Here is a 55,474-nt window from a genome sequence, read left to right as displayed (position 1 = left end):
GAATGCAAAGTCATATCCAAACATTGTATGATCAGGGTCATTAAAAGGTTTAGGAGTGAATCTTTCTTGACATGAGTCAGTGTGATATCCATAGACATCACAGACTTTGCACCATACTTGTCCTTTTAACTTTTCACTTGAGTTACCCCTTTTGTATCTTACACTAGGTCTAGGGGGTTCAACACCAATAGTCTTTTGATGAGTAATAAGACCAGTAAAGTTGATTGCAAAGGGGAGAAATTGCTCACTTTTGTATATTCTCTTGACACGGTACTCTTCACAAAGTTGATTTTCTCCAACTTGATTGGGCTTTCTTGTTTATCATTTCTTTGTCTTGACCATCTTCTGATATAGTCATCCATGCTTTCCACCTCTCCAACATCAAAAAGTTCCTAATTAGAGAATGTTGGATACAATGGAAGAAAAATCTCACTACCCTTGATGATTTTTTCACTCTTCTTCTTGTTCTTGACTGATCTTCTTTTTGAGGACATATCACTTGTGGACCTTTCACTGATCTTCTTGCCTTTAGATCCTCCACAAAGACCAAATGATATATGTTCTCTTCTCATTTACTCATGGTGTTTATTCATCTTGGAGTAATCTTAGGTAACAAAGGGATCTTGTCCTTTGAACTTTGTTTACTCCTTTTCATTTCTTTTAAACTCCCACAGCTTGAACATTTATCACTTGAATCACTCAAATCATCTTTATTTAACACATCATTATTTTGATCTTCCAATGAAACGTGTATACCAACAGATCTTTCAACCAAATTTTCTTTTCTTTCAACAGCCTTCATCACAAACTCACCTTCTTCATCAACCTCAACCATTTTATAATTTTCTACAAACTCCTTTTTATCTTCAAACACATTTTTGAATTGATCAAGATAAGGACTTCTTTTTTCTTTGTCCACATTTAATGAATAATTATCATTAAAGGGTGGATGAACAACTTTGTAATTATCTTCCTCTTTGATTTTCTTCAACTTTCCACAGATGTTACCAGTGGACACTAGATTCTTTAGAAAATCAACTTCAACTTGAAGTTGAGTGTTCTTCAATTTCTCATAAAGATACATTTTCTTTAATCCTTCAATCTCAGTAGTGTATCTTAACTGAATGTTATAATTGTCCATACGGTCTTGTTACAAACTCTTGATTTGGTTTTCATATGTTAGCTCACTCATCTCATAGACATTTCTCATGCTTTGTTTCTTAAAACACTCAGTTTGCAATTTACCAACTTCTTTTCTTAAGATATTATTCATTTCAAGTAATTCAAAAGTTGTGGGATTTGAATTTACCTCAGATGAAGAAGATTTAGCTTCATTTTCAATATTTTTCATGAATGCTACATTAGCTTTCTCAATGTCTTCAGCATGGTTACTCTAGTCAAACACATCATCTTGTGGTTGTTGTGCCAAAGCAACATTCCCTTGGTTTCTTGGCTGACTGGCATTGTTCCCGTTTTGATTGGTAGAAGCTTGTGGAGGGATTTGTTGGTTTCCTTGAAATGGTTGTTGTTGTGGGACTATTTGTTGATGGTTTTGTAGCTAAAAGATGTTGTTGTTGAACAGTCTTTGTTGGCCTTGATTTTGATTTGGGTATTGGAATTGGTTTGGCTGCTGACAATGAAGAACATGGCTGCTGACATCACTAACCAATGGAACAGTGCTCAGCTGACTTCATCATTCTTCTTCTTCTTCAAAATCAGTAAATATTCAGTAATACTTCACAATTAGCAACAACAAATCTTCACAAGTGCAGAGACAAGGCTCTAATACCACTTGTCTGGACAGATCTATCAACCACAACAATCAGTCTCGTAACCAACAACAACGTGTTGATAAGATGGTCACAAGGTCTGCTCCAGTGAAAATCCAATGAACATCAAAGGCGAAATCAAAGATATTCAAAGTGTTTCTAGACGAACAATAATGAAACAAACACAAAAAGTCACTCAAAAGATTTCGATTAATATTATCAAGAATACATTGAAGATCTATTAGGATTTTTAGGTGGAATGTTTCTTTGAGGCAACCGTCCGTACAAAATATTTCTTTCACGAGAAGGTGCCAGCCGTCAAATCATAATATTCGCTATCTGTGTTCATTTTCATAAATGTGCCCTAAAGTTTTCTTAAATAGGCACACATGAAACCTTCTAGAAACCCTAATGATTGAAACATAAAATATTCAAACGTATTCAAAAATATTACAAGTGTAAACAGGTCTTCGAGTAAGCTTGTAAGTTTTTATCCTGGTCGAGCAACCTTTGTAACCATAAGTATGCTTGGAAAAATTCTCCGAGTAAGCTTTACTTAGAATATTTTCCTAAGAAAATATTCTTCAAGCATACTTCAATCTTCATGATAATATCAAACTTTGCTTGATAAAATCCTACGAGCAAACTTGTTCTTCATTGATCCCTTCAACCTTTTGTCTTTAACTTATTTGAACAAGTTAAGTGTATTTGTGACACTGTAGCTTTATTGAGGTTGAACCTTTCTCGTTGGAAGTCCTTAGAGTAATTTCTTCAATAACTTCCTTCAAGTGTGCTTGGATCATTGTTTATTATCAAACCTTCCTCGATCCACCAAAATACTTGGTTTCAGCTTGGTTAAGTCAAGGGTTTGCTCTGAAACAAACCTTGCTTGATGAAGTGTAGTTTGCTCAAACTAACACTAAGAAGAATTCTTGAAGATAACTTTGCTTGAAAGTAAAATGCCTTGCTTCAATAAGTTCTAGGCTTGCTCGAAGGGCCAAGTTTTCTCGTATTCCATACTTAGCCATTTCTTTGAGGAGGTTGAGAAGATTCCAGTCTTTCCTTGTTGAATCTTGATCCCAACAGGTCCGGTTCAAGCTTTTCTCGCAAACTGGTTTCTTGTATCAAATGATAAAAGCTATTTCAGTATAGGAACCAGTTTGGATCCTAAATCAATTTCGATGTGCACCAGATAAATGTGGTCACTCTTCTGTACAAACTAAATTTTAGTGTTCTGTCAACTTTGAGCATGCCTAGCTTTATTCATAGCTATTGAATATTCAAGATTGGATAAATAATACAAACTTTAAAGCAGTAGCAATTGTCAAATAGTTTAACATTTAAACAATATTATTTTACATACCATAGAATATTCATTTAGAAAAAATCCATAACAACAAAGCAAGCAAACCTTAAAAAATGAGTTTAAGGTTGATGAAAACAATACAATCATATTTTCCACAAAATATAGATTAGAGGAAAAAACACAAGTGAGAGACAAAAAGCCAGAGAATACATCAGCAACGAAGGCATTAAGACGCACTCCTATCTCCTTGTTGATCTGTTTCTGGTACAGCCTCAAGGACACCTAAGTATCTGTTCAATATTAATTAATGCATCACAAAATATTAATGTCGATTCATTTCAAAAGCGATTGATTGTACTTGTTTAGAATCACCAGTATAGTATTTTATACCCAAATCGACCCGTATAGGATCACTAGTTATGGCCTAAATCCGATTCAACTTATTACCCAGCAATTTACTTGTACTAGTAGCCCAAAAGAACAAGCTGACTTGGAATCACTTATAAGTCAACTGCAAGTTCCGCAGCCATGGCTCACCAATAAGGGGTGTTTGGGGCCCACATATTATAATCATAACCATATTGGACAATTGGACCAGATGTTACACTCCTACCTAAAGTTCCCAACTCAACCCGTATAGGATCACCATACGCTATGCTAGTATACTACTATATAGAGCCTAGAGGTTGAGATTTTCGTAATTACATTTCTTATGAATGTGTCGATTTGGGCTATGTTTTAACAGGAATGGGTCAAATCAACTATATTAGATAGATTGAGAAAGGGTTAAACGGGCCAAGTGTGATGAAATTCACCCAAAGTTTATTTTCAGTACATACGCCCCGCATCATTTGATAAAAGTTTATGTAATCATATTTAGTGTTTATAAGATAAAAGGGACAAAAACTGTTTGTTGGTTAACCCAACCTATTTCTACCCAAATTAAAAATTTGCGCGGTTTGACCCCTATTACCCAAGAAATCCATTCATTGATAACTGAATAGGAAAACATATATGAACTCCTACTAGTTTCTTTTGTGTGTGTGTGTATAAATGAGATAGATAACGCAAATCTATTCAACTAAAATTTTATATATTGAGCAAAATACAGGTAGTACCACAATGACTGTAAAATTGGTTCTGTGTGGCTGTTCTTTACAGATCCTAACTCACATTTATGCATCAAACAGATTCATGTTATTATCGAAAAATTTAAGGATCTTGCAAATCCCTAAACATCAATCACATTATGAAGTCGACCCCCCCCCCCACCACCACCACAATAATTTATTTGAACTCCACATGATCTGGGCCGATAAAAAATATTTTGAGATAATATAAATCATAAAGTAGACCTCACATGTTTTTTTCCTATTGTCAACCAAATTATACATCAGTCTCATGTCTATTGTCAGTTATTTATATGTGTGTGTATATAATGTGAACTTACATCTCATCCTGGTTTGTCATTGCAGTTATGACAAGACAAGAATGCAGCATCCAAATTATGATCTTCTTTTGCAGATGTCTCAAACTAAGGTATATTCCCTTTTGCAGCACACCATTCTTTTGCCTTCTTCTCAGAAACCTAAATTCAGATTACTTTTAGTAAATTGCAAAAAATTAAAAGTTTAAACGTGATTAATATAGTGAGACTTACAACTCGGCTATTTCCCCTGTTGATATCGGTCTTGTTACCAAGTAATATGAAAGGAACTTTATCGGGGTCTGCTGGGTTTACCTGAAAATAATCAGTATCGAGTGAATGTTAAAAGTACATGCTAAGTATTTCAAATCTCTTTTATTAAATTTAATTAGTTAAAGAAATAGAATAAATTCTTCCACAAAGTATATACGGTTTGTTTATCTTGAGCATAACACCATAACACGAGAGGTTTCGAAAAAAACAGAATGTTAAGAACAAAGTTTGATTAGCTTTAATGAACCAAACTGCAAAGTACATATGCATATGGCATATATGCTTTTTCCTGCATTTAAAGTGCTTATGAAAATATGTATAAACCAACATTATGGTTTCATGATACAAGCATTATTCACCGTAAAGAGCAATCTAGCATTCTACCAAAAACGAAAAACACCATACCATCTAAAGAACTTACTTCTATGTACATGTTAAGAGTGTATATCTATAAATATGAAAGAACAAAACATGTAAACAAAATAAGCACAGTAATACATGGAAGCATTAGCAATAAGAAAATCTCAAGTCCCGTATCGATAATCAATCACGAACTAAACCGAATAACTCTCGTTTATATTAATAAGAAAATCAAACTCTAAAAACTGATTGCAATCTCTCAAACCCTAACTCAATTTGAATCTTGATGAACCCTAACTTGGTTGCATCTAGATAACCCTAACTCGGTTACATCTCTCGTGTGTCTCTAGATGAACCCTAACTCGGTTACACATCACACATCACAATCTCTAATGTCTAACATAACTTGGTTTATATAGACCAACCTAACTTGTTATCCAAGACATTACCTATTCTATTTACAATACAATTAGGAAACATAACGTAATTAGGAAACACAACCAACTATGACCTACTTGTCAATATTGGTCCCTTAAGTTCACCGACTTGTGACTAGTAGTTTGAAATTACTTCTAACAAAATCAAGTTTACAGGTGTACAATCAGCATGGAAACTATGAATGTGTATCTTAATTGTGGCACTCCTCAATTTCAGGTTAACTCCGTTAATCCGAACTCCGTTAATTCAAACGCAAGATCACACAAACTATGCCTTTCTAGTTAACGCATATCTCATTACATTTAATTAGGGTTTAAATGAAGCATGAAAATCATTACACAAGTAGTCTTTCGGAGTTTCACCGAAACACACACGAGTCGACTCATACCGTTGGTGAACAAATAATAAATATAATAAACAAGTATTTGATAATTATGTGTTACGTTTATGTGTTACTTGGTGCTTACATGTATAACCTCATATCATGAAGAAAATAAACAAGTTATGCTAAAATTTCACAAGATAAAAGTTGAGGGTGCTAGTTGTAACTTGTAATTATTTAATCATTATATAAACAAATTAAAATAATAAACCCTAACCCTTACCTCCTTCACTCTCTTAGTCGACGGCAGTCTCTTGATCGATCGAACCCACACACACATACATACAAGGTGTTTACAAGTTATTTTGAAGATCCAAGAGGCTAACTAGGTAAATTAAACACTATATCTAATCTATTCTACCAATTAATTGCAAGATTGAACATGATGATAATAAACCCTAATTGTTAAACATGTTTATTATTGATATGCTAGGGTTGTATGCATGATTGTTAGTTCATAGGTTAATAGTTTGTTGAGTTTTTGATGAAAATTGATGCTGGACAGATTCATAATTGCATGTTAAAACGACTGTAAGTTGATGTTAATGATGTGTTTTGAAGTGATTATTGATTCTATGATTTAGTAGGTCGAGTCTAGTTTCTAAAGAGTCTTATTTTGTAATTTTTGGACGTAAAAGTTAGTTTTTATTAATTTACAAATCTGATGTGCAAGTCTGTTTCGGGAAGCCTGCTTGGAGGCTGTTTTGTAATTAGTATATCTCACAAACGACAAGACCGATTGAGTTGATTCCACTTCTAGAAGTTAATAATTTGAGTGAGGAATCTAACCCAATTGTCCTTTTATTAATTGAATTAGGAATGTAACAGGAATAGTAAATAAGGTTTGGTTGCGCATGATAATGGCTGCTGTGTATTTACTGTATTGTTTTGATCATTGTGAGAAAACCGTATGTAGTAAAAATATAATAAAAATACTTTTAGAAACATAACTCACGTGTGCTTCTGTGATGATTTTTGGTGATTTTATTTACAAGTTATGATTTATGAAATAGAAAATCTTGACGTGTTAAAATCTGTCTCGGTAACTTAGCTGTTGTATTCCTTGAGTTAACATGAAAAGTGATTAATTGATCGATGTTTGCTATGTGTTTGACATATTTTCCCTTGTGGGAGATAATTTATTGGTAATGTACCATGTTAACATTTAATACTATACTTTTTCACACATGTAACTAATTTACCTACGTGTTTGTCGAGCCGCACTTATTCCACAAAGTAACACGAACACATCTCATGCATAACTTATGTGTGTCGAGTCTAGAGACTCACTCGTAGTTTAAACACTTAGAAATATCATTTTTTTAGAGAACTAGTGAGGATTTCTGAGACGCACGCTTTTCTCGGTTCTTTTTGTTAACTTCGTAAACAGTGAGTTTCACGGCCCCTTTTACTCTTTTATCGCTTTTATTAGGGGGAGATAACATACTCCAACGATTTAGATTTTGTTACTCATTGTATATCACTTGTAAGGCTAAGTGGCAATAAACCAACTAAGTCCTTCTGAACATCGAACCGGTTAATATTTGATAATAGCGAGTCACCTTTGATTAGTACTACTGGGTTTGACAAACCCCACCCAACTCTAAACTCGACTGTAGGTTAAGTGGGTGTAATTTTGGCTAACACATTTACCATGGTCGTGGTTGACATGGTGGCAAGGCAATAGTATAAACAGTCACCTTCGGTGTCGAACACTTAGTAATACATTCTTGATAGGTTAGCTACCAATTGATATATAATTGACTTAACACTATCTGGTAATGCTAAAACGCAACGCTTAAATTGACTTAAACCTGTGAACTCACCAACCCTGTGTTGACACTTTTAGTATGTTTATCTCAGGTAGCCGAGGCGGGAGAGCGGTATAGGACATGCATACTCTGAACTCTGTTGCTTTAACTTTTCATTTAATTTTATCATGATAACTGTGTTTCTCTAAGTCTTCCTGTGTGGCGCAACTATTTGCTTTACAATTTACGCTTCCGCATTTTTACTTAAGACTTGTATATCTTGGTTGTTTTTGAAAACTTTAATTTTCTTGTTTGATATAACTAATGATTCCGATCTTGTTAGTTCACACCCTCTGACGGTAAAACTCCGTTAGTGGATTTTGAGGTTGTGACAGATTGGTATTAGAGCCATTGGTTATAGCAAACTAGAATTGCATTCATACTAGACTATAACCGCAACGACCCATTAGTTATGATCTTACGCACTGCATATAAGTATATATATATATATATATTTGACTGCTCACTTTCTTTACTTCTTTTTCCTCATTCACTCATACGCGCGTAACCTATGCACGACTTATCCTGTAGGGATGTCAACGCCATCATCATCATCCGACCCGGTGTCCCATGCCCTAGGAAAAGAACCACAGCTTCCTAACCCATCACCACCTCGAGTAGTCCCAACACTAGCAGCCCCTGCACGGAAGAGGCACGGCCCATCTGGAGACGTTTACGAGTGCAACGGTAACTGGGATTGGTACTCAAGTTTGATCGAATGGATTGTTTACCGTGAGCAAGTTCCCCCACTACCTCTCCCGAGATGTCCTACGTCCTTCAACACGCTACCACCTCTAACCCAACCAATGGAGCGCGCCTTCGCAGCTCTCGCCTCCTGTTTGGAGCGTGAAGTTGACATTAGGCACTTGACGAGAGCGAAGGTTACTGAATTGAAAGGGGATGGAGCTAATACTTGGAGGAGAATTTCCTACCTGACCAAAGCAATGAAGGAACTTCAGGATGCTCATGTTCAGGAAATGAAGATAGTGACCAAGATGCAATCAGAGATGATAGACTTGCATGAAGAAGTTTGGAATGTAAGAGGCCTTGCAGAGGCAGCTCTAGCTCGTTGCGACACACTAGAGGCGCAGATCGCTCCGAACGCAGCAGAACCGGAGGAGGATTCTGAAGAAGATCCTGAGGAGGAACCTAAAGAAGAACCGAAGGAAGAGTCGGATGAGGAGGAGGCACACTCTGATGAGTCCTTAGATGACGACATCTAAGAATGATAACACCTAGATGGAGGGGTTGTCTCCATTCAAACTTATATTTTTCTATAATTTTATGGATTGATTTCAAACACTTTGTAGCGGATAAAATGGTTTTAATCATGAATTATTATATGCCTGTGATGCGATGTTTCTATTTCTTTTTCTTTCCTTTCTTTTCTACCTTTTATTACATGTATGGTGTGTTGCATATGAAACCGAGAGTTCATGTCTAACATTTTATGCTGTGATTCTAGGAGATGTCTGAAAGAAATGCTGGACGTGGTCGCAGTAACATCAACATGACCGCAGCAGAACTCCAAGCCCTTCTGAACAACCATGCGGCGGCAACTCTGGCTGCACATGTTCAGAATCAAGTCGGAGCTTGTACCTTCAAGAATTACCTGGACTATAAACCCAATTCGTTTAAGGTCACTGAGGGAGCCATAGGTTTCCTGCATTGGGCCAAGAAGGCAGAGTCAGCCTTTGAGATGTGCGACTATCCACCAGCCAGCAGGGTCAAGTTTGCTGCTGGAACACTGTAAGATGCAGCCCTCACTTGGTGGAATTCAAATGTGCAAATACTCGAATTAGAGTTGGTGAATTCTATGAATTGGGAAGAATTCAAGAATATGATGCGAGAGGAGTATTGTCCTAGAGAGAAGATCTCCAAACTGGAGTCAGGATTTTGGGCTTTGAAGATGGTGGGCTCTGAAATTGAAGCCTACACCACTCGTTCTCACGAACTGGCGGTGATGTGCCCGCGGATGGTAGACCTGCCAAGTAAGAGGATTGAGATGTATATTGATGGTTTGGTACCCCAGATTCAGGGTATGGTGACGTCTTCCAAACCAAGCACTATTCAGCAAGCGATCTGAATAGCCCACAAGCTGAAGGATCAAGAAGTGGCCCAAGGTGCGTTACCACCTAAAGGTTCCACCTCTAAAACCCTTGACAACTCGATCAAATACAACAACAACTCCGGGAATGGAAAGAGGAAGTTTGACAACACAAGGTCCTCATCATCGAACCCCCCGTAGCAACAACACCATCGTAAACCCAAACTCGCTCGGAACTTCAATAATCAGAGTTCCAACAACAACAACGGTGGTGGACAGGGTTCGAGCAAATATGCTGGAAAGTACCCAAAGTGTAACAAGTGCAACTATCACCATGTTGGCCTATGCGACCGTATCAAGTGTATGTGATGCGGTAAATTGGGTCATCAGGCTAAGGACTCTAGAGGAGAACTCGCGGGAAAGGGTGATCCTAAATAGCCTGCAACAATGAAAGGTTGCTTTGAGTGTGGTCAGGAGGGTCATTTCAGGAAAGACTATCCTAAGCTGAAACAAAATGAGGGTAACGGAGGCAAAAACAACAACGGAGGTGGTACTAAGGGTAGAGCCTTTGTCATTGGATCGGGCCAGGCCCGCAGAGATCCGAACGTGGTTACCGGTAATTTTCCTGTAAACGACAGTTTTGCTTCTATATTGTTTGACACTGGAGCTGATAGGACTTTTATGTCGAAAGCCTTTAGTGAACTCTTAGACTTAACTCCAACCCCGTTAGATGCTAAGTTTCCTGTTGAATTAGCTGACGGTAAGTCTATCGAAACAACTCATGTACTAGCGGGATGTAAGTTGAAACTGTCGGGTCATACCTTCGATATCGACCTCATACCCTTCACACTTGGTAGTTTCGACGTTGTTGTCGGCATGGACTGGCTATCCGAGAATAGAGCTGAGATTATATGCCATGATAAGATAGTTCATATCACTACTCCTTCTGGCGAAATCATCTCGGTACAGGGCGAGAAGAGCGGCATGCCACTAGCATCATCACCCTCATGAAGGCGCAGAAATATTTACGAAAGAGTCATCTGGCGATTTTAGCTCATGTTATCAAGAAAACCGAGGAGGAGAAGCAGATCGAAGGCATATCGATTGTGCGAGAGTTTCCCGAAGTCTTCCCGGAAGACTTGCCAGGACTCCCACCCATTCGTCAAGTCGAGTTCCAAATCGACTTAGCCCCTTGTGCGGAACCCATAGCACGAGCCCCGTATCGGCTCGCACCGGCGGAGCTTCAGGAATTGTCCACTCAGTTGCAGGACTTGTTGGATAAGGGTTTCATCCGACCAAACTCATCACCATGGGGATCCCCTGTCCTATTTGTCCGAAAGAAAGACGGGACTTTCCGCATGTGCATCGACTACCAGGAGTTGTATAAGGTGACGATCAAGGACCGTTATTCCCTACCCCGAATTGATGATATTTTCGACCAGCTTCAAGGATCGAGTTACTACTCGAAGATCGATCTGGGATCTGGTTACCATCAATTAAGAGTGCGCGAAGAAGACATTTCAAAGACGGCGTTCAGAACTCGGTACGGTCACTATGAGTTTTCGGTTATGCCTTTTGGCTTAACAAATGCACCAGCCGTATTTATGGACCACATGAACAGAGTATGCAAGGCGTACCTCGACAAGTTTGTTATTGTTTTCATGGACGATATCCTCGTCTTCTCCAAGGACAAGACCGATCATGAAGAATATTTGAGGTTAATCCTGGAATTGCTAAATAAGGAACAACTGTACGCTAAGCTCTCGAAATGCGAATGAGAGTGGTATCCATGTCGATCCAGGCAAGGTAGAGACCATCAAAAACTGGGAAGCACCTAAGACTCCGACTGAGGTGCGACAATTCCTAGGACTGGCTGGCTACTACCGACGTTTCATTGAGGGATTTTCAAAGATTGCTCAACCCCTCACCGCACTGACTCACAAGGGTACTAAGTACAATTGGGGTGACGTGCAGGAGTCTTCCTTCCAACTATTGAAAACAAAACTCTGTAGCGCGCCTATCCTAGCCCACCCCGAGGGAACAGAAAATTTTGAAGTACATTGCGATGCATCGATAGAGGGTGTCGGTTGCGTGTTAATGCAACTTGAGAAGATTATAGCCTATGCCTCTCGACAAATACAGGTACACGAGAAGAACTATACGACCCATGACTTGAAACTCGGAGCTGTGGTGTTTTCCCTTAAGATATGGAGAGATTACTTGTACGGTACCAAATTCATCGTTTACACCGACCACAAGAGTCTTCAACATATCAACAATCAAAAGGAGTTGAACATGCGACAGCGTCGTTGGGTCTAGCTACTTAAGGATTATGATTGTGCCATCAAGTACCACCCTGGCAAGGCCAATGTAATGGCAGATGCTCTTTGTAGAAAGGAAACTGTTAAGCCTAGACGGGTGCAAGCATTACAACTTACAATTCATGCCAACTTGCCTGATCAGATTCGTGATGATCAACTCAAAGCTTTGAAAGACGATAACCTCCCATCAGAAATCATGCGAGGTATGGATAAGCAACTTGAAACCAAATCGGACGGGTTCCGATATTTCGAAAACTGGATTTGGGTCCCTCGATACGGAGACTTGAGAAATCTGGTGATGGAAGAGGCACACAAGTCCCAATATTCCATTCACCTTGGCTCAGAAAAAATGTACCATGACCTGAAGGTACTTTACTGGTGGCCAAACATGAAAGCCGACATTGCCACCTACGTGAGCAAATATTTAACTTGTGCAAGGGTCAAGGTGGAATATCCGAAACAATCTGGTCTGTTACAGCAACCGGAAATTCCAACGTGGAAATGGGAACACATTTCCATGGACTTCATCACAGGCTTACCCAAAACACCGATGGGATGCGATACCATCTGGGCGATCGTTGATCGGTTGACTAAGTCTGCGCATTTCCTAACGATCAAGGAATCAGACAGAATGGAAAGACTCACTCGCGTCTACATGAAAGAAGTAGTGTCTAGACATGGAGTGCCTGTCTCAATCATATCTGATCGAGATTCCCATTTCACTTCAAACTTTTGGAAGTCACAACAGAACGCCCTAGGCACCCGCCTGGACATGAGCACAGAATACCATCCTCAAACGGATGGGCAAAGTAAACGCACCATTCAAACTTTGGAAGACATGTTGTGTGCATGCGTATTGGATTTTGTAAAGGGTTGGGAACCCCACTTGCCCCTGGTAGAGTTTTCGTATAATAACAGCTACCACGCAAGTATTAAAGCAGCGCCGTTTGAAGCGTTGTACGAACGAAAGTGTTGATCGCCTCTTTGTTGGGAAGAAGTGGGTGACAGCCAAATCACTGGTCCCGAATTAGTACTTGAAACCTCAAAAAAGATTGTCCAAATCCGGAATCGCATGGCGGCAGCACGGGATCGCCAAAAGAGTTACGCCGACAAGCGCCGAAAACCTCTGGAATTCCAAGTGGATGACAAGGTTTTAATGAAAGTCTCACCTTGGAAAGGTGTAGTTCATTTTGGGAAACAAAACAAACTAAATCCACGATACGTTGGCCGATTTCGGATAACTGAACGTATCGGCCCAGTAGCATACCGATTGGATTTACCAGCAGAACTCAGTGGTGTACACAATGTTTTACATGTATCCAACTTGAAGAAATGCCTTTCTGACGAAACACTAGCAGTCCCTTTGGACGAGTAGCAAGTTGATGAACAGTTACGCTTCATCGAGGAACCAGTCGAAGTTTTGGATTAGGAAACCAAAAAACTCAAACACAGCAAGATTCCTACTGTTAAAGTTCGTTGGAACTCAAGACGTGAACAGGAGTTCACATGGGAACGCGAGGATCAAATGATGAAAAAGTATTCTCACCTTTTCGAAGGGTTGACCAAGCACCGAAAACCGCGAAAGCCAACTAACCGTCAGACAACACCATAGGTATGAATTAAATTTCGGGAAGAAATTTCTTTCTACAAGGGGATGATGTGAAAACTGAAAATTTTTGCCTTTTCAGACAGCCATCGCGACGTGACACACATTTTCGGGACAAAAAGTCTTTCAACATGGTAATGATGTGACACTCGTCAATTTCAGGTTAACTCCATTAATCCGAACTCCGTTAATTCAAACGCGAGATCACACGAACTATGTCATTCTAGTTAACGCATATCTCATTACATTTAGTTAGGGTTTAAATAATGCATGAAAATCATTACACAAGTAGTCTTTCGGAGTTTCACCGAAACACACACGAGTCGACTCAAAGCGTTGGTGAACAAAAAATAAATATAATAAACAAGTATTTGATAATTATGTGTTACATTTATGTGTTACTTGGTGCTTACATGTATAACCTCATATTATGAAGAAAATAAACAAGTTATGCTAAAATTTCACAACATAAGAGTTGAGGGTGCTAGTTGTAACTTGTAATTATTTAATCATTATATAAACAACTAAAAATAATAAACCCTAACCTTTCCCTCCCTCCCTCTCTTGGTCGATGGCAGCCCCCCCCCCCCCCCCACCACACACACACATCCCCTCTCTTGATTGATCGAACCCACACACACATACATACAAGGTGTATACAAGTTGTTTTGTAGATCCAAGAGGCTAACTAGGTAAATTAAACACTATATCTAATCTATTCTACCAATTAATTGCATGATTGAACATGATGATCATAAACCCTAATTGTTAAACATGTTGTTTATTGATATGCTAGGGTTGTATGCATGATTGTTAGTTCATAGGTTAATAGTTTGTTGAGTCTTTGATGAAAACTGATATTGGACAGATTCATAATTGCATGTTAAAACGACTGTAACTTGATGTTAACGACGTGTTTTTAAGAGATTATTGATTCTATGATATAGTAGGTCGAGTCTAGTTTCTAAAGAGTTTGAGTTAGTAATTTTTGGACATATAAAAGTTAGTTTTTATTAATTTACAAATTTGATGTGCAAGTCTGTTTCGGGAAGCCTGCTTGTAGGCTGTTTCATAATTAGTATAGCTCACAAACGACAAGACCGATTGAGTTGATTCCACTTCAGAAAGTTAATAATTTGAGTGAGAAATCTAACCCAATTAGCCTTGAATTAATTGGATTAGCCATATAACGGGAATAGAAAATAAAGTTTGGTTGCGCATGATAATGGCTGCTGTGTGTTTACTGTATTGTTTTGATCATTGTGAGAAAACCGTATGTAGTAAAAATATAATAAAAATATTTTTAGAAACATAACTCACGTGTTCTTCTGTGATGATTTTTGGTGATTTTATTTACATGTTATGGTTTATGAAATAGAGGAATCTTGACGTGTTAAAATCTGTATCGGTAACTTAGCTGCTGTATTCCTTCAGTTAACATGAAAAATGATTAATTGATCGACGTTTGCTATGTGTTTGACATATTTGCCCTTGTGGGAGATAATTTATTGGTAATGTACCATGGTAACATTTAATACTATACTTGTTCACACATGTAACTAATTCACCAACGTGTTTGTCAAGTCGCACTTATTCCACAAAGTAACACGAACACATCTCATGCATAACTTATGTGTGTCGAGTCTAGAGGCTCACTCGTAGTTTAAACACTTAGAAATCTCATTTTTGTTTTTAGAGCACTAGTGTGGATTTCTGAGACGCACGCTTTTCTCGGATCTTTTTGTTAACTTCGCAAACAGTGAGTTTCACGGCCCCTTTTACTCTTTTATCGCTTTTATTAGGGGGAGATAACATACTCCAACGATTTAGATTCTGTTACTCATTGTATGTCACTTGTAAGGCTAAGTGGCAAAAAACCAACTAAGTCCTTCTGAACATCGAACAGGTTAATATTGGATAATAGCGAGTCACCTTCGAGTAGTACTACTGGGTTTGACAAACCCCACCCAACTCTAAGCTCGACTGTAGGTCGAGTGGGTGTAATTTTGGCTAACACATTTACCATGGTCGTGGTTGACATGGTGGCAAGGCAATAGTATAAATAGTCAGCTTCGGTGTCGAACTCTTAGTAATACATGCTTGTTAGGTTAGCTACCTATTGATATATAATTGACTTAACACTATCTGGTAACGCTAAAACGCAACGCTTAAATTGACTTAAACCTGTGAACTCACCAACCCTGTGTTGACACTTTTAGTATGTTTATCTCAGGTAGCCGGGGCGGGAGAGCAGTATAGGACATGCATACTCTGAACTCTGTTGCTTTAACTTTTTATTAAATTTTATCATGATAACTGTGTTTCTCTAAGTCGTTCTGTGTGGCACAACTATTTACAATTTATGCTTCCGCATTTTTACTTAAGACTTGTATGTCTTGGTTGTTTTTGAAAACTTTAATTTTCGTGTTTGATATAACTAATGATTCCGATCCTGTTAGTTCACACCATCTGACGGTAAAACTCCTTTAATGGATTTTGTGGGTGTGACATTAATAATATACTCTAACCGAGACAAAACTAAACAAAGATGTAGTTTCAATGACTACATATATCTTAGAAAAGTAAAAGTAAATTAAGCATTCCAATTTGTCATGTGTTCTCTAGTAATTACAAACTTAATATTTCACAAATCAAAATTTCCAAACACAATGTCTTGACATACAGAGCTAAAACACGAAGGATGTTGAATACAATATACAAACTTATACAACAAAAATCGTACCATGTAAATCCTACAAATAAAAAAAGCAATTGGTAGGGTCTGTGGAGGGGGGATGTAGGCAAATTATACCTTTATATATTCATGAGGATAGAAAGACTGCTCCAGAGAGACCCCTACTCCAAAAGAAATAACATACAAACGTACATGTACCAATACCAAAGCAAGTGATGGCAGAGTGACATAGTAAACTACAAACACACATATATAATTTCCTAGAACACATATAGACATAAATATACGAAGGCAATCACATGAAAAATCCACCTAAGATGAAGTATAAGACTATAATCTAAGCCCCTAAGACGTACAAAGCTAAGACCCAAGAATGTCATCCCCTAAAAATCTTTAACCTTAATCCTACGTCTCCACGAACTCTTATCATGGGCCATGTCGGTGCACCTCTAGCAAATCATGCCTAATTTGCGTAAATAGTTCCACACAAATAGTTATAACCGTAGAAAAGTTCGTGAAGAAATAAAAAAGAGACCGGTATATATTAAATATGTACCTCTCTGAGAAATTCCTCATGCCAATTGTTAAGTGCGTGAAAAGATCGCATGACATGCACATTATACACAAGAACACAACAATCTGCTCCAGGATAAAATGCAGCACCAACACTCTGAAACCTCTCCTGCCCCGCAATATCCCATATCTTGCAATTACAATTTTACAACCGGTCAACAAAATATAATAATTCTAAAAACGATCAACAAACATCACAAAACAAGTAGAAAAACTCACTTGTAAAGTGACAAGCCTGTAACATCTAAGAATTTTTTTTAATAAACGCTAGTTTTTTTTACTCAATTAATGAAGTTCTCGTATTCATTTAATTGTCTAAATTTATTAGTGTTGAATTATATGTTAGTTATTGAATAACATTAAATTTGTATACATAACTATATGATCCTATGTTTATTTTATCATAATCATGCTTAATCGTTAATATGACACGTTGAACCGGAATGCCTAGATTAATATTTTATAACATGTAACAAAATATTTTGTTATAATTAATTTTATCCTAAGTATTTAAATTTATCATGTGGTTAAAATATGGTACATTCTAAAACCTTCTACCTGTTTCACAAGTAAGTTTATCTAGTTAATTTAATTTGAAAAAAAAAATAAAAATAAAAAAAGATTTGAAAAAAATTGTTGTACACTTAACCAAAACCATGGTATTATATTTGTTTTATGATTATCATAATAATAATAATAATAATAATAATAATAATAATAATAATTGTATTTATTTTATAATTATTATCATTATCATCATCTCTAAGGTGGTCTTTTGATATTTAAACAACATTTATCTCTATCTCAATTCTATGCAAACCTCCTTGCCTTCACTATCAATATAGAGGCTCTCATTCTCATTATTTTCCAAACAAAATCTCATTCTCTCTTTCTCTCTAAGCATAAACAAGTAAGTCTTTATAATTATTTTTCTTTTCATTGATGTTGTTATACATTTTGCTTTCTATTATGAATTTCTTCTTGTTTGTTTTTATGTTCTTGAGTTTCCCTTTGAATCTTCATAGTTGTTCATATACTCTCACCATAATCATCATAAATTGTTAATAAAACCCTTACTTTTTGCTTTAAAGATTATGATGATCATGTTATTCCAAGAAATCACAATTATTTTCTAAAGATCTTGGATCAAAAGTATAATTTTTCCATGAACAACTATGAATATTTTTATGATCTTCAAAAACTCAAAAAATTATCATAAATTATAATATTTACACTTTAAACCCTATACTTTCATAAATGTCAATAAATATCATAAATTATAGTATTTACACTTTAAACCATATGCTTTCATAAATGTCAATAAACATCCTAAACTATAATATTTACACTTTGAACCCTATACTTTCCTAAATGGCAATAAATACACAAAACTATATGATATTACACTTTTAACCACGTACTTTCTTATTTATCACAACCATTCTAAAACATTTTGAGCTAGTATACAAATAGAGTATAAAATTGGTATGCATGTATCTGACGAGCAAACGGTTCTGCCTAAGGCAAGAGTGGCGTAAATAATCCCGTTGGACCCGTGACTCTTACCTGGGAATCAACTTACCGGAGGTCATGCTCTTGGTTTAGAACGTTCTAGTATGAGACTCTAACTAATTTAAAATTTAAACTTAATCCAGGGCATCCCGTGACCGGTTCAACTAACTCTTGCTTGTGTTCATCTATCAAGCAATGTGAATTCATAGCCCCTTTTACATGTTTTTAAGATTTTTATACTTTGGGGTGGAAACATGCAACTTATTTATTCTACGTTTTATAAATGCTATTTGATTTAAGCTTTATTCATAATATTCATTGTGTGTGATCATTACGGGTATATACTTAATCGCATGTACAACCATTAACTTGTTAAGCCCGTGGTAGTATGATGATAGATCTATTGGCCCGACCCGCCCACTCAGGCCTCGGGCTGTGTGTTCAGAATTTGACGATCGTTAAACATTAAATATAATAGTCTAATCATGGATTAGACGACTCGCTAATCGTGTCAGAGGTTTGATTGTAATCACTAAATATATAAAGTAACTTAACACATATGGTATATTTTCAACATAAAACATATTACTCCATAATTTTAAATTTAAAACCAATGTTCTTACCAACTATTTTTAGTTAACACTCCTTTTCAGGTATTGAAAATTAAGGAAGATTCTTGAAGTATCACTTAGGGGATGTGTCAGACTTAGAAGTTTAATTGCTATGTCATGTTTTCTATTTTGGATTATGTTTGGTTTGAACAACGTGTTGGTTTATTTTAATAAGAGTTTTTACATTTAAAACCATGTGCATGATTTCAATCTGCGCACGCCCCGGCGTTTCCGCCTTCGGCCGGGGGGTGTGACAAATTGGTATCAGAGCCGTGGTCATAGAGAGTTAGTAACCGACCTACGTCTAAGATGTCCCTTATGTTGAAATTATATTCTATTAGATGTACTAACTTCCTTTTTGTAGCATGTCTTTTGAATCCGAAAACTCCCACATCCCCTTACCACCGTTGGACGAAGACTACATTGCGCTAGAAGACTTGGACGTGTCTTTGAACCCTCCATCACCAAGTATCTCCATCCACAGCCCAATTAGTTGGGCCCGTTTAATGAGAACTCCTTCCCCCACCCATAAAGAACTAATAGGCCCAATCGAATAATTCTAAGACCCGTTAGTCAATTACTCCGTAGGAAGTAATATACTTCTTGACGATGAGATCGAAGATGATGCCACTAGCATATGGGGCTGGCCCATTACAACTATCTTGAAGTCTAGCGGACTTATCAGACTTGGAGTATTGATCTGCCTTTTTATTTCCCAAATCTATCTATGTGTAATCTTGATCCGCCTTTAAATATTTTGATTTGGAATCCCTCGTTAATTTGAAACCGGCTAATCTAGACGTCCCTTGCACCGTCAGCCTAGCCAATGGTAAATCTGTCCATGCCAATACTATTATACGCTATTGTACCTTGACTTTTGATGATCATTCTCTTAATATCGATCTAATTCCATTTAAGCTTGGTAGCTTTAACCTAGTTATGGGAATGGATTGGTTATCTCGTAATCAAGCAGAAGTTGTATGTGCCGAGAAGCTCATTCGGTATCCCATTACCATCCGGTGAAACGCTAATCATTCAAGGAGAAAAAACCCGATCGTAACCTATAAATCATCTCTTGTATGAAGGCCCATAAACTTTTGAGGAAAAAATGTTATGCCTATTTAGCCCATGTGATTGACAAGAAATCCGAAGGGAAAAAGATTCAAGACATTCCCGTTGTCAAAGGCTATCCCGAAGTTTTTCCCGACGACTTGCCAGGAATTCCTCCGTCTCGACAAGTCGAATTTTGAATCAACCTTATACCCGGTTCAACTCCCGTAGCCAAATCTCCATACCGCTTATCCCTATCCGAAATGCAAGAACTCTCTAGCCAACTTCAAGAAATTCTCGACAAAGGATTTATTCGATCCAGTTTCTCACCTTGGGGAGCTCCTGTCCTTTTCGTCAAAAAGAAGGACGGATCTTTCCGAATGTGCATCGACTACCGAGAACTAAATAAACTTACCATCAAGAATCGGTACCCACTACCGAGGATTGATGATCTCTTCAATTAGCTTCAAGGAGCCACTTGTTTTTAAAAATTGATCTCCGCTCGGGTTATCACCAACTGCGAATTCTCGTGCCCAAATCGCCTTTCGTACCCGCTATGGACACTACGAGTTCATGGTCATGCCCTTTAGCTTGACTGATGCACCCGAAGTGCTTATGGACCTCATGAACCGCATCTGCAAACCGTAACTTGACAAATTCATCATTGTTTTTATTGATGATATTTTAATATTTTCAAGAACCAAGACCTAGCATGAGCAAGACCTTCGTCTCACATTAGAACTGTTGAAGAAAGAACAACTTTATGCTAAATTTTCGAAATGTGAATTCTGGCTGCGCGAAGTTCAGCTTTTGGGTCATGTTATTGACGATAAAGGCATACGCGTGGATCCCGCAAAAATTACAGCCATCAAGAATTGGGAAGCTCCAAAAACCCCATTAGAAATCCGTTCCTTCCTTGGTTTAGTTGGTTATTATCATCAATTCATCTCGGATTTCTCAAAAATAGCATTACCTCTCACCACCTTAACTCAAAAAGGCAAGCCGTTCATTTGGGAACAAAAGCAAGAAAACGCATTCCAAACCCTAAAACAAAAACTTTGTAACACACCCATCTTAACCCTTCCCGATGGAAACGATGATTTAATTGTCTATTGTGATGCTTCAAATCAAGGTCTCGGTTGTGTACTCATGCAACGAGGCAAGTCATATCTATGCCTCTCGTTAACTCAAGATCCACGAAAAGAACTACACCACTCACGATCTTGAGTTAAAGGCGGTGATGTGCGCTCTTAAAATTTGGATACACTACCTTTATGGAACTAAATGTGTCATCTATACCGATCATAAAAGCTTGCAACACATCCTCAACCAAAAAGAACTCAACATGAGGCAACGGCGACTGTGATTTTGAAATTCGCTACCACCCCGGGAAAGCGAATGTCGTGGCCAAATCCCTAAGCCTAAAGGATAGAGTTAAACCCTCTCGTATTCAGGCCATGGAAATTATTATTCACACTAGCCTTAAGGCCAGAATTCTTCAAGCTCAAGCCCAAGTGGTAGCCCAAAACAATCTCAAGGCCGAATTGGATTTGGAGCCGAAAAACAATTTGAAACTAAGTCCGATGGAGTTATTTACTTCATGGGATGCATATGGATTCCAAATTCTGAAGACCTTCGAAATCTTATCCTTGATGAAGCACACAAAACTCGATACTCAAGCCATCCGGGAGCCGATAAAATGTACCACGATCTTAGGGAATTCTATTAGTGGCCTGGTATGAAGAAGGATATAGTATTGTATGTTGGGAAGTGTCTCACTTGCTCAAAATTCAAAGCCGAACATCGAAAGCCCTCAGGTTTGCTTCAACAACCCGAGATTCCTCTATGGAAGTGGGGATCAAATTTCCATGGATTTCATCACTAAACTACCAAAAACCACTCGTAAGCATGATCTGTTTGGGTGATAGTCGATCGTCTCCCCAAATCAGCTCATTTCATCACTGTTAATGAAGCGTACAAGATGGAGAGGTTGTCTCAAATTTACATCAACGAAATCGTGACACGTCATGGTGTTCCCTTATCCATAATCTCTAACCGTGACAGCCGATTTACCTCCAACTTTTGGCAATCCCTTCAAAAAGCTTTGGGGACTCGTGTGGATCTTAGCACAGCCTGTCATTCCCAAACAGATGGTCAAATTGAAAGAACCATCCAAACCTTGGAATACATGCTTCATTTTTGCATAATCGAGTTTGGGGGGAATTGGGATGATCACCTAACTCTCATTGAATTTTCCTATAATAACAGCTACCATACTAGTATCAAATGTGCTCCTTTTGAGGTTTTATATGGTAGAAAATTTCGAACACCCGTGTGTTGGACCGAGATTGGTGACTCACAAGTTATTGGTCCCGAAATCGTCCAAGAAACCTCCGACAGGATTGCTATCATTCGATAAAGACTTAAGGCCGCTCGTGATCGACAAAAGAGTTATGCTGACAATCGAAGGAAACCACTTGAGTTTCAAGTTGGCGACCAAGTCTTACTCAAATTTCCCCTGGAAAGGCATTGTCCAATTTGGGAAAAAGGGAAAACTCGCTCCTAGGTATGTTGGACCTTTTGAGATTCTTGATAGGATTGGCCCAGTTGTGTAACATCCTAAAATTTCAAATAATAATATTTAATATATTTATTAGTTATGACGGAAGAGTTTACTTGAGTTAGTAGATTAGTAATAAAATAATAAAGAGGGAAAGATAAATAGGCTAATTAGAGGGTTTAATAATGGACCAAAAATGAAAGATAGGTTTTAAGTCTATGGGCTTAAGGGAGTATAAATACCCCTTAAACCCTAATTCTTTCCATTTCCATCCATTTTACACTTTTTCCTACACCATAAAACACACACTTAATCTGGGCCGCCGGCCACCATCCGAACCCAAAACCAATCCGAATACCGATAGATATTGATTGCTCAAGCTAGATACAAGATAAAGGTTGATAAACAAGTCAAACCGTGGCCTAGAAACGTCAAAAGGTATGTTCTTTATCTTTAAAGGTTATGTGTTTATGAATGGTTTGTTATGAAACTTAAACCTAGAGTAGATCGGGTGTAGACGAGCCATAAAGTAGCAAACCTGAGGTTAAAGATGAACTCAATCAACTCATTAGTTATAAACCTAGCTAAAACGGGTTTTAAAAGTAATAAAGGTTCAAGCTTTATGCTAAAAACGGGTTAGGTCTTGATGATGGGTTGATAACAAACGTAAAGGTGGTTAAAATTCATTCTATGGACCGTTAACAGTTAAGTAGGTTGGGATTGAGATGAAAAGATAGAAAAAAAACGAACTGAAAACACCTGACCTGAGGGTTCTCGGTCACACCTGATGGTTTTCGGTCAACATAGGATTTCGGTCAACGCGAGAACCCGGTCAAATGAGTTCTCGGTCAACGAGAGTTTTCGGTGACCAAGAGTTCTCGGCCACCTTATGGGTTTTCGGCCAAAACAAGGTTCTCATTCAAAACAGAGTTTTCGGCCAACCTGAGTTCTCTGTCCAAGAGTTCTCGGCTGGCCAGTTTATGTTTGGTTTGGGCCTAAACCCAGTTGGGCCCAGATGCCATACTGAACAGCGGATTGACCCAGCCAAGCTACTAAGCCCATATCCTATTTTAAAACAAAATAGTTCATCTCAAGCTAAACAAACAAGCCCAACCTAGAAAAATACGTTGGTTGACTAAAACACCGACTTAATTAATTATACAGTTAACTGACATATATATTTAACAGTTAGTCGGGCTCAGTTAAAGAGGGGAATAACGATTAACGGCGAGCGTAACAGGATCCAGGTGAGTTTCTAGCCCCATTTTCTTGTTATGTTTTCTGGGATGTGTGCATACTCGATGTGATTAGTTAATACACTTACCTTAAGTAATAAGTGTATGCTATAAATGATATATGTGATAGATATGAATGATTGCTTGTCGATACGTGAATGATCTCCGGATATTGAACGTATCGTCAGGGAAGGTAAGTGTTAGAAGATTAATGTGAAAGATACCCGGTGTGTCTGTATGTTATAATGTAGGTTGCTACATTATAAATATTTATTGTACGTGTGGTATGTGAAAGCAGTTGTATGTACGATATGCGGACTCTTCTTCCAACATAGTAAGTTAGATGATAGATGTAAACGTAGATAAGGACGGTGGGCCTTATACGTGTTATAGATGATAGACGTCAACGTAGATAAGGACTGCGGACCTTATACGTATTGTAGAGAGGCGTCAGCATAGGAAAGGAATGTGGACCTTATACGTGATGTAATAGTATTGTAGTAGCATAGGGGAGGACTGCAGACTTCGTACGTGCTATGAATTAGGTTGCAACATAGGGAAGGAGTGTGAACCTTGTACGTGTTGTTAATATAGGATGGTATAGGGAAGGACTGCGAACCTTGCACGTACCATAATTGGTGACCATAGGTAAGGACTGCGGACCTTTTACGTGTTCACGGCCTTGAGTATAGGTATAAACGACGGACTATGAACGTACTCTCGGTAGGCTGAGGTAGGTAATAATATGTATGCATAATTGTATGTTGGAAAGGTAACTGGTTAGGTATAGATATGTATCTTCGGATATGTATGTATGATATGTGTATGTATTGTATATCACCTGATTTACTAGAACTCACTCAGCGTAGCTGACTTTTAGTATGCACGCAGGTGAGTAGATCGGGACAGCTAACTTGAGCGAGCACATGGTGGGCGAATAAGATATTGGCATCTGAAGACTCAAGATGTTTTAATATTAAACAACGTTTATTTTGAAAGACAAGAATGTTTAATTAAGACAAGTTATGAATTATTATGTAATGTTTTATGAAAGGTTTATATTCCACGAAAGTTGTAATTAACTCTGATTTGTAAGAACTGTGTTTATGAGTAAATCCAACGTTAAAGTGAGGCATCGGGAACGGGGCCTTACAAGTTGCATACAAACTCAAACTACCTCAGGAATTGTGCAGTATTCATGACACTCTCCATGTTTCTAACCTCAAGAAATGCTTAGCCAATGAAACTCAGCCTATTTCCCTTGAAGATATCCGCATTGATCATAAATTTCACTTTCCATGTTGAGAAATTTATCGAGATCGTGGATCGTGATATCAAAAAACTCAAGCGAAGTCGAAGATGGAACATTCTAAAACCTTCTACATTAACCTTGTTTCACAAGTATGTTTATCTAGTTAATTTAATTTGAAAAAAATAAAAAAAAGGGTTTGAAAAAAATTGCCATACACTTAACCAAAACCATGGTATTATATTTGTTTTATGATTATCATAATAATAATAATAATAATTGTATTTATTATTATAATTATTATCATTATCATCATTTTTAAGGTGATCTTTTTGTAAGTCCCCGGTGCGATGGTGATCGATACGAGATCCGCACGAAGTCTAGGAGTGCGGAATCCTCCTTGACTCTTTTAAGGTGTTACAGACGAAGAACACGAATAAACACAAACATACACACGAATAGGATAACACAGATCTGCAGATCGTTTAATATAATGATCAAAACGCATTACATACCGAAGGAGAAAACAAACTACGGGCGACCCGAGGTGAGCTCTACCTCGGGTCTGCCCACGTGACTCTCTCTATATGTTTCTCTCTATGCAACTAAACAACTGAACTACTAACTGGAAACCCTAAACATAACACACATATATATAAATAACAACTTCCCGGGCTTGGGCTTGGGCCTCTAGGCGAAGTTGTCCTAACTTCGCCCATGGCGAAGTTATTCTAACTTCACCACTTCGCCCCAGCTGGTCAGAATTGCAAAGCGACGGTCACAAAATGCACCAACAGACTCCCCCTTGACTGTTGCCCTCTTGTGTTCTTCTTCTGTTAGGACTCGATCTTCAGACATTGCAATGTGATCTTCAAGGTTAAACTTCACATATATATGCAACATCAATCCCGTCCTCAACCAGGAGTGTCTGAATCTGTCTTGTAGCTTCACAAATCTACCAATCACCCGACATCTTCCATATCAGATCTCCCCTTCAGTGTAAGCCCATCCAAATTATATCGATCGAGATCTTTGATCTGCATCCCGGTGCCTAATCAATCATCTCAACCATAATCGGTTCATAAGATAAGGTTCAATCTTCAACTTCTCAACATCAAATGATCAATTTCATAACAAAACCACCTTGACAGAATCTAACACACATGCCTGTAATAATCATCAAAAGGTTAACCAAGCCTCCATGATCTTTATTACCCGAGCATCTTCAATTTTGCAACCCCCTCTTTTATTTGCAAAATATACCCAAATAACCAAATATATGTCAATTTCCAGCTTCAATTAATATCCCATTTACAACTTCAACTCCATATCCAAAAGAGTCCATAAATTCATTTAAATAGCTGACCCGTAGTTGTTCACATATAAGACCTAGAGATACCAATTGTCACTCTTTGTCGGAACAACGTTGCCAGCCTCATAATAATCGTGTAAACCCGGCTATTCGGACGAAAACTCCCAAAAAATATTATCACCAAATTTTTCCTTAATGATCCTCTCTTCATATGATAGATATATAAAAATTTCCGTTCAAGAAAATTTCCCGAAAATACTTTTTTTAAACACCATATCTTGAGCGTCGGAGGAAAGGAAAACATATCGTTAGTCTGGCCTTCTACAAAATAGAAGACTGACCTACTGGTGAAGCATAACTTCGCCTTCATTATGTTCACGGCCAATAACTTCACCTAGTTATAACTTCGCTAACTTTGCGTAGTTATAACTTCGCTTCTCTGTCATCTTCGCTTAAGACAAGATCACCTTAACTTCGCTTCAGGGTAACTTCGCTCAAACCCTATAACTTTACCTGAACCCTAGCGACAACTTCGCCATTTACGACTGGTCGGCCAAAAACATATCAAAAACGGGCCAGAATCACCAAAACGCAGATCTCGAACCATAGCATAAGAGCCTACGGCTCTGATACCACTTGTAAGTCCCCGGTGGGATGGTGATCGATACGATATCCACACGAAGTCTAGGAGTGCGGAATCCTCCTAGACTCGTTTAAGGTGTTAGAGACGAAGAACACGAATAAACACAAACATACACACGAATGGGATAACACAGATCTGCAGATCGCTTTATATAATGATCAAAAAGCATTACATACCGAACAAGAAAACAAACTACGGCCGACTCGAGGTGAGCTCTACCTCGGGTTTGCCCACACGACTCTCTATATCTGTTTCTCTCTATGCAACTAAGCAACTAAACAACTGAACTACTAACTGGAAACCCTAAACATGACACACATATATATAGATAACAACTTCGTGGGCTTGGGCTTGTGATGTGCGAAAATGTATCTATGAAAAGTACTACTCACAACTAATCTTTAAATTAAAACGGATTATCCTAACTTAAGTTCACACAACCGGAAAGTGTACCGATCGTATGTGGTAAAAACTAAGGAAGTCCGAGTATCGAACACAAAGACATGTGAGGCGGCTCAGATTACTAACCTTACTCAAGTCCTGCCTAAATAAAATATTTGTTTAACTTATATATCTAAATTAACTTAACTAACGTTGAAACTTAACGAAATTAACTAGATACTTAACGTGATTTAATGATAATAAGAAAACGAATCACCTAGGTTAGATGACTTAACGGGTATAGGATGGCTCAGGTGCTAACAAGTGTTTGAAACCGGCTTCTAAAGATGAACTAAGATAGATGTAATCAAGGAAACTGGGTCCCTACAATCAGTTTTACCAGAAAACCCTAACAACGTCTATTTAGCTTTTAATTTACGGTTGTTTATTTACGTACCCTAATGATTTATTACTTGGTCCATATCAAAATCACAATCCTCACTAAGGCTCGAGCTAACTACAAACCTAGGAAGAGAGGGGTAATTCAATAATAAGGATAAAATAACTCAACTTAAAAACTAACGTAGTCGATAGCTAGAAAACCGCACGTGGTCTTGCAACGGGTAACTAAATCAACTAAAGCAGAGAGATAAGTTAACCCCTAAGGTTTTGGTCCAACTCAAAGAGGATGATCCTACTGACCTAAATGATTCAAGAAACATAAGTCCTAATGGCACGCGTCTACCACAATCAATCAACACACTCAGTCTTAATCAAACTAGCAATTAACGACTACACGAAACAAATTCATGCAATAATCAACTACTCGAGGCTCATGTAACCTAAAATACATCTATGGCAGCAAGTATCATGGAATAATATCACAAATTATGAACTTTACAATAACTAAACAATCAAACACGAAATTAGCACCGAAAAGTGATAAATTAGTCGTTAAACATCAAACCTAGGTGATTCAAATAAGTTTAGCCAATAATAATGAATGAAAAGCAGATAAAATAGATAAATATGATAAACTTGTTCATTAGAATCTGATTACACCTTGTTTGAGTGTCTAAAACTCAAAAACGAACTCACAATCCTTAAAATACTCAAAACCGACAACCGGGTGATGAAATAACGAACCGGCTGCTCCTCCTCCTTGGTATTTTGTTTGGAACAGATATTTTGTGGCTGGAATCATGGTCAATTCTTTTTTATGGTTTAGGGTTATTAAATATATCATTAAACTTGATAAACAAGCCAAACTAGGTCCAAACAAGCCCATATAAGACAATTTAGGGGCTGTTTGGCAAGTGCTGAACCATTAAATGTTGAACCAATAAGAGGTCTGAATGATTAAGAGACTCTGAACTAGCAAGTGTTAAACCAGTAAGTGTTGTTTGGTTGGACATCTGAATGACTGTACAGAATGACTATTTTACCCCGCTGAACTATTCTGTGTTGAATGAAATGTATTTGTTTAGCTCTCAATAATTGTACGAATGGCCAGACTTTCATTATGACCAACCAAAATACATCTTAAAATGAACTTTCATTATGAACAACCAAATCCAAGTTACACCAAAACCAAACAAAAACCATACCTTCTAGTAACAAGCTCAGTCTACACAAGTACAACCAAGACTAAACACCCCATCTTAACTAAATCTAAAACATATCCAAATATCAAAACAAAAACTAAAGGACCAGCAAACAAATAGCGATATTCTAGTCTTCAGTTGTGTCCACCAAGATAACACATCCCTACCACAAATCTTTCACATATCTAATCCAAGTATTCATATTAATCTTCTGTTTGTGTTTGTGAACATCCTGAATCTTTTGCATATGCAAATTGTAAAAAGCCGAACCCCACCTTTCAAATCTATTATAAAACCTCATCAATATATGAGATTTTACATCATTAGAGCTGACTTGCATGTACAACAATAAATCTGATTAGATATGTGTTTACATACAAAATGCAAAGATGTTAGGCGTGCGGATATTCAAACTTTTTTCTACATTAGTTATTCCACATATGATGCATTAGTGCTTGTAAATTCAAGTTACTCAAGTGCGGATTTGATATCAACTTAACTTTGAAAAAACCAAAATGAAATAACCGAACCTAATAGAAAAAAACAATTTCAAAATCTCTATGAATCAAAAAATGAAGAAAACCAAACCGAAATAACCAATCCTAATACAAAACCATTCCGTCAATTTTTTATTGGGTTCGGTTCACTTTTTCAGTTTTTGGTTGACAACAAAAATCGAAACAAAACCCATCCCTTTCTTTTTTTAGATGTCTCCAAATTACATGTGATGCAAAACATCCAAACATAACTTCTAAAGAATTATAAAATCTCAACAAAATAACCAATCCCAATATAAAACGATTTTGATATCAAAATAACCATCCCTTTCTTGTTTGATGTTTTGCAGCTGTGTTCTCTTTATTTCTAAAATCTTCCTTTTTTCGTCCTCATGCCGCCGGTGTGGTGACATGGGGACGAAAAAAGGGGGATCCTATCAACTTGTTCCGACCTGAGATAATAAGCTCATGAGCTTGGTCTTACTTCACTGTCGAGAAACGAAAGAAGACTTCCATCTCCAAATTTAACTCAGACGTAGCTCCCTTCTTTTTGGGTGTGAAGCAGTGTCAAACCAAAATACCCAACAAGCATTAGCTCTCCCTGAAAAGGAGGTGATCCATCCGCACCTTCCAGTACGGCTACCTTGTTACGACTTCACTCCAGTCACTAGCCCTGCCTTCGGCATCCCCCTCCTTGCGGTTAAGGTAACGACTTCGGGCATGGCCAGCTCCCATAGTGTGACGGGCGGTAAACACATTTAAAACGAAAGACTTATATGTTGACTATAACTAATTGAAACTCATTGGGTCAAATGCTCATACCAAACCTGTATGTTTTTTTTTTAAAGTTGTGCCTTTTTAGATACAAAAAACTTATATGTTGAATGAAACTCATTTGGGTCATATGCTCATTACCAAACTTGCATGAATCCTTTGGGAATTTAGCTTTACTTGAACCATATCAAAGACCCGAAACCAAACTCGCACAAACCCGTTACCCAAAATAATTGGCAGTATGCAAAACTTGAAATTGAACACAAATTAGGCAAAACTTGAAAATGGAAATTCTATGGTTTTTTGATTCGTTTGAGATTCTAGAATTGTCATCAATTGCGCTTAATTGCCAACTTGATTCACGTATACCTACATGAAACTCAATTACTGATCTAAAAAATTAGGGTTTTGTTCATGTAGCCTAAAACCAATTTGATCTGGAAAATTAAGCATGTTTTCGAGACTCAATTCATATTGTTGTTGTCGTATGTTTAACATATATAGATACATCCTTCAATCATACATTTTACTTGAAGCAAAAAATGAAATTAGTGTAATTGTGAGAGAAATTAAGATCATACCTGCTATTGATTGAGGTTGTAGTGGATTAAATCGTTGTTGCGGTGGTGAATGTTCAGTGGTGGTGATAGTGGGGAGGTGAAACAATGGTGAAGATCGTTAAGGGGAGGGGGGATGTTTTTTAAGAACGTGAATATCAGGGAAGGGTGAAGGGTATTTGTGTCTTCTGAACCATTCAGATATAAGAAGAAGCTGAATCATTCAGAGCTATGCTGAACCATTCAGAAGTGGTGTTTAAGTGAACCAAACGCTCTGAATCTGACCGAATCAGACATGGACCTCTTAATGGTTCCATTCATACTTGAAACAAACAGCCCCTTAGTCATGTTGATGCATTTGGGCAGCCATGGAACACCCCTAGGGCCCCGAGTTACATAACCATGAAGGGTCAGATGGCCGCGCGGTGTGACCATGCCCTTTGGGTCTTCGTTTATCGACTACTGACTCGTTTAAACTTCGTTTGTGCGTACCGGCTTCATCCAAGCTCCGTTTTAGCGGATTCTTTTTTCATTTGACTCGTTTTCTCACTCTCTTCAACTTGGGACCTATCACATACACAAAAAATTAATTTCATGCAAGAATAAAAAAATAATCGTTAACGTTTAAGCACAAAATAACATAAAAACTATTAGGAAAACATGTGTGTTTTACACCACATCAAACATCCCCACACATAAACCTTTTTTGTCCCTGAAAGAGAAATCTACATAGGATCATAACCAAGTGAAAACAACAAACTCCCAGGTTATTTATCATTACTAAAACACAAGAAACAACTCGACATATTGCCCGTGATTGCCGGTATATTTGTCCACTTTAAATCCGAGCCATCGAATAAATAAATAGCACTTCGATACTCCAAGCGCTAATCTTTTTCACCTGCAAAATGTAACTAAAATACGTCAGCAACGAATACTGGTGAACACGCTGACGCAAAAATATTTTCTTTTACTTTATTACCCCTCGAGACTACGCCTGCCTCGGCCCAACGTGGCTTAGGAATAACAAAATTAAATAACACATTTATAAATTCAAGTCTCTACTCTAGGTCACCTCAGCAAACACCGTTGCGTTCGACTTAGTTAAGTACCCGTAAATATACACAACGGTCGTACTTCTCGTGGGAAAGCGTCCTACGATCAGGGTGGTGCGATGTGCCCATCGCGTAGTACCACCTATGTAAGGATCCAGATACACGTATACCTCAGCCTGAGGGCTAGGTTTATACTTTCATTTATAATGGTTTTAGGGGCACGTAGTCCATTATAAACATTTTCATATAACATGTTCGACTAATTTGAAAACAAGTTTAAAAGTTTGAGGCGTATTCACCTTTTCTCTTTGGGATCGGCTTCACTCACCGTCCGATGGTCTTTCCCTTTTTATCTCGCACCTATAGTACGAGTATAAATATTTGTTAGTTGGATATACAATCCGGCTTAAGACCTTTAGTCTTATTTTATATCTCTATCTCGATTAACCTTTAGTTCATATATTTCTTTTACTTGAAAACCTTTAGTTTAAAAGTAAATTATAAACCTTTAGTTTATATGAAAACCCAACGCTTCTTCTTCTCTAAGAAACGTATTCTTTTTCTTTTATTATTTAAGAATACTCGTTATTACTTAAATAATAACTTCATAACAAAGAATATACATATATACTTACACACATATATACGTATTTACAATTTATTCTTTCATTATTTTCTTTGTTATGTTTATTTCTCTTTTATCGAGGTATCGAGTATAACCTCGACTTGAGGCTTAAGCCTTTAATATAATATTATATTATATTCATTTGTCGTTACGCCTAACCTAGTTGGCGTTTCGGAAACCCAAAGAACTTTGAGCAGCACTTCGACGCCGCTTCACTTTCTCGATCAACTTTTGGCACTCCAACGATAGCACCACTCTTCGACAATTTATGGCACGCTTTTCGAGAACAAACACCTTTCTTGGTCGAATGTGGGTGGAGGGTGGTACACACTTTGAAAAAATATTGACACGGAAATCGAGGAATCGGGCACACAAATAGAAGGATTATGGCACGTTTATCGAGGTGGATTGTTAATATGATTGTGGGAATGTAGAGAGATGTTAGAGAGAGAAAGGAATGAGCTGTAATGGTGTGGAGAAATGAGATCTCGGACCTGCTATTTATAGACAATTTTTGGGGTCCCATCGCGATACATGATGGGCTCCTTGTCACCCATCGCGTAGCGCGACATAGCTTCGCTCAGTCACCATATAGGTCTGCCACGTGTCGCCACGTGACAGACGGTGTGCCCTGTGTTAACACGTGGCGGACGATGTGCCACGTGTTACTATGTTTCGGGACACGTGGCAAGAGGTGTGTCACATGTGGACGCGTGGCAGTCTTGTGCCAGAGGTGTCAGGCCACGTCATCGCGTAGGTTCAACCAGCGATTGCGTATCGCTGTTGACCCTTCCAGAAGGTTTGACCAAGCCCCATCGCGATACGCGATGGGCTTGTCCTTTGTCCCGTCGCGTATCGCGATAGGACAAGAAAACAGAATTTTCGTTTTAAACCCTAAAGTTTGGAAATTTGGCAACTTTGGTCCCTTAACTTTGGAAAGTTTACATTTTGAACTCAAAATTTTCACGATGTTACATCCTCCCCACCTTGAAACAAATCTTGTCATTGAGATTACTTTACAAGAACAAGTGGGGGTATTTCTTTCTCATTTCCGATTCGAGTTCCCATGTATATTCGAGCCCTCTACGCGAGTCCCATTTTACTTTCACAATTTTCAACGTTCTTCTCTTTAATTTCTTTTTTTTCGAATCTTCAATTTGAATTGGACGTTCTATGAATTTTATGTTCTCATTTATTTCAACGTCTTTTAATGGCATAGCTAACGATTCATCGGTCAAACACTTACGCAGATTCGAAACATGGAATACATCATGTATCCCTTGCATTTTCTCGGGCAGTCGCAAACGGTATGCAACAGTACCGATTTGTTCGAGTACCTAAAAAGGTCCAACGAATCGAAGACTCAGTTTTCCTTTCTTACCGAAGCGAACGACGCCTCTCCAAAGCGAGACTTTCAATAATACTTTTTCACCAACATTGAATTCCAACGGTTTACGGGACATCGGCGTAACTCTTTTGGCGATCACGTGCCATCTTAAGTCGTTCACGGATTTGGAGAATCTTGTCGGTGGTTTCTTGGACTATCTCGGGTCCAGATAATTGATTGTCTCCAGTTTCAGACCACCAGACGGGCGTTCTACACTTTCGACCATATAACGCCTCGAATGGTTCGGCTTGACTACTTGTGTAATAACTGTTATTATACGAGAATTCCATTAGGGGTAAGTGGTCATCCCAACTTCCGCCTAAGTCGATCACACAAGCTCGGAGCATGTCTTCTAACGTTTGAATAGTCCTTTCGCTTTGCCCATCGGTTTGCGGATGATAGGCGGTGCTAAGGTTTAGTTTTGTACCGAGTGCTTGTTGGAAGCTTTTTTAGAAACGAGACGTAAAACGATTGTCTCAATCAGAGATTATAGATAGCGGTACTCCATGCAAAGCAACGATGTTGTTTACATAAATACGCGCTAATCTATCCATAGAGTACGATTCATTGATAGGTATGAAGTGTGCAGACTTTGTTAAACGGTCCACAATCACCAATATAGCATTATGTTGTCGAGTTGTTTTCGGGAGTTTTGTGATAAAATCCATAGTGATATAACTCCCACTTCCATACAGGAAGTTCGAGTTGCTGGAGCAGTCCCTAAGGCTTTTGGTGTTCAGCTTTGACTTTCAAACACGTTAACAATTTCACAACATGCGAAGCGACATCCTTTTTCATCCCATTCCACCAATAGTTAGACTTGATATTTGGGTACATTTTTTCGCTTCAGGGATGCATCATGTACTTAGACTTGTGGGCTTCATTCAAAATTTTCTCACGCAAGCCTCTAACGATTGGTACCCAAATTCTATTACCGAGTCTAAGGATACCATCGTCACCCTTGATTAGCGAGTCAATGGTGCCGTTACGTTTTTTGTCGGAGATTTGGTTTTCATTGATTGCTTGAGTTTGCGCGGATTTGATTTGTTCAAAGAGGTCAATTTGGAGTTCTAGGCGCAATGCTCAAACTCTTTTGGGCTTTTCATGCTCTTTACGACATAAGGCATCAGCCACAACGTAAGCTTTGCCTTCATGATAGACAATCTCACAATCATAGTCGTTGAGAGTCTCCATCCAGCGTTGTTGGCGCATGTTGAGCTCTTTTTGATCGAAGATATGTTTTAAGCTCTTGTGATCGGTGTACACGGTAAATCTTACTCCATAGAGATAATGCCTCAATATCTTAAGTGCAAAGATTATGGCGCCTAACTCTAGATCGTGAGTCGTGTAGTTCTTTTCGTGCACCTTAAGTTGACGAAAGGCGTAAGCGATTACTTTCTTGCGTTGCATTAGTACACATCCCAAGCCGGAGTGAGATGCATCACTAAATACAACAAATTATTCAGTACCTTCTGGCAAGGCCAGTATAGGTGCTTGAGTGAGCTTTTGTTTGAGTATATTGAACGCCTCTTGTTTCTTTGTTCCCCATTCATATTTGATGTTCTTGCGAGTTAAGGAAGTTAGCGGAACAGCGATTCGAGAAAAGTTTTCAATGAACCTACGGTAGTAGCCGGCCAAACCTAGGAAACTTCTGACCTCCGTTGTCGATTTTGGAATCTCCTACTTATAGATAGCTTCAATCTTAGCAGGATCGACTTTAATACCATTGACGTTGATGATGTGACCAAGAAATTGCACCTCGTGCAACCAGAACTCGCATTTCGAGAACTTGGCGTACAACTTCTCGGTTCTAAAAATTTCAAGCAACGTTCGAAGATGGACTTCATGATCGGCTTTGGACTTAGAATAAATAAGTATGTCGTCGATGAATACGATCACAAATTTATCCAAGTAAGGCTTGCAAATACGATTCATCATGTCCATGAATGCGGCTGGCGCATTAGTAAATCCAAACGGCATGACCGTGAACTCATAATGTCCATACCTTGTTCGAAAAGCGGTTTTTGGAATATCCTCATATTGGACTTTGAGTTGGCGATAGCCGGAACGATGATCGATTTTTGCAAAGAAGCTAGCACCCTGAAGTTGGTCGAAAAGATCATCGATACGAGGGAGTGGATATCGGTTCTTAATTGTGACTTTGTTCAACGCACGATAATCGATACACATCCTCATGGATCCATCCTTCTTCTTGACGAATAAGATTGGTGCTCCCCAAGGTGACGAACTCGGTTGGATGAAACCTTTGTCCAATAGCTCATCGACTTGTTTCTTTAACTCCTTCATCTTGGTCGGCGCTAAGCGACACGGAGCCTTGGCGATTGGAGCGGTACCGGGAATAAGGTCAATCCTAAACTCTACTTCGCGGTCGGGAGGGATTCCGGGAAGTTCATCAGTAAAGACATCAGAAAACTCGGAGACTATGGGTACGTCTTTTATCTCCTTTGGCTTTGACTCTTCAGTGATGTAGCCCATGAATGCTAAGCATCCTTGATTTAAAGATTTGTTAGCCCTAATCATAGAAATTATGCTAACTTGGCCAGCATCTTTGTCCCCTTCAATTCGAATTGTTCGTTTATTGGGGGCTTGAAGTTCAACGGTTTTGCTGTTGCAGATGATACGGGCATGGTTATCGGATAACCAATCCATACCAAGTACAATATCAAAACCAGCCAGACTCATGGGCAACAAACAGATAGGCAGAATATAACCAGCTAAAAGAATCTTTCCATTTTCAAGGGCTTCAGAGATCTTAACGATTTCGCCACTAGCAGTCTCGACTCTTAGAGTTTTATCTAACTTTGTTAAAGGTTCGTTTAATAGACTACAAAATTTATAATCTATAAAACTTAAATTGGCACCCGAATCAAATAAAACTCTAGCATAGGTGTCATTGACTAGGAACGTACCGGTGATGGTTTCTGGCATGTCATCGGCTTTCTTTGTGTCGAGTACAAAGACTCGTGTGTTTTCCTTCTTGTCTTTGCCACTTCCACCCGCACCACCAGTCGCGGGTTTGTTCTTTGGGCATTCAAAACTCAAGTGCCCCATCTCCTTGCAGCTGAAGCAAGTCATCCTTTTCTTCCAACAGTCAGCAGCATCATGACCCGGTCGTTGACAATTTTCACACACTTTTGAGGACGGAGCGAAATTGCATCGACCCTTGTGATATCTTCTACATGTCTTGCACGGTGTGGCGTTCGAATTGAATCGTCTTTGATTTACGCCTTTGCCTTTGAATCGATTGTTTCCTCCAGTCCTTCTCTGGTCATTTATTGACACAACTTTCTTATCCTCCTCCTTGTTGCGGACCATGTCGCCCATCAAATAACCAGCTAACTCCATCGCGGAGTCGGCGGTTTGTGGTAAGTGTGACCTTACCATGTCGCGGATTTCCCGCGGTAGTCCTCAAATATACCTTGTAACCTTGCTAGATTCCGGATTCACTAGCTAGGGAACCAGTCGGCAATATTCGTGAAACTTTGTGTTATATTCACGAAGGTTTGTCCCTACGACCTTATCAGAAATTTGGTTTGGATTTGGTCAGTTTCATGCATGGGACAAAATTTTCCCATCAACAGTGTCTTAAACTCCTCCCAACTCAAGTTGTACATTGCCTCTCTCCCTTTACTCATCAACATTGTATTCCACCACTCAAGCGCTTCTCCTTTGAACATAAGCGTAGAATATTGAATCTTCTCCTCATCGGTACATTTGCTTGTTATCACGATCGTCTCCATTTCCTCAAGCCACCTCACAGTTGTGATGGTTCCTTTATCACCATGGAATTATTTCGGTCCATAGTATTTAAAATCTATAAACGAACACCCACTAATTTTGAGTTTCTTGAACTCTCGCCTAACTCCACCATCGGCGTTAGACTCATGAACACTTTCTTCCCTATGCGAAGGTCTAGAACGGGTTTTAGAAATAGATTTTCGGGAAGGATTAACGGAATGAGAATGTTTCGAATTTCGTGATTGAGACCTAGCCATGGACTCTTCTCTCACCGCATCCTTAATCATCTTTTGTATTTTAGTCATGTATTTTTTGGGAATTTCCTCTTCTTGATTACCCACGGGGTCTTTCCCCTTTTCTTTTCTTATTTCTTGCTCTTTTTGAGCATTCTCGTTGTTATTACTTTGTTCAACATATTTCTTTTCTTTTTGATTTATATCTGAAATTCAAACAACGTTTCCTTCTATTAAACATTTTATTATACATTCCTATATATATATCACAAAGGATATATATATATATATATATATATATATATATATATATATATATATTTCACACATTACAAACATATATATATATATATATTATCCTATCTTTATTCTTAAGAACGTTTCAACGTTCTTGTTACATATATCACACATATCATACATGTTTATATTACACACACAACTTCATATGCCACCATCTTCAATATTTCAAGAACTTCTTCACCACCCTTGTTAGCTTGTTACACTTATGAAGAAGCTTCTCTCCCATCTTCTTTTTTTTCTTTCCTTCCTCAACTACCTTCTTTCTCCAATCGTCTGTTTTGTGTAGAGCATGGTCTAAGTGTTCTTCATACGACTATTGGATCTTGTCGGGGTATCCATATTATGGAGGTGGGTCGCGGTAACTCAATGTCACCATCTCGTAGTGATTCATCGGTTCAGGATACGGGACCTCAGTCATGTCGGATGCAAGGTAGAAGAAAGTCTTAGCAGCCATGTTTTGTTCTCGGATCTCATCAGCTTACTCTTGAATCGAGGGAATTTCTCCTTGGAATGGTGGGAAGCTTGACGAAGCTTGGTTCCTGAGTTGCTCCAGATTTTGAACATACGGATCGACGGAACCGTAACTTGGGTTTTGGGAAGTGAGTGATCCATCCATTGATGTCCCATTGGGATTATCGGGATGTTCTTCTTCCGGTTCTTCCTCATTCTCTTCCTCTGGATCCTCCTCTTCTTCGGGTCCTCTTCTTCTTCGGGATCCTCCTCCTCTTCGGGTTCTTCTTCTTCCGGTTCATCTTCCTCCATGGGTTGTGTAGTTTCATTCACCATTGAGGGCATTTTGAAACTTTCATAGGGCATCATTACCCTCATCTTGGGCTTGCGGTACAGGCCTTCGCCATTGTTGGGTTGCGAGTTGACTTCGTTCATGGTGGAGCTTCCAGTAAGCCACCTTCATAGGTCAAAGTGGCATTGCATCCAGTCGGAGGATGGGGATCTTGGTTCTTCCTTTATTGGTCGGTTTGAGAGAAAGGCATAGGACAGATGTGGGTTTGGTAGGTATCCGGTTGGGTAGTACTGTGGCACTTGTGGTGGTTGGTAGGTGGGAATTTCTGAGGGGTGGTACGTCGGTACCTCAGTGGGTTGATACATAGGTATGGTCGGTGGATGATAGCTTGAGTGTCTTGGTGGTTCAATTCCTTGTCTTGGTGGACTATCGGGAACGTCTATTGGATAGTGTCTACTTCCGAGGTAGTACACAGGTTTGGTCAAATCGTGTTCCACATCTTAGTCAAAATACGCTTCATAATATCCATCACTCATGTTATCCTCGGGGTAAGGTTCAGCGATTCCTGCTTCCTTGGCTTTGCGTACATAGTTTTCCATCCAACTTTTGAATGACATCTACATTATGGGTGGTTTAGAATGTGGAGGGAAAGAAAAGTTTACCAGCCTATCTTATCCTTAAAACAAATAAACAATTACTTCCTATACTTGGATCGAAGCTTAGGTATTGTTTTATGATACCCAATTCGCTAAGATCGATGGCTCTGATACCAACGCTTGTCACACCCCAAACCACGGCCTAGGAGTGTGACCCTTAAAGTTGGTACCACAAGTGTAAATAAATCAGAGTTACGTCATATTAGCGAAAGTCTTATAAAACTTGTGGATTTAGGTTGTAAATATTACAAAAGATGGGATTATAAAATACCCGTTTAAGTTATAAAAGTATTACTTGTTTTATCATTACAAAACCACCATTATATATTTAAGTTTATACAAAAGAAAATCCGAACCATCGGATAAATAAATAGCACTTCGATACTCCAAGGGCTAATCTTGTTCACCTGCAAAATGTAACTAAAATACGTCAGCAACGAATGCTGGTGAACACGCTGACGCAAAAATATTTTCTTTTACTTTATTACCCCTCGAGACTACGCCTTCCTCAGCCCAACGTGGCTTAGGAATAACAAAGTTAAATAACACATTTATAAATTCATAAACAATTATTTGCTATTCTTGGATCGAAGATTGGGTATTGTTTTATGATACCCAATTCGCTAAGATCGATGGCTCTGATACCAACGCTTGTCACACCCCAAACCACGGCCTAGGAGTGTGACCCTTAAAGTTGGTACCACAAGTGTATATAAATCAGAGTTACGTTATATTAGCGAAAGTCTTATAAAACTTGTGGATTTAGGGTGTAAATATTACAAAAGACGGGATTATAAAATACCCGTTTAAGTTATAAAAGTATTACTTGTTTTATCATTACAAAACCACCATTATATATTTAAGTTTATAAAAAAGAAAATCCGAGCCATCGAATAAATAAATAGCACTTCGATACTCCAAGCGCTAATCTTGTTCACCTGCAAAATGTAACTAAAATACGTCAGCAACGAATGCCGGTGAACACGCTGACGCAAAAATATTTACTTTTACTTTATTACCCCTTGAGACTACGCCTGCCTCGGCCCAACGTGGCTTAGGAATAACAAAGTTAAATAACACATTTATAAATTCAAGTCTCTACTCTAGGTTACCTCAGCAAACACCGCTGCGTTCGACTTAGTTAAGTACCCGTAAATATACACAACGATCGTACTTCCCGTGGGAAAGCGTCCTACGATCAGGGTGGTGCGATGTGCCCATCGCGTAGTACCACCTATGTAAGGATCCAGAAACACGTATACCACAGCCTGAGGGCTAGGTTTATACTTTCATTTATAATGGTTTTAGGGACACGTAGTCCATTGTAAACATTTTCATATAACATGTTCGACTCATTTGAAAACAAGTTTAAAAGTTTGAGGCGTATTCACCTTTTCTCTTTGGGATCAGCTTCACTCACCGTCCGAGGGTCTTTCCCTTTTTATCTCGCACCTATAGTACGAGTATAAATATTTGTTAGTCGGATATACAATCCGGCTTAAGACCTTTAGTCTTATTTTATATCTCTACCTCGATTAACCTTTAGTTCATATATTTCTTTTACTTGAAAACCTTTAGTTTAAAAGTAAATTATAAACCTTTAGTTTATATGAAAACCCAACGCTTCTTCTTCTCTAAGAAACGTATTCTTTTTCTTTTATTATTTAAGAATACTCGTTATTACTTAAATAATAACTTCATAACAAAGAATATACATATATACTTACACACACATATACGTATTTACAATTTATTCTTTCATTCTTTTCTTTGTTATGTTTATTTCTCTTTTATCGAGGTATCGAGTATAACCTCGACTTGAGGCTTAAGCCTTTTATATAATATTATATTATATTCATTTGTCGTTACGCCTAACCTTGTTGGCGTTTCGGAAACCCTAAGAACTTTGAGCAGCACTTCAACGCCGCTTCACTTTCTCGATCAACTTTTGGCACTTCAACAATAGCACCACTCTTCGACAATTGATGGCACGCTTTTCGAGAACAAACACCTTTCTTGGTCGAATGTGGGTGGAGGGTGGTACGCACTTCGAGAATATATTGACACGGAAATCGAGGAATCAGGCACACAAATAGAAGGATTATGGCACGTTTATCGAGGCGGATCGTTAATATGATTGTTGGAATGTAGAGAGATGTTAGAGAGAGAAAGGAATGAGCTGTAATGGTGTGGAGAAATGAGATCTCGAACCTGCTATTTATAGACAATTTTTAGGGTCCCATGGCGATACACGATGGGCTCCTTGTCACCCGTCGCGTAGCGCGACGTAGCTTCGCTCAGTCACCATATAGGTCTGCCACGTGTCGCCACGTGGCAGACGGTGTGCCCTGTGTTAACACGTGGCGGACGATGTGCCACGTGTTGCTACGTGTCGGGACACGTGGCGAGAGGTGTGCCACGTGTGGACGCGTGGCAGTCTTGTGCCAGAGGTGTCAGGCCACATCATCGTGATACGCGATGACGTAGGTTCAACCAGCGATCGCGTATCGCTGTTGACCCTTCCAGAAGGTTTGACCAAGCCCTATCGCGATACGCGATGGGCTTGTCCTTTGTCCCGTCGCTTATCGCGATAGGACAAGAAAACAGACTTTTTGTTTTAAACCCTAAAGTTTGGAAATTTGGCAACTTTGGTCCCTTAACTTTGGAATGTTTACATTTTGAACTCGAAATTTTCACGATGTTACATAGATTCGAAGCAAACTAGTTCGACAAATCACCATAAGCCAAGGACTCGTTGATGGTACTAATTAGATTCACTCGGTGAAATTTGATGGATGAATGCTCATGTGGAGGCCATACGAGCTATTTCTAAATATTATTGGACATTTTCCTATAAATTCCTAATTTGATATTTATTGACTAAGAACCTTCGAACTCCAATAGTGTATCCTTAGAGTCATTATCCCCTTGGTAACACGTAAACTCTCAATCCCGTCTAGTATGTGCATCTTTGGCCTCTTTTACTAACTTTGAGAATGTTTCTTCGGCATTTTACAATACATAACTTTCTCATCCTTTTACTTTTCGGACAAACTTTTGGAATACTTATAACTTTCATAACATACTTTTTTTCGTTTTTTTTTTCTCTTCTTTTTTTTCTTTTTTTTATTTTTTTGTTTTTTATATCACCCTAAATTATATAACTATTTTCTAAGCTCGTAAAAAGATGGACATGTAGTGGTGTGCTGGTTTGAGTGCATCTAAGTCTTACCATCTCTAAGTTTTTAAACTATGGTAATCCTCCCTAAGCATCGAAATTCGGTTTCACCGTTTTTTCAAATTATTATATATATAAAATCTGCTAAAGATGACTACCAAAGCTAGTTGGGCCTACCGACATATCTCAAATCAGATATGAAAACCATCTCTTCTTTTATTATTATATTATATTTTATAAAAGTTTCGAGAGTTCGTTGATATGGGCTAAAATATACATATTTTTATATAAATATTTCATACACTTTTAAGTGTTTTGAGCTTGGTTTTTATTGAATATTATTCTTAGTTAGCTCATATGTGAGTTTTTAAGGTCTTTAATGGAGACGAGCTAAAACAGATTATTTTTACTTAACTTGAGACCACGAGCTAAAATGAAGTATTTCTTTTAAGCTTGAAACGAATGATTGAATAGTCCACTCATTATTTATTATTATTAATATATTTATTGAATAAAGTATCTCACGAAACTAATGTGCAACATGAAAAAAGAAGAATTGAGTTTGATTTGAAAGTATATATACTAATCCAACGTTATATTTGTTTTGGATAGTTATATAACATGGAGTTTTGTGGGCCACAAGAATTGGAGTAAGACTCTAAGATTGGTAACTGGGTTCAACAACAAGCAGCGAAATCAACAAGTACAATAGGGAGCTTTATTTTGGTTTCGTATGTTTAAAATACATTTACTACAAAAGAATTGGAGGCCCATAATTTAAGTTAACAGCCCACGTGAGCTTGTGACATGTTTTAAATATAAAAAGAGTTTCAACCTATTGAAGAAAGGAGGGCTTCGGGCGTCAGACTAGTGCCACCACTTGGACGGCTAATTGGGGGCAGCCCCTATTGGGGTTTAACGAGAGTAGGGGCCATCTTTGTTGAGTTGGTGAAGCTAGTAGCCAAGCACCTCCAAAAAGTCCACGGCCAAAATTAAATCAAAGAAGCAGGCTAGCAAGCAGGAGAATTAATTTAAGCTACCCGGCCACAACTCAATTAATTTAAGCTCACAGGCTAGTAGCTCAATTATATTTATTTCTTTTTCGATGAACCGTATTATTTGTTATATCTTTGTTTCGTCGATTATTATTATGATTGGCTAAACTTTTATACTGCCTGGGTTTGGATGAATACTTTTTAGACTTGTATTATTTTCAGTTTTGGATTATTATTGATTGGTTCATGCTTTGGTAAAGTTTTTATTTTATTTGGTTGTGATGCATATGCGTATTTGGTATTAATTTATTATCAGTTTTTGTTCCATATGCGTCTTTGTGAATGTCTTTCATGTATGGATTCATATTAGGTTACTTACTGTGTGTTTGTAACTAGTTTATGGTATATAGTTAACGTATTCCATAGTAACGGTAATTGAGAGTTTAGAGATACCTTTTATTCTGTCACTTGAGAGACCGGGAGGTAATTAAGTGTCGTCTGTTTTGGTCTTTTGCGGATTTGGGTAGTGATTGCACGGGAGTGAGTTACCCTAGATTCCTTTAGATTCTTACAGATCCGAGTTATAACCGAATTAAATAAGAATACTCCTTTACGCCCTAGGGTATTTTGTGATTAGAGAGACCGGGAGGTGATTTAATCTTTAGGTACCTTAGCATAGTTAGGTAAGGTGAGACCGGGAGGTGATCCGAACCATTAAACCGTTGAGCTTACATGATATTTAGGGTTCTTAGGTATTGTTAGTGAGATCGGGAGGAGATCTAGCATACTTTAGTTATTCCTTAGTGTCATAATTTTAGAATCTGGTTCCTGATCATAAATCCAATTCCGAGAGTTTACGAGTTGACTAGTAGGATTCCTTACCTAGGTAGTTGTTTCACCCTATTTGAGTTTTACCTCTATTTGTTTGTGTCAGTTTTAGTTTAAGTATTATTTAATTTATAATTAATAATAAAAAAACAGAAAACAATTAAATTTATTTATTTAAGTTATTAATCAGAGTCTAGTTTAGGTGTCGCTAGTGTCATGTGGGTTCGATATCCGGACTTCATTAGGCTTTACTACAGTTGATAGGTACACTTGCATGTCTAGTGGTCTAGCATTAGAATAGTCTAGATTTATAAATTTAAAAATAGAGTGTCTAAGTTAGGTTAGTATTTTTATAGACCTCGTTTTGCACATCATTCGTTAACACAACGGTAATAATATCATTTCCTGCTTCACGTAGAAGAAAAACAATTTTCAAGGGACATTTTTCTCTAAAACTTTTTTTTTAATATTAACTCCCAAGATTTTCAATATTCTTTTATTTTTCTTAACAATGAAAACGTCAGTTCCCATCCCCATACTTAAATTTCACATTGTCCTCAATGTGAGACAAGCAACAAACAAAACTAAACATAAAGAAAAATAAAGAGGAACAGACTCCCCTGGTATATGTGATCATGAAAGTGTGCGGTGAATCATGGTCCTCGCCCTCCTATTCGAACGCAAGCTTAAAACTTCAGTGCTCTCTATCAAGATATCATTCACGAACGAAAGCGGCAATCCTTAAGAAAATTGCATCCCCACACTTGATTAAACTCTAGCTCATCGGCCGTCATCAACCAACCAAGGAATAACCTGCAAGTAAGAGAAGAAACACCCGGCAAAACTCGGAAATATAAATAAAAATGAAAATAAAATAATAAGGAAAGATATTACCGGATTGCCTCCCGGGAAGCGCTACGTTTATTGAATAGTATTCAGCCGGACTCGCTCCTGAAACCTCAATCAGGAGGCTTCTCCTTTATTCGCTTCTCATCAGTACTCCTCAACACTCTCCTATTACAACTGGTCGGGAAGAAACCAACTGCACCGCTCTTATGGGACCAAACATACAACGTGAACTTGGCCCACCAACTCGTAGACTCCCCCCAATAAATGATTCCTTGAAGTGAAACGGGAGTGATGAACACTTCTGCACGCCATGATCTCTAAGCCTAGATATCCTCTTTATTATTTTAACCAACTTTTTAAACCTCGACACGTCCCAAATGGAGATTGAGTACGGTTCATGTTTTGGTTTTTCATAATCCAAGTGAAATGGTGGTAAGACTGAATCACCAACCACCTCATGGGTCTCCTCACAAGGCTCCTTCTTGACCCCCACACTTGGCTCGTTATACAATAGATCCTCAAGCAACTTTAAATCGCCAAGTGGGTCAAACTCTCCTTCATCCATCACTGTAAAATCCACCAACTCATCACCAAACTCACCCCTAAACTCGTCTTCCCACGAGGGAACATACTCCTCTGACCGCTTTTCCATCCCCACATCTTCAAATTCAATAATCGGCTCACTAAGTTGTGATTGACTCATTAAACCAAGCCGCATTCCATCTAAAGCTTGTTGGGTTGGAAATGGGGCAATTGGATTTGTATCATGGATAATGCGTAACCAATCAAACATTACCTCATCAGGATCTGGTATTTGTTCAATGAATTCACCGGATGAGTTTTCATAACCCAGAAGATTCCCCCTTAAATCAAACATCAAACGTAACCAGGGTTTCACTCGATTTTTCTCTTTGCAATCCAGAATCCTCTTTATCTCCATCTGCCAAATGGTGTAACGTTTTTGTTCTTTGACTCCATTCCCGTAAGTTTCCATAACAACACACTTAAACAGAAACGGATCACGGGCACCAGATAGTAGTAGAAGAAAATTAATTAAAAAATAAAGTTAAACTATTTAAAAGAAAATTAAAATAAACTATATTAATCTAAATATATCTACAAAACTATAAAAAGCAAGTCCTCAACTCAGGTCGTTCTCCAATCGCCTCAAATCGTGTCCCCGGCAACGGCGCCAAAAACTTGATGTGCAAAAATATATCTATGAAAAGTACTACTCACAACTAAGCTTTAAATTAAAACGGATTATCATAACTTAAGTTCACACAACCGGCAAGTGTACCGATCGTATGTAGTAAAAACTAAGGAAGTCCGAGTATCGAACACAAAGACACGTGATGTAACATTTCGGGTTTTCGTTTAAGTATCCTTGTAATCATACCCGACCCGTTTAAAGGTTCGGGTCACTCATTTAATAAAATCGACGCATTTATTGAGTATATTTTCTTTTAAAAAGTTTTAGTTTTATTATTAAATGATTTAAATTTTCAAACTTACAAAAATTGACATTTTCCACCCAAACTCAAACTATAACTCATTCTCGTTCCATCTATAAACTCTGAGGACCCGATATGTAAATTCTGATTAAAATAATATATTATAACCCAAACCACCTCCTGGTCCGACCAATTGACCCAAAAAACCCGACCCGCGCACCCGAAATCCTTCAAACCTCCAATTCCCGCTCGTTTATGATCGATTAACTTCGGCAAGTGGCATATTCTGTCGAATAAACGCATAACCGACACTCAATTATAGTAAACGCCTGTTAATTAGTCCGTAATTTGATCAATTAACCATTTTTAAACCTAAACAAACCCTAATTCGTGATCGTATATAATCCCTTCGTATCATTTCAATTAAACCTGCAGAAACAATCCCTTCACTATCGCAACCCTTTCCCCTAATTCAACATCTCGCCACCTAATTAAAGCCCCTTCTGGCTGCAACTAGTTTAATCAGTTTCACAATCTTACCAGCTGTTTTAATTCGATTGAAAGGTATGGCTAGAATCGCGATATGTCATAGAACAATAACCCTAAACTCGTTTGATCAAACATGGACCAGATTATCCAATTGGATAATCTAGGGTTCATATCCTTTTTTTAAACTCGTTCAGATACTTCGGATCTGCAATATCTAACAACTGGCCATGTTGACCCAGTTGGTTGGTCCGCTGATTAACATAGGATGGGTCGCGGGTTCGAACCCGACCCAGCCCGATTTTGGGTTTTTTTTTAGCTCTTTCTTTTCTTGTTAACTTTATTTAAGTTTTTTGGTTCCTTTTAATATTAAATAAATCCCTACACAATTAATCATTTAAATATTATAAACTGACACTTTGAGTCGTTTTCCTGTCACCCTAAACCCGGTTTCCTTTTATTTATTGTTTATAAAATATATTAAGTAATAAATGTTATTTTCTTAAAACCGAACCTCTAAGTCTCACGAAACCCGATTTTTATAGCTTTATATTTTGAAAACCTTTTTAATCAAATTTTTACATTTACATATAATCCAATATTTTGATAAACCGAACTTAAATTGTTCATAATAAATCTCCTTTTAAAACTCCACGTTAATTTATATATATTACATAATATTTATCTTATTTATCAAAAATAATTAATAATGATGATGATTAAATACTAATAATAATAGTAGTAATAATTAAAACATTAATAAAATACAACAACAACCATACGATGATGATAATAAGACTAATTACACATTAATATTTCATCGAATCTCAAAACCCGTCATAAATCTTGATATTTCATTAAGACTATACTTAATTCATGTTGTCTTAAACAACTAGGAATATTTGTCGGTGAACCTCGAGGAGCTCGATCGTTTTCATCCTAGTTCTTTTATTATCTCGTCTCCACTTAATCCACTTGTTAAAGTAAGTAAATTCACATCCCCCTATAAAAGTTCATAAATAAGTGAGACTATTACATAGACAATTACAGACTAACGGCAGATAGACGGGCAACAAGCTGCGCCGGTACCCCCTTCTGAATAGCAAACCCTACCCTACTAAACACAACGTTCCCTTAGCATAAGCGGGGTTACTGTTGAACACATGCGCCATACTTGATTCCCCCTTTTTACCGTTTTAAGTTTTGGGGGCATTATGCGTTCACAATCAAACGTGTTATAGATTTTCACTACGGTTCCAATATATGCGATTATTGAAATTGCTCGATTAGTTGATACGTGTAAATGTGACTATGTGTTTACTTTTGTTGTGGTGATTGGTATCTCATCCTCATCCTCATCCTCATCCTCGTCCTCATTAGTATGATCATACGCCGTCGAATTAGCTCGTTATCAATATGATTCGAGTGAAAAGACAACTTTTATTTATTGTTACACTAATTGTAGTGATTTACGATTATCGCATGAAATTGTCTTTTATTGTTATATATACTCAAAACTGTGGTTAACTTGCTCAACTTTATGTTGACAAAATATATATTCTCACGCATGGCGCAGGTAGCTTTATCGGATAAATCAAGTATTGGAAGTTAGATGAGACCTTAGGTTGCTTGATGATTGAAGAAAAATTTATTTTAAGTTATTCAAGTTTTGAATATTAAATTGTAATGGTATTTCATTTGAAACGATGTTTGTGCTTCTGAACTTGACATATGAATGAATAATTTATATATTGACACGTGTTTTTCACTTAGTGTCTTCTGAGCTATGATACAATCAATGTTGCGCCCTGGCATGTTCCGCCGTAGGTTGGGGTGTGACACGTGAGGCGGCTCAGATTACTAACCCTACTCAAGTCCTGCCTAAATAAAATATTTGTTTAATTTATATATCTAAACTAACTTAACTAACTTAACTTAACTAACGGTGAAACTTAACAAAATTAACTAGAAACTTAACGGGATTTAACGATAATAAGAAAACGAATCACCTAGGTAAGATGACTTAACGGGTATAGGATGGCTCAGGTGCTAACAAGTGTTTGAAACCGGCTTCTAAAGATGAACTAAGATAGATGTAATCAAGGCAACTGGGTCCCTACGGTCAGTTTTACCAGAAAACCCTAACAACGTCTATTTAGCTTTTAATTTACGGTTGTTTATTTACGTACCCTAATGATTTATTACTTGGTCCATATCAAAAGCACAATACTCACTAAGGCTCGAGCTAACTACAAACCTAGGAAGAGAGGGGTAATTCAATAATAAGGATAAAATAACTCAAGTTACAAACTAACCTAGTGGATAGCTAGAAAACCGCAGTGGTCTCACAACGGGTAACTAAATCAACTAAAGCAGAGTGATAAGCTAACCCCTAAGGTTTTGGTCCAACTCAAAGAGGATGATCCTACTGACCTAAATGATTCAAGAAACATAAATCCTAATGGCACGCGTCTACCACAATCAATCAACACACTCAGTATTAACCAAACTAGTAATTAAGGACTACACGAAACAAATTCATGCAATAATCAACTACTCGAGGCTCATGTAACCTAAAATACATCTAATGGCAGCAAGGTTCATGGAATAATATCACAAATTATGAACTTTACAATAACTAAACAATCAAACACGAAATTAGCACCGAAAAGTGATAAATTAACCGTTAAACATCAAACCTAGGTGATTCAAACAAGTTTAGCCAAGCATAATGAATGAACGGTAGATAAAATAGATAAATATGATAAACTTGTTCATTAGAATCTGATTACACCTTGCTTGAGTGTCTAAAACTCAAAAACGAACTCACAATCGTTAAAATACTCAAAACCAACAACCGGGTGATGAAATAACGAACCGGCTGCTCCTCCTCCTTGGTATTTCGTTTGGAACATATATTTTGTGGCTGGAATCGTGGTCAATTCGTTTTTAGGGTTTAGGGTTATTAAATATATCATTAAACTTGATAAACAAGCCAAACTAGGTCCAAACAAGCCCATATAAGACAAAATAGTCATGTTGATGCATTTGGGCAGCCATGGAACACCCCTAGGGACCCGAGCTACATAACCATGAAGGGTCAGGTGGCCGCGCGGCGTGGCCATGCCCTTTGGGTCTTCGTTTATCGATTGCTGACTCGTTTAAATTCGTTTGTGCGTACCAACTTCATACAAACTCCGTTTTAGCTTATTCTTTTTTCATTTGACTCGTTTTCTTGCTCTCTTCAACATGGGATCTATCACATACATAAAAATGTAATTTCATGCAAGAATAAAAAATAATCGTTAACGTTTAAGCACAAAATAACATAAAAACTGTTAGGAAAACATGTGTGTTTTACACAACATCAGCTTGGGCCTCTAGGCGAAGTTGTCCTAACTTCACCACTTCGACCCAGCTGGTCAGAATTGCATAGCGACGGTCACAAAATGCACCAACACTTTTGATATTTAAATAACATTTATCTCTATCTCAATTGTATTCAAACCTCCTTACCTCCACTATAAATAGAGGCTCTCATTCTTATTATTTTTCAAACAAAATCTCATTCTCTCTTTCTCTCTAAGCATAAACAAGTAAGTCTTTATAATTATTTTGTTTTTCATTGATGTTTTTTATACATTTTTGCTTTCTATTATGAATTTCTTCTTGTTTTTTCTTATATTCTTGAGTTTTCCTTTGAATCTTCATATTTGTTCATATACTCTCACCATAATCATCATAAATTGTTAATAAAACCCTTACTTTTTGCTTTAAAGATTATGATGATCATGTTATTCCAAGAAATCACAATTATTTTCTCAAGATCTTGGATCAAAAGTATAATTTTTTCATGAACTACTATGAATATTTTTATGATATTCAAAAACTCATAAAAATATCATAAATTATAATATTTACACTTTAAACCCTATACTTTCATAAATTTCATTAAATATCATAAATTATAATATTTACACTTTAAACCCTATGCTTTCATAAATTCAATAAACATCCTAAACTATAATATTTACACTTTGAACCCTATACTTTCCTAAATGACAATAAATACACAAAACTGTATGATATTACACTTTTAACCTCATACTTTCTTATTTATCAAAATCATTCTAAAACATTTTGAGCTAGTATACAAATAGAGTATAAATCGGGTATGTATGTATCTGACGAGCAAACGATTCTGCCTAAGGCAAGAGTGGCGTATATAATCCCATTGGACCCGTGACTCTTACCTGAGAATCAACTTGCTGGAAGTCATGCTCTTGGTTTAGAACGTTCTAGTATGCGACACTCTAACTAATTTAAAAATCAAAACTTAATCTAGGGCATCCCGTGACCGGTTCAACTAACTCTTGTTCGTGTTCGTGTTCATCTATCAAGCAAGGTGAGTTCATAGCCCCTTTTACATGTTTTTAAGCGTTTTATACTTTGGGGTAGAAACATGCAACTTATTTATTCTACGTTTTATAAATGCTATTTGATTTAAGCTTTATTCATAATATTCATTGTGTGTGATCATTACGAGTATATACTTAATCGCATGTACAACCATTAACTTGTTAAGCCCGTGGTAGTATGATGATAGATCTCTTGGCCCGACCCGCCCACTCAGGCCTCGGGTAGAGGCCTGTGTGTTCAGAATCCGACGATCGTTAAACATTAAACATAATAGTCTAATCGTGGATTAGACGACTCGCTACGTGTCAGAGGTTTGGTTGTAATCGCTAAATTATATAAAGTAACTTAACACAGATGGAATATTTTCAACATAAAACATATTTCTCCATAATTTTAAATTTAAAACCTATGTTCTCACCGACTATTTTTAGTTGACACTCTCGCATGTTTTTCAGGTAATGGAAATTAAGGAAGATTCTTGAAGTATCACTTAGGGGATGTGTCAGACTTAGAAGTTTAATTAATTGCTATGTCATATAATCTATTTTGGATTATGTTTGGTTTGAACTTGTTGGTTTATTTCAGTAAGAGTTTTTACATTTAACACCATGTGCATGATTTCAATCTACGCACGCCCCGGCGTTTCCGCCTTCAGCCGGGGGGGGTGACAAAGCCTGTCATTTATTTGCAATTCTTTGGTGACGAAATCAGCTCCAATTGTAGTTTTGTATTCCTCACTAAATTCCTTTGTACATATCTTAAAACCAGTTAAGTTAATCGAACCACATTAACCAAATCAAATCCATATTAACTTTGAATTTACATGAGCATATTCAGATTTCATAATAAATTCATAATATAAACAAAAAGCAATAAAACAACTTATTACTTTATCTTATCAACAACTTATTCAAAAACTAAGAGATCGAAATGAGAAAACGAGTAGGATACTGATTTATCAACGACGTCTTACCAACCCTGAAAAAAAAAGACATAATTAATATTAAAGTGATGGATCAAATCATGAAAACAAATAAAACTCTAAATATATAACATGCATGCATGCATAACACTGTCACCAGAGACGATGATCTTAACTTAAGCATAGACATGTCAAACCTAGAGACCCGAGATTGGATTGGATCAATCTGCATTTCTTTCTTGAGGTTTAATTTTATACAAATGGTAGGTCACGTTTTTATTATTATTATTATTCAAGTTGGCGGCTACGTACCACCAACTTCTACAAATTGTGATTTTATTATTATTATTATTATTATTCAGGTCGATCGGCGGCTACCAGGAAATATACAAATTGTTTAAAGTGCTTATGAGATGAGAACATGCATATATAAACCAACTAGCTTTATTATAATCTATATATAAGAAAAGAATATTTTTCAGGGTTGGTAAGACGCCATTGATGAATGATGAATCAGAATCAGTATTCTACTCATTTTATTCGTTTTGTGTTAAAATTGTCGATAAAGTTGAGTATCGGTCAACTTTTACCATATCTGTTGTTTAAGATTTAATAATAATAATAATAATAATAATAATAATAATAATAATAATAATAATAATAATAATATTTCAGTTTTCAGTTTTTCACAAACTTATTAATGTAACGAAACGTCTTTAATTATGTTTAGACAAAAATATAATTAAATACAATCTAATTGTAATAGGTGTTTATGATCTTATAGATAAACAGAAGTTTGCCAGTTCATTGTTATGAGTTTTCATTAGTTGTTAAAATAAATTTTAAGTAATGATATTTTGTTATTATGGGCTAACCCATTACGAAATTTCCAATTATATCCTAGAAAATAAAATAAAACTTCCTATTATATTCTATTCCTTGTATTAATTATTAAGAACCAGTTTGAGTCCCCTTGTCACAGGTCGATGGTTTATTAGGTTTTTGTGTTTAATCGTTTCGCTATTCATATTTTGTAATGATTTATTTTATTTTTTGACGTAGTACACAAACACATACTGACATCTTGATATGTTTAAATGAACAAACACAAATATTTTTTTTATGAAAAAGGGTAGTTGATGTATGTGATGATTATGGTTGATGTAGGGTGCCTATTATTATAATATATAAAACTGACTTGATATATAATATTTGTATTTGTTGTAACCTCTGCAGCTGTTGTTGTAAGTCATTCTTATGGTTGCTTAGTTCTTATCTATCTTTAAAAATCATATTAACAATGGTTAATTGTTAATGTCCATAAATGATTTTGATTGTTTTAGGAGTTACGTGAGAAGAAGTAATTGCATTAGTAGTACTATTGTAAGGAATATGTAACTTGATTCTATGAATTTAATTTAAAGTTTGAACAAATTATGTTGACGAGGAGTAATAACAACGAAGAATAAAGTCAAATAACTCAAGTTAGATTATAAAAGACAGAGAGGAAACCAGAGGTTAATGATGAAAATAATATCTTGAATAATAATAATCTCTCTTTCTTCGTTTGCTATAAGTTATAACACCTCAAGCAACCCAAATGGGCCTTCAACAAACTCTCACCAGCTAAGCCCATATACAAGTAGCTCTAAGCCCAAAGAAGTTAAACTTTTAAAAGCCCAAAGCCTCCAAAGCCCACCAGACACAACACATGCACATATCAGAAATAAACGAGTAAGCGCAAGTGCGCAACACAGTATACAAATATTGAATACCCTTTTTTACACGTTATGAATTATTTGCTACCTAAATAACCGTTGTAATTACATGAGCTCACTTTATAGTGTGTTACCCGAATTGCTTATAGAACTTGAAGCCCGGGTGTGATTCGTTTCATAATCATTGTTTACAACTCAATTTTATTTCTTGCAAATTGTTACTTTGTTTTCATTAAAACTCAAAAATAATTATTTTAAACCTAAGTCATATTTGGTCTATACGACTACTCAAAAAGGTTTCATAATTATTAATCAATTGCACTTAAATCACTGACCACAAACTCTTCATGGTTCGACACCCTTTCTTACCCTAACTAGTTTTAGGTGATTAGGAACACATTTCTCTTTATCTTTGACTGGTCCGACGACGAAGCCGATCAGTATCGTCTTCTTCATGATGTTCACAATCATCTCTCGCTACTCCCATAACCTATATTGATTCTCACGTTGGAAGATGGTTACATAAAACACCCCTTCCTAATTCCTATAGCAAGGCTAACGACGCATCTGTTTTGCAGATCTAACTCATTGCATATAGAATTCAAGGCAATAGAAGGATTGATGCTTGTTGAACCCCCAGTCTAAATCCACGTTTAGATCGGTTTTTCTTAATCGGTCAACTACAATATCAATCATGGAAAAAATTGGTGAAAAGAAATCAGCTTCTCGATTATATGTGCTATCATATAATTTCATTATATGTATTTTGTTGAGAAAGTAATAGCTTCTCAATTGTATGTTCTTCTATTTCCTTTGTTTACAACATATTTAAAGAGTTCAAGTAGTAAACACATCGAACACAAACACAAAGAAAAA

General features: G+C 37.3%; 1 pseudogene; it reads right to left on the bottom strand.

Annotated features, from left to right (window-relative positions):
• Positions 1-3,301: 3,301 nt before the first annotated feature.
• Positions 3,302-53,254, bottom strand: LOC143616892 (ras-related protein Rab7-like; annotated as a pseudogene).
• Between the last annotated feature and the right edge of the window lie 2,220 nt (positions 53,255-55,474).

This window comes from Bidens hawaiensis, unplaced genomic scaffold (genome assembly GCF_021521415.1).
Source record: "Bidens hawaiensis isolate Kalapana, Puna unplaced genomic scaffold, B.hawaiensis_p1.1 tig00050493_1, whole genome shotgun sequence".
Taxonomy (NCBI): domain Eukaryota; kingdom Viridiplantae; phylum Streptophyta; class Magnoliopsida; order Asterales; family Asteraceae; genus Bidens; species Bidens hawaiensis.
The sequence above is the reverse complement of the archived record's forward strand: the minus strand, read 5'-3'. Positions and strand labels throughout refer to the sequence as shown.